Source organism: Lithobates pipiens, unplaced genomic scaffold (assembly GCF_037356315.1).
Source record: "Lithobates pipiens isolate NorthernLeopardFrog02 unplaced genomic scaffold, aLitPip1_a1.2 Scaffold_18, whole genome shotgun sequence".
In the NCBI taxonomy this organism is placed as follows: domain Eukaryota; kingdom Metazoa; phylum Chordata; class Amphibia; order Anura; family Ranidae; genus Lithobates; species Lithobates pipiens.
The window spans coordinates 17,590,537-17,652,194 of NW_027507758.1; the positions used below are offsets into that span (position 1 = coordinate 17,590,537).

The 61,658-nt window shown below is 48.2% G+C and overlaps 1 protein-coding gene across 4 annotated transcripts; it reads left to right on the top strand.

Annotated features, from left to right (window-relative positions):
* Positions 1–15,462: 15,462 nt before the first annotated feature.
* On the top strand, positions 15,463–60,728 carry SLC35B2 (solute carrier family 35 member B2). Of its 4 annotated transcripts, none has more exons than XM_077485403.1 (4): positions 15,463–15,491; positions 53,919–54,118; positions 57,929–58,086; positions 59,515–60,728. In XM_077485403.1, exons 1-4 carry the CDS (start codon positions 15,478–15,480, stop codon positions 60,451–60,453), a joined length of 1,311 nt encoding a protein of 436 aa, XP_077341529.1. In that variant the 5' UTR covers positions 15,463–15,477; the 3' UTR covers positions 60,454–60,728. The 4 variants fall into 4 exon arrangements, with proteins under 4 accessions (XP_077341529.1, XP_077341531.1, XP_077341532.1 ...); XM_077485405.1 differs by lacking the exon at positions 15,463–15,491 and adding an exon at positions 24,521–24,607; XM_077485406.1 differs by lacking the exon at positions 15,463–15,491 and adding an exon at positions 48,205–48,223.
* The last annotated feature ends 930 nt before the right edge of the window (positions 60,729–61,658 follow it).

Genomic DNA, 61,658 nt, shown 5'->3' on the forward strand with positions numbered 1-61,658 from the left:
GATATGTGGCCCCAAAATCGGGTCGCAAAATGTTATTAGTTATTATAGCAGAGAATGACATTTTGCGACCCGATTTTGGGGCCACATATCTCGGGGTCACTTATAGCTAGAAACCCCAGATTTGGTATGCAGACACAATAATACTAGCAGTACAACATATCCAAATTTGGAGTTTCTAGCACCAAGTGACCCCGAGATACATGGCCCTAAATTCGGGTCACAAAATATTTTCGAATGTGGTTGAAATAATGTCGAATCATGTTGAAATCATTTCGAATCCGGTAGAAATATTTTCGAATTTGGTTGAAATATTTTCGAATGTGGCCGATTTTTCGAATTCGGTAGAAAACTAAACGAAATCCGAAAACGAACTTAAGGAAGTTAACGAATGTAACTAAACAAAATTAATGAATTAACGAATTAAAACGAAACGAAACTAAACGAATTTTTTCCTTTTGCACATGTCTACAAATCATTCATGAGAACTGTCCTTGCATCCGGTTTGTGATGTTCATCAACTCTCACTTAGTGATTAAACCGCACAAGTGTAAAAAAAGTTCTCTGCCACAGTTCATAAAATGTATACTGTATAGCCCTTCCTTAGCGAGACTACACTTCCACACGTGTAATACTGTGCCCACAAATCACTGGGGGGATATGTGAAAAACTGAAAACCCCCTTTGGTTTTGTTCTTACCAGATCCACCTGGTTTCACAAGCCTTTAGAAATCACTCTTTATCGGTGCTTCAAGCCGGATTCCATCCACATCATAGACTCCAGGTGTTCAGAATCTCGGAAAAGGGTAATTACAAAAAGCACACATAGCGTAATTCCGTCTCACATAAAAAAACTATTTATTTGAATGAAAAAGTATTGCACTCACAAACAAAAAAAAAATCTTTAAAAGCATTGGTTCATTCTGCATGCATAGTTCTTTACGATAATCAAGATCAGGAAGAATATTATTATCCGCCGCTACAGGTTGCTACTATGAGATAGCTCACGGTTTTAACTGCACGTCTTCCTTCCCTCCTGTCAGTCTCACTATGCCAGTGATGTATGCTTCCATTGAACATTGTATCACAAACCGGATGCAAGGACAGTTCTCATGAATGATTTGCACACTTATGATTTATTTATGTGTGACTAGTGTATACATATATGTTAACCCTATAATATAAGATTGCACTATAACAATATTTTGTTGCAAACAGAGTAACACGCGCTGTTTTGTCTATTGGTGGATGGATTTATCTTATGATATACTTATTCACTTTGTAGATTGTTTTACATTTGTGGTGGTTTTAAGTTTAAAGCCTTTTTAATACAGCTGCTATATTAAAATATTCCACAGCCCCCAGCCAAAAAGCACGCTATTTAGTGCAAGTGCCTTATATTGTTCAGCTAACGGGCGGGTGTTCTCTGTAACAAAAGTGATTATCTTGGGTTGATCAGCATTGATGGCCTGCAGTGCACAGGTTAATATAGGGCTCCCTGCTAGGGCCTGGGGTGGAGCCATGCTTAGAGGAGAGGTTATAAAAACCACCAGGTGGAAGTGGCTGACTTCTTAGTCTGAAGACATGAGGGAAGGTAACCAAACACAGGAAGATCACTGCATAACCATGACAGTACCCTCCCTCTTACGAGGCCTCCCCCTCCCCCGCCTGGGTCCAGGCTTAAAGGGAAACTCCAGATGGAACCTCCTTAACAGACAGAGAGCAAAGACCTCAGATGCAGTGATCCAAGACCTCTCCTCAGGACCCAACCCTTTCCAAAGTACGAGGTACTGAAGAATGCCTTTACGGAGCCGGGAATCCAAAACTTGACTAACCTCGTATTTTAGATTATCCTCAGAGACCGAAACAGAGGTAGGGAGAGGACGAGAGGACTTGAGGACTAAAGGCTTTTTAGGAATGGGTAAGGGCATGAGAAGATCAGGAGTCTGAGCAGGGTCCCCCACACCCTTAAAGATGAGCTGGGCATCCATAACAGGACCACCAGACTGGGCAGAGGTCAGTGGATCCCTGAGGTCAAGTTGGTTAGAAAGTGACATGTCACAAGAGTCAAGCTGGGTAGCTGCAACACAAACAGAATGCAGAGAACCCTGAGAAAAAGATTGAAAACCCCACCTGGCAGAATGAGGAAGTCTATCCAAAGGATGGATTGAACCTCTTAAACGGGTTTGAATGGACATTGTAGCAGTAGGGTGAGGCCAGGTCACGAAGGTGCTGAACAAAAAGCAGGAAGCTCATTGGGCATGGGCTGGACTGGCATAACTGGTGCAGAGGCCGGCTGAATAGTATTGTCAGGTGTAGCGACCATCTCAATCGCATCACAGGGCATAGCAACTGTGGAACTTGCAGACAAGTTAGCCTGGCTGTGCGTCCAAGGGAGATTAGGGACAGGCAAAGGTAAATGGCCATGCAAACTGGAGTGAATGATCGACTCAGGTTGATAGGTGGGCTCCTCATCCAGAGTACCACATGACCTAGAGAGTGCACCAGTCCGATTATTGTAGGACGCATCCCAGAGATCGCTATATACAGTGGGAAGAGCAGAAGATACTGGGATGGTGGTAGCAGGAAATTTCTCTTTTGAGGTACCCTTGAGTAGGCAGGAAGAGGAACAGGAGGAACCCCAAGCCAGGATCTGTCCAGCAGACCAGTCGACGTGTGGAGAATGGAGACGTAACCAAGGAAGACTTAATACAGTGATGGCGAACCTTGGCACCCCAGATGTTTTGGAACTACATTTCCCATGATGCTCCACTATACTGCAAAGTGCAAAAGCATCGTGGGAAATGTAGTTCCAAAACATCTAGGGTGCCAAGGTTCGCCATCACTGACCTAATATGATAGGAGATGAAGCCTTAGGTAAGGCAAGGAAGGATATCCACTCCTGGTGGAGTGTCCCTACTGACATCTTAACAGGAAGAGTCTGGAAGCGGATAGGGCCCCCTGGGAGAACAGTGCCATCAATTGCCAAGACCATCAATGGCGTTGTAAGGGGCAAAAGGGTAAGTCTCATGGAGGATGCAGTTTCCCAATCCATGAAATTGGCAGCGGCTCCGAAATCCAGATATGCTGAGACCGAACGAGAGGAAGCACCAACATGAAGCAACACGGAAAGGAGAAGACGAGAAGGTGAAGGTGATATTTCAGGGTCTAATACTCCACTTTCCAGATGTATTAGCCCTGAGCGTTTTTCCGGACGAAGAGAACAAGTATCACGGAAATGACCTTTGGCCCCACAATAGAGGCATAGGCCCAGAGTTCTGCGCCTAGCACGTTCTTCGGGAGATAACTTTGTCCGGCCCAACTGCATAGGTTCCTCAGCAGGCAGGGGTGCTCCTCGGATCGAAGAGAAGGGACTGGGGGCTCAGACTGCCTAAAGAATGGGGAGTGCTGGCGTCTTTTTTCCAGGGTCCTCTCCTGAAAGCGAATATCGATCTGGTTACACAAGGTGATGACACTGTCCAGATCAGCAGGAAGGGATCTTCCTGCTAATTCATCCTTCACTCTATCAGAGAGGCCATGTAAAAAGGTTGCAACTAGGGCCTCATTATTCCAGCTCAATTCAGCTGTGAGGATACGGAACTGAAGAGCATACTGTCCCACAGACGCAGACTCTTGACGGAGATGTAAAAGAGCGCTAGCCGCTGAGGAGACACGACCCCGTTCCTCGAAGATATTCCGAAAAAGTTTCAAGAAATCAGACAGGCTAAAAACCACTGGATCATTCAGTTCCCACAGAGGGGCGGCCCAAGCTAGCGCCTCGCCGGACAGGAGGGATATGATATATGCAACTTTTGCCCGATCAAACAGGACGTTTTGGAGCTGAAGTTCAAAATTAATTGTACACTGGCTAAGGAACCCCCTGCAAGCCTTGGAGTCCCCAGAGAAACGGACCGGAGCTGGTAGTTGTAATGAATGTGTGGCTGTGACTGATGCGATAGGTGCAGCGGCAGATAGCGGTTGAGGTTGTTGAACCGGGGGTCCTAATGAGGCCTGAACCTGTTCAACACGGGATGCCAAATCCTGAAGGAATCGCATCACCTGGGTCTGATGCGATTCTTGGGTCTCAAGTCGCCGAACGAAGCTCTGCAATGGATCATCTGCAGGAAGCGGCACGTCAGCCAGGTCCATGGCTGATCAAACTATCAGGTCACCTTGAGGCGGGGTGACAGGTGCACACTGTAAGGATCAGGAGTGCACCGCAAGGTTTTGGACCCTACGGCTGACTGCTGCAGACGGGGGACAGATCCCACTGGGGTTAGAGCATAAGATTCCCTGGGGCGCGGAGTCTAAGAGCCAGCAGGTGTTCACCAGCGCCTCTAGTGGTGAGGATGGACTTGGCTGCAACTGGCTCCAGGTCGCGACCCCCAGGGTCCCCCAGCTCACACCCACAGTAGGCCACAGGAGGATAGGGATGGTGAGGGACAAAGCCAAGGTCGGGGCCACAAGCAGACAAGAATAGTCGGGTACACACCAAAAGGTCAGGATCACAGGCAAACAGGGATAGTCAAGACACGCCAAAGTCGGTAACGGAAAACAGAAGCAGAGCACACGGCAGGAAACAGGAAGCTAACACACAAAGGAATACACAATGGTTGATGCGCATTGATGGCCTGCATTGCACAGGTTAATATAGGGCTCCCTGATAGGGCTTGGGGTGGAGCCATGCTTAGAGGAGAGGTTATAAAAACCACCAGGTGGAAGTGGCTGGCCTCTTAGTCTGAGGGAGAGTAAGCAAACACAGGAAGATCACTGCATAACCATGAGACCAACTTTTTGCTCTTCACCCCTGAGGAAAGTTTTCAGCAACTAGAAACGCGTCGGGTGCTGGGTCATCAGCATAGCGTATGATTAATATTTATTGGTTGTTTTTTTTTATGTAATTATGTGTTATTAACATTTTGCTACACCATTTGGGACATTATTTGCTTAGTGGTCCCTCTGGTTTTAATGTATTTATGTGTATCTTTTGTTCTGTATTTTGTTAATAAAATATTCATGTTTTTGATTTGTGTGTGGTGTTGGTGGTCACTTATAATCCCATTTATATAGGGGGATTTTTTTGTTCACTTTCCACAACGGACCATTCCGAGTACTCCCCATTTATCACCACCCTCTGAACTCGCCCCTGTAGCCAGTTTTCAATCTATGTACCCGCCCTACGGTCCATGCCGACAGACCTAAGTTTGTACCAGTGTTGCCAACCGCCATAGATTTACGGGCAGCCCCTAAATTTAACCCCTTTTCGGGCTGCCTGTTAAAGTCCGTTACGGCCATCGGTGCCTGTAAAAAAGATGTCCGCAAGCCGACCATGTAACTGCGCATGCCCCGTTCCAAAACCGGCCGGGGCTTGGGAAAGCTTGTACGCGTTTGGCTGGGCGGTGCATGCGCAGTAACATACTGCCTCACACTGAGAGTGTGTGTGGTGAGGAGAGCCGATCAGCGGCATCTCCTCGCAGGGGGCATCAAAGCAGGTAATCAGGGCCCCGATCACATTATAGTGCCAACAGTGTCACCTATCAGTGCCCACTATTGCCAGCAATCCGTGCTAATTAGTTATGCCAGTCAGTGCTGCCTATCAGTACCACCTATTAGTGCCCATCGGTGACCAAAACTGTGGCATATTGGTGTCTCCTCATCAGTGCCCATAAGTGCCCATACTATCTCCTTATTGGGTGTTCTGAGGCTGCAATTTGGATTTGTTCATTTACTTACCTTGGGTTTAGGTACTTTAGTCAATCTACCAGGATTTACCCCAATACCACCCTCTGAAATTTGTTCCACGCTGGCTATCTCTACATCTGTACACTACACCCCCCCCCCCCCCCCCCCCCCACACACAGCCTAGTGGGAGTGATTATGGGATGTCAGGGGAGGATTAGTGGGTGACAGGCAACTTTTATGGAATGGCGGGGGGTAATTATGGGTTGTCAAGGAAATAATATGGGATGTCAGGAGGGCGATAGGGAAATATAGAAGGATATCAAGAAGTTATTATAGGGTGTTAAAGAAATATTATAGTTTGTGAGGGGGTGAGTATGGTGTGTCAGGAAATTATTATGAGATGCCAGGGGGTGATTATGGATGACAAGCAATCATTAAGGGATGTCAGGGGGGTTAGTATGGGGTGTTTGGTAAATATAGGCAATCAGAGGGTGATACTCACATACAGTTGTGCTCAAACGTTTGCATCGCCCGGCAGAAATTGTGAAATTTTGTTTTATTATTTAGCTTCCCTGGCGTATGATTATGTCAGATTTTTGATGCTGAAAGCGGTACAATTATTTTGCATGGAAATCTGGCGGTTTATATTGTAGGCCTGTAATTCTTAGCCCTTGTACACACGGTCGAACATTCCGACAGAAAATGTCCGATCGGACCGTGTTGTCGGATAATCCGACCATGTGTGGGCTTCATCTGACTTTTTCCGTTGGAATGTCCGACCAACAAAGTTTGAGAGCTGGATATAAAATTTTCCGACAACATGATCCGATCGTTTGTAGAGAATTCCGATCGGACAAAGTGCCACGTATACTCAGATCAAATTCCTAGACCAAAGCTATTGGCTACTAGCCTGAACGTAGCCCCGTCGTAACTAAATAACGTCATCACGTTACGAACGATCTGACTTTCCGACAACTTTATCCGACCGTGTGTATGCAGCACCAGTTTTGGACAAAATCCGATGGATTTTGTTATCGGAATGTCCGACCGTGTGTACAAGAGCTTAGGAATAACTCACTTAAATCTGTCCAAACGAGAGTCTAGTAGACATCCCGGGTACGATAAAGTTTGAAACACAAAATCATCAGATGCTCAGATCTCTGCTTCTACTCTTACGCTGACGACACGCAACTTTATTTCCGGATCAATGGAAAAAAAGATCACCAACAACAACGTGAAAACTGCCTCAAATCAATAGAGGACTGGATGACCACCAACTCCCTCCAGCTGAACCAATCAAAGACAGAGCTTCTTATCTTACACCCAAATCATAAGCCCGCAACCAAAACCTCCTGGTCTCCACCAACCGTCTTTGGGCAGACTATCTCCACAAAGACCAAAGCCAAGAGTCTCGGGGTTATTTTAGACGCACAAATGTCAATGGATGCGCAAATAGGATCTGTAGTCAGTGGATCTCACCATCTGCTGCGCATGCTTCGCAGACTCATCCCTTTTATCCCAAAGAATGACAAAGCAGTGGTAGTTGGAACAATTATTAATTCACGACTGGACTACGCAAACTCGCTTTACATAGGATTACCACAATATCAACTTGCGCGATTATAACTGATCCAAAACACGGCGGCAAGGCTGATAACAGGAAAAAAACCCTGGGAATCCATTTCTCCTTCACTGAGGAGCTTACATTGGCTAACCGTAAAAAAATCGGATCACGTTCAAGACCCTTTGCCTCACCCACAAATGCGTGCATAGAGAAGCTCCGCAATACCTAATGGAGAAAATAAATCATTACACACCAAACCGCAGTCTTCGATCAGCCAACAAAAACCTCCTCCTCGTGCCCAAAGCCCGGTATAAATCCAAGGGGGATCGGAGATTCGCTGTCCAAGGGCCTCGGCTATGGAATGCTCTACCAATCAACATCCGCCTGGAAGAAAATCACCTGGCTTTTAGGAAAAAACTCAAGACCTTCCTCTTTTAGCAGATGATCAAAGCTCGCCACAGCGCCTAGAGGCGATTCAGTTCGCATTATGCGCTATACAAGTATTTCATTCATTCATTCATTCATAAATTATAATATAATAAATTAACTATAAATAATAACAAATAATAATATAAATATAATACATTTTATTCAATAAATTTTAGTCAACAATATAATCATCAAATCAAAATCACTGAATTTTCTTTTGGGCCGAACAAGGGTGCAATGTTAATAGTCATATTGCTTCAGTACACATCCCGCGTATGGTACATTTTAAAACATGGGACTTCACAAAGTCCAACGTCACAATCAGGACAATAGAACCTTGTTTCCTTTCGGATTTTCCTTCCAGTGTGTCAGGAACCATGAAACAGACAGACAGAAGAACAATCAAATCACACTTGTTTATTAATAAAAATAAAAAGGTAAATAAGAAAAAGTGTAGTCAAGCAAGCCAGACACCAGTAGCCAGATCAGGTAGTCAGCCAGTCCAAAGTTCATAAACCAGATTGGATAATCGGCCAGTCCAGACGTCAGGGATCCAAGGAGAGCTACTGCAAGCAAGATGGAAGCCAGGAGGGATGTCAGCAAGCCAGTCTTGAAACAACAGCAGGAGATGGTTACTAGTGATGTGACCAAGGCAAAGGCAAATGAAAAAGTGAGCAGGAAGGCTTTAAATAGGCAGGTCAGATGAGCATCATCGGGAACAGCTGGTAACTGTGGAAAGAGAAGAGAGCTGGCAATTAGCCGACAGCTGAGCGGCCAGCCCAGAGGAGGAAGGGCTAAGCCAGCCCTGACACAGTGTCATCATGCTTTGAGCAACAAACCACGCACATCTTTGTGGGTGCTGGCTTTTTTTCAGTTGGTGGGACGTGGTCCATGAAGTGACGACCAGTCAGGCGTTCCGAGTTGACAAGACCAGCAGCACGACGTCCACCTCTATTTACAGCTGTTGGTGGTTCAGAAAGATCAGTTCAGCAACTATCCAAAGTCAGCGTGAACCACAGGCATGTCACTTTTTTTTTTTTGTAGAATGAAGGCATTCCACAAGCATTGCTCAAGAAGATGCCTGAAGATCTTCCTATAATACTTTTTTTTGTTGTTTTCTCATTGCTGGATAAAATGCCATTGACTGGTCAGCACTGGCAACATCTCCCATGGTGTTGTTGTAGTCTATCACCACTTGTGGTTTCATGATGTCTTTCCAGACCTTTTGTGTGTACCATGACAGTGAAGGTGTTATGAATGGTACTCATTAGGCACACATCTTTTTTGTCACGCCATCGCAATGCCATCATTTTGCCTTTCTGCCAGGCAACCATTTTTCCTGTCTTGAGCTTCTTATTGCCGAAGATTGGTGGCATGTCATGCTGGTTAGCCCTAACGGTTCCATAGGCATCCGTTTTGTTATGTAGAAGGAACTCATAGCCCTTGTACACACGGTCGGAGAATCTGTCGGAATGAGTCTTATCGGACCGTGTCGTCAGATAATCCTACTGTGTGTGGTATGCATCGGACTGATTCCGTCCGAATCTCCATCCGACCCAATTTTCCAACATGTTGGAAATATTTCCCGACCAACTGGGCCAGACGGACCTAATCCAATCATGTGTAGAGCATTTTCATCGGACCAAGTGCCACGCATGCTCAGATCAAATTCCTACATCAAAGCTATTGGCTACTAGCCTGAACGTAGTCCCATCGTAACGAAATTACGTCATCACGTTCTGAAAGATCGGATTTTTCGCCAACTTGGCCCGACCGTGTGTATGCAACAGTTTCGGACACAATCCGTCGGACTAAATCCGACGGGCAAAATCCGACGGATTTGGTTGGCAAAATCTCCGACCGTGTGTACGTGGGCATAGAGTTCAGGAGATGTGTAAAAATTGTCTGTAGTTACACAATAGCCCTTATGTAGCAATGGCTCATTCAATGAAAGAACTGAAGATGTTGCCATTGCATGACTGTATTTTTGGTTGAATTTGGTTCCTTTCCCAGTGTATAGGACGGAATTCCAAATATAACCAGTGCTCGATTCACATAGCATGAAGGATTTAATGCCAAATCGTGCTCTCTGTGTATTCGGCTGAGCCTTTCCTTGTAAGCCATTAGACTTTTGTCTACGCTGATGTCTCTATCTGGCACATAGCTCTGTTGGAAATGTTTCTGAATCATTTGATATACCTCCCAAATCTTCTTGAGTTTGGGTGCAGGATGAGTAGTTTCATCAAATTCTTCATTGTTTTCAAAGTGCAAATACTTCATTATCAGGCAAAATTTGTACTCCGACATGACCATGTCAAAGAATGGAGTGGCTGGTAATTTATTGGTTGTCCAATATCACTTATGCAGGGGTTTCCCCACCACTCCCTGAAGAATTATTAGGCCCAGAAATTTCCAAATGTCCTCTTTGGTCACTGGTTCCCACTTTCTGCTCCTTGAAAACCTCTGAGGCGTAGCAGCTTGTTGCTCCAAGTAGCAGGGCTGGTGCAAGGATTTTTGCCACCCTAGGTGAAACCTCATTTTGCCACCCCATTGGCTCCACCCCTGACCCCATCCACTTTGCCCTGCCCATTTGAGAGGAGTCGGCGCTATACAGCAAGCATCGGCTCTGCTTCCTCTAGCACTGGCTCCAGTGCTGCGCAGCGGCCTGAGACTGAGTTAGTTACACGCTGCCTCCTGCAGACCATGCAGGCGTGGAGGGAAATCAGCGGGCCAGGCACCCCTAGGCAGCAGTGCGCCCTAGGCGGCTGCCTAGTTTGCCTAGTGGTAGCACCGGCCCTGCATGGTACCGGTTTGTCTCCGTAACAATTTTTTTCAATAACCTCATCGGTCAAAAATAGTTAGAAGGTATGCCAAGGGGTTGTCATCTTCAACATCCACTTTCATACCAGGTGCTACAGTAAATGGGAATCTTGGGGGCGCTGCTTGATCCGTACCACAGTCAATAGAGCACCAAGTACGCACATCACTGAGGTCAGTCGCAGGATTGTCACTGAAATCACTTACTGTGTCTGATGACGAACTTCCCCATGAAGCGCTATCACTCAATTCTGCAAGTGATTCTGTATGGATATCGCGGTTTTCCAGCACGTCATACACCGCTTTAGAGGTAGAGGCTCGCTTTTTTGATGCCATGGTCGCTCTCCAGTTTCCAGGCAGAAAGTACAGTAAAACTGCAGGCAAGGGCACTGGACAAAGCACTGGGGGGGGCAAACCGAGGTCAGTTTATTTTATACAGTAATGTAATCCAATAAGATTACAATGTATTGTGTGGGTTGGGACTTACACTTTTTGAATCTGCCTGCCGGTTCCACTCCCCTGCGTCGCAACGCTCGCAGGGAAGGGAAGCTGGAACACACAGAGGATCAGTCAGAGAATCCGGCCGCCGTACACAGCGGGAGTACATCGCGGGATCCCGGGGACAACGTAAGTAACCTCTTCCAGGATCCAGCGATGCAGTCCCGAGTGTGGCTCGGGGTTACCGCTAATGCCACGTACAGACGACCGGACTTTTCGACGGACCTAGTCTGAACGTCTTCTCAACGGGCTTTCGGCAGAGTCCCGATGGACTTTCCGAATGAACGGACTTGGACACACACAATCACACCAAAGTCCGACGGATTTGAACGTGATGATGCACGACCGGACTAGAATAAGGAAGTTCATAGCCAGTAGCCAATAGCTGCCCTAGCGTTGGTTTTTGTCCGTCGGACTAGCATACACACGAGCAGATTTCTCTATAGCAACTGGGTCTGGCGGAGTTCCGGTGAAAAAATTTTAAACATGTTTCTATTTCTAAAGTCCGTCAGATTTTTTGGACAGCAAAGGTCCGATGGAGCCCACATACGATCGAATTGTCTGATGGATTCGTTCTGTCGGACCTTTGCTGTTGAAAAGTTTGGTCGTGTGTACGCGGCATTGTGGTACTGAATTTTCACCCCGAGCCACACTTGGGAATACCGCCAAGGAGGTTAAGGATAGTGATCATATGAAGCCATTTATTATCACATAGTTGTTCGGTTCCTTTTTAAATCATAATAACAGAAATCCGAATGTGTAAAAAGTGAAAAACCGTGCTAAATAACATCTGTCCCTACAAACAAACTTAAAGCGGAGTTCCACCCAAAAGTGCGAATTCCACTTTAAGCACATTTGGCGTGTCATTTTTTTTGGGGGGGGGAGGAGTGGGTGACTACTTTAGAGAGGGACTTCCTGTCCCACTTCCTCCTTCCCTCCACGGGCCACCTAGGCAACTCCTCCTCTCCCCTAGGTGGTCCCTCTCTCTCGGCAACCTTCTGGGACACGTGACAGGTCCCAGAAGACTGCCTGTCCACTGGGAGAGCGCAGCGCGGCTCGCCTGCCTGTAAAGCCGCAAGCTGTCATGGCCGGGTGCCCATTAGACATGTGCAAAAGGAAAAAATTTGTTTAGTTTCGTTTCCTTTTAATTAGTTAATTCATTAATTTCGTTTAGTTATATTCGTTAACTTCCTTAAATTCGTTTTCGGATTTCGTTTAGTTTTCTACCGAATTCGAAAAATCGGCCACATTCGAAAATATTTCAACGAAATTCGAAAATATTTCTACCGGATTCAAAATGATTTCAACGTGATTCAACATTATTTCAACTGCATTCGAAAATATTTTGTGACCCGACTTTAGGGCCATGTATCTCGGGGTCACTTGGTGCTAGACACTTCAAATTTGGATATGTTGTAGTGCTAGTAATATTGTGTTTGCATACCAAATTTGGGATTTCTAGCTATAAGTGACCCCGAGATATGTGGCCCCAAAATCGGGTCGCAAAATGTCATTCTCTGCTCTAATAACTAATAACATTTTGGGGCCACATATCTCGGGGTCACTTATAGCTAGAAACCCCAAATTTGGTATGCAAACACAATAATACTAGCACTACAACATATCCATATTTGAAGTGTCTAGCACCAAGTGACCCCGAGATACATGGCCCTAAAGTCGGGTCACAAAATATTTTTGAATGCGGTTGAAATAATGTCGATTCATGTTGAAATCATTTCGAATGCAGTTGAAATAATGTCGAATCATGTCGAATTCATTCGTTATATTTCTTTCGTATTCGTTTTAATTTGTTATTTTTTTATTCGGACATTCGGATGCATCCGAATGTCTGAAAGATGCAAAATTCGGCCGAATTTCGATTCGTTACGAAACGAATTGCACAAGCCTAGTGCCCACAGTTCCAATGGATGCGGCGAGGAGAGGGAGAGGAGCGGGACTCCCTGCGACTGCATCGCTGGACCGTGGAACAGGTCTGTTTATTAAAAGTCAGCAGCTAAACTTAAACCTTAAAAAAAAAAAAAAGCCTGGAACTCCGCTTTAAAGAGGAAGTAAACCCTGATGGGTTTACTTCCTCTTTTTTTCCCTGCAAAGGTAAAGCATAATGGACTACTATGCATCGCATAGTAGCTCATTATGTGTCACTTACCTGACACAGGAGCCAGCGAAGTCGCCGCTGATCCCTGTAGTCCGCCGCATCCATGTTGCTGGTGGCGTCTCGCAGCTCCGACGAATCACAGCGGCGAAGCCGCGATGACGTCACTCCCGCGCATGCGCACGGGAGTCGCGTCTCGCAGCTCCGCCGCTGCCACTCGGCGAAGCCGCGATGACGTCACTCCCGCGCATGCGCACGGGAGTCGACAAATTAGGCAAATCCATTCATGGATTTGCCGCATTTAGTGCGCCTGCGCGCCGCTGTCTACGGCGCATGCGCCGTAGACAGCGGTGCCCATTTTCGGGCAAATATCTCCTAAACCATATAGGTTTAGGAGATATTGCTTGGACCTACAGGTAAGCCTTAATCTAGGCTTACCTGTAGGTCCAAGTTGTTTGGAAGGGTTTACTTCCTCTTTAAGCAGCAATTTTGTGCAACACAATAACAAAGTAAGAAAAACAAAATTGCGCTAATATTATGAAAGTCCATAGATGTGACCAAATGAATGATTCAAATGTACAAAAAGTCCACATTTTAATGTGATAAAGTGAATAATTCCACGATTGTGTCCATCATCCATCACCAATAGTGTCACAGTGAATCCACCACCAGCTGTAGAAACTGCTTTACCAGCTCCAGTTGACCCCTTGGACCCCTATGGCTTAAAATACAGCTGGGGCCTTTCTCCACATCATGGGGTCACTCCACTTCTCCCAGTGGTACTCAAGGGATTCGGTAGGAAATGGACACCGGAAAGAAACCAGAGGCTCCAAATAGTGTAAAATCCTTAGGTTCATTTATATGAAAAATCTCGCTTGCAGCAATAAAAGCCTGGAGGTGGTGACGTCAGCAAATCGAGATGCTGACATTACCACCTCTTTAATGTCCCGACGGACGGGTTGTTTGGTATGTGCCGGCCGGCATGCCAAACTCCAGACTTTTATTGTTGTAAGGGAGAATTTTCATACAAATAAACCTAAGGATTTTACACTATTTGGAGCCTCTGGTTTCTTTCCGGTGTCCATTTCCTACCGAATCCCTTGAGTACCACTGGGAGAAGTGGAGTGACCCCATGATGCGGAGAAAGGCCCCGGCTTGGTTTTAAGCCATAGGCGTTCACCTACCCCCTGTAACAAGGGGTCAACTGGAGCTGGTAAGCAGTTTCGACAGCTGGTGGTGGATTCACTGTGACACTATTGGTGATGGATGATGGACATTACCATGAAATTATTCACTTTATCACATTAAATGTGGACTTTTTGTACATTTGAATCATTCATTTGGTCACATATATGGACCTTTAGGCGGTCACCAAACTGGAGCTGGTAAGCAGAAATCCAAATGTCCCTGATGAAAAGTTCCCCTCCCCTGGAATGATTGGCCTTGGTAGAGACACACAAGGTGACACTCACAGGTTCAAATGACAATTAAGGGTTCATTTCCCACATCTGTGTTTTTTTAAATTGCAGTTAGTATCTGTGTATAAATAGTCAATGAATTTGTTATCTCTCACTGGATGCACTGAGCAGGCTAAATACTAAGCCATGGGGATCAGAACAGAACTATCAAAAGACCCGTGTAACAAGGTAATGGAACTTTATAAAGATGGAAAATGATATTAAAACATATCCGAAGCCTTGAATATGCCAGTCAGTACTGTTCAATCCTTTTATTAGGAAGTGAAAAATTCAGGGATCTCTTGATACCAAGCCAAGGTCAGGTAGACCAAGAAAGATTACAGCCACAACTACCAGAATAATTGTTCGGGAAACAAAGAAAAACCCCCACAGGTAACCTCTGAAGAATTTTCTTTCCTTTTCATTGGGTTAATATGAAATTGTTTAAATGAATTATTTCATTATTAACACTTAAAGTGGAACTAAACCCTCTTCTCCTTTACAGCCACAGAAGCTGCCATCTTCGCTTCTGTTTGATCTACAGCTGCCGCAGTCCTGCACAAGTGATCAGTTAGGACCCAAGCCATGATTTGACATTTGAAGACAGTTAAGCTGGTTAAAAGCACAAGCAACTGTGACAATTATCCTTCACAGCATGCTTTGAATAGAACTATTTTGGGAAACCGTTAAACGAGTTTGTTTAGTTCCGCATTAAAGCCAGGAGATAATCAGTATTTGGAGCCTATCATTACTCACAGAAGAGATACGCCTATAGGTGTTCAGAATTGCCCTGGATTGAAAGCGGGCTATTCTGCTGGCTGAAGTCCTGGAGGTGTGACACGGAGAGATCCACGTCTTATCTGTGTATTTAGATAGGACAGCAGCCAGGATTGTATGACCTTACCGGTGTGCCTGGGTGACATGGTGACCTTGCGGTGAGTACAGGTGTAGAATCCTCCAACCTGGCACCTTCGGGGTTCCTCAGGCCAAGGGTTAACCTAAGCCCTAATAGTGTGGTATTTTCCAAATATAATGGGTATAAATACTGGTTTATGGTCCTGATATACTGGCGTATAAATATTGGAATAGGTTCCTAATATACCAGGGGTATAAATACTGTGACATTTCCCTCATATGCTGGAGTGTAAATACTGAAGTATGTTCATGATATACTGAGATATATACTATATAAACAGAATATTCCTGATACACGTGGGTATGAATATTCATTTATGTTAGTCATCTACTGGTTTATAGATAAGGTATGTTCCTGATATACTTGGGTATAGATACTCAGATATGTTCTTGATGTACATGGGTATGGATACTCCCGTATATTCCTGATATACTTGGGTATAGATACTCAGTTATGTTCCAGATATATTTGGGTATGGATACTCATATATGTTCCTGATATACTTGGTTATAGATACTAAAGTATGTTCCTAATATACTTGGGTTTGGATACTAAAATATGTTCCTGATATACTTAAGTATGTACAGTATACTCAGGTATGTTCCTACTATACTTGTTTATGGATACTAAGGTATGTTCCTGATATACTTGGGTATAGATACTCAGCTAAGTTCCTGATCTACTTGTGTATGGATACTCAAGTACATTCCTGATATACTTGGGTATGTATACTAAGGTATGTTCCTATAATACTTGTTTATGGATACTTAGGTATGTTCCTGCTATACTTGTGTATAGATAATAAGGTATAATCCTGGCATACTTGGGTATGGATACTAAGGTATGTTCCTGATATACTTTGGTATATATACTCCAATATGTTCCTAATATACTTGGGTATGGATACTAAGGTATGTTCCTGCTGTACTTGGATATGCATACTAAGGTTTGTTCCTACTACACGTGTTTAGAGATATTAAGGTATGTTCCTGATATACTTGGGTATAGATATTCAGGTATGTTCCTGATATACTTGGGTATGGATACTAAGGTATGTTCCTACTATACTTGTTTATGAATACTAAGGTATGTTCCTGATATATTTGGGTATAGATAGTAAGGTATGTTCCTAATATATTTGGGTATAGATACTCAGGTATGTCCCTGATATACTTGGGTATAAATACTTAGGTATGTTCCTGATTTATTTAGATTATATTGTAGAGCATTACATAAACTGTTGGCGCTATATAAATCCTGTATAATAATAATATGCATATTAAGGTGTGTTTCCGATATACTTAGGTAAATAATACTAAAGGTGTGGTCACACATGTGTGTTTTCTGATGCAATTTAAGAGTGTGAATTCACATGACAAGTAAAATAGAATGTGTTCCTATTAAAGCGGAGGTCCACCCTAAAGTGGACCTTCCGCTCGTTGGAATCCTCCCCCCCTCCAGCGCCACAATTGGCACCTTTCAGGGGGGAGGGGGGTGCAGGTACCTGTACAGTACAGGTATCTGCACCCACTTCCGGCGTAGATTCTGCAGAAGGTACGCCCCTTTCCGCATAATCTATGCCCCTTTCCGAAAGTCCCCCGCTGCCTGCTGGGAAACACACGGATCCCAGAGACAGCGGGGACTATCCTTATTGCGCAGCGCGACTCGCACATGCGCAGTAGGGAACCGGGAAATGAAGCTGAAAGGCTCCACTTCCTGATTCCCATACCCAAGATGGCGGCGGCAGCACCCGAGAGCCGATCGAGAGATCGGCTTTGGGTGCGGACATCGCGGGCGCGCTGGGCGGGTAAGTGTCATTATTTTAAAAGTCAGCAGCTGCAAAAAAAAAAAAACGGCGGAACTCCCGGCGGACTCCCACTTTAAGGGCATTTGGATAGATGCGGTGTAATCAAAATGGCCAAAGGTTCCAATGCCAAAGCAAAGAGGGAGGGAGACAGGGGGCAACCCTGCCAAGTCTAAGTCCTGTCAAGGGGATGGACCCAGAGACCTTGTCATTCGTAAGTATATGAGTATGGGGTGCTCAATAGAGCTTAGCCAACCACTTGAAGAATCCAGCTCCATAACCAAATCTCCACATCACCACCCAAAGGAATCCCCACTCAACAGAGCCAAACACCTTCTCAGCATCTAAGGAGGCAATGATTCTTGTGCCACCATTGGTATGGGAAGTAGAGAGTAGGTTGAGAAATAGTTGCCGGATATTTATGTCAGTGCCCTTCCCGGACATATATTCAGTCTGGTCAACCTAAACAAGGTCTTCGAGGACGAGTACCAAGAATGTTAGCCAACATTTTTGCATCAACATTGAGCAAGGAGATTGGCCTAGAGGAGGCACAATCTTCAGGATTCCTTGCCCAGGTATGGGTACCAACACAATAACTGCTTCTACAATAGACTCGGGCAGGGAATCTAGGGAGGAAATTTGGCCAAAAAGAGAAGTGAGCCTAGGCACCAGCAAGTCCTCATACAAAGAATAAAACAGCAGACCTACAAAGAACAAGAACAGCTTGCAGCTTAAAGTGGAAGTAAACCCATCGATTTAAACAGTTTAAAAAAAAAAGGCATGCCGGGAATGCTAACTGCACATTGGCTGTGCTTTCAGCCAAACTATCAAACCATCCAATGGCTGATGTCATAACGAATCACATGTGCAGCACCATAGCAGTTGAAGATTAAACATAGGCAAAGATGGCAGCTTCCTTGGCTGAAAACGATAGGGGAGTTTCCTTCCACTTTAAAGGTCCACTTGAAGAACCTTATGCCTGAAGTTGACTTAAGAAGATTCAGAAACGTCCGCCTGGTAAAACCCTTTGAAAACCCGAGAAACAGGCCTAGTGCCGAAAAAACCTAAGAGGCACTCATGGCCCTGGTGGAGTGGGCTATGACTGAAAGGGGGGGGGGGGGCTGACCCTTTGACCTTAAGCTTACACAATGGTCTGTCTGAGCCACCCAGAAATGCTGGAACTAGAAGCCAAAGTGCCCTTCCCAGCTCATGTGGAAAGACAAAAAAATAATTTGTCTTGGGGAATGAACAAATGTCAGAGAGATATACTCAACAGTAAAGAGAAATGTTCCTCTGAAGGACTGGAGATGGGCACAAAGAGGGAAGGACAATGTCATGATTAAGGTAAAATGCAGAGACCACCTTGGAAAGGAAGGTAGGTCTAAGCCTACCTTCCAGTGGATGGTGTCAGTAGGTCAGTAGGGCAGTGGACAGTGTCAGTAGGGCAGTGGATGGTATCAGTAGAGCAGTGGATTTGCCAGTAGGACGGTGTCAGTAGAGCAGTGGATGTGTCAGTAGGACGATGTCAGTAGGGCAGTGGATGTATCAGTAGGGTAGAGGTTGGTGCCAGTAAGGCAGTGGATGGTGTCAGTAGAGCAGTGGACGCGTCAAAGCATAGGCATGGGTCGAACGGACGCCTGTTCGTTTCGCACGAGAACTTTGGAATATTGCAAAAGTACGGACCCGATTAATGAACCCCATTAAAGTCAATGGGACCCGAACGTCAAAAATCAAAAGTGCCCAATTTAAAGGCTTATATGCAAGTAATTGGGCATACAATGGTTATAGGGATCTGGGTCCTGCCTTCAGGGACATGTGACGGCCCAAAAAATGACATTTTCCCTGCAAGCTGCCTTTATTTTGCTCAGCAACAGCTGGGGAGACAGTATGTATGATGAGGCCACAATGTAGTGCACTGAGAACAAGATGAGAGATTTTTTTGGATACATTCTGGTGTCAATTTGACTTTGCATATCATTGTAAAAAATTGCATAGATTTGCACCTATCAAACAGGTGCAGAAAAATTGGTCTCTGACTCTTTGGGTGTCCCGTAACCCTATAGAGATGCTCTTGATGAAGGAAAACAAATTGCAATGATATGCACCTGTCAAACAGGGGCTGAAAAATTGGTCTTTGGGTGTTAATTGTGCCCATGAAACCTATACCAAAAACATTTTTCCAGATGAATGATCAAAGCTAGGCAGCCTCAAAGTCCTGAAGAGATTCCAGATCCCAAAAAGACTTCATCAGTGACATCTGCATGAGTGGCTTCATTGCTGCTAATCCAGGACTGATTCATTTTTATGAAAGTCAAATGGTCCACTGAGTCTGTGGACAGACACATTCTATGATCAGTAACGAAACCTGAATGCCCGTTCGGAAAGCACGCTGGATGCAGGGCAGCCCAACAACTCAATAGTATACTGGGCAAGTTCTGGCCAGTGGTCTATCCTCATGACCCAGTAAGTCAGTGGATCGTCAGCTGGAAAGCTCTCCATCTATGTTTTGGCCCTGGGGTAATCGTCCACCATGTGATGCAGATGCTGCTCATGGGATGTAGGAGCTGACAGCCCTGAACGGCGAGGACTAAACAAATTCCGAAATGCCTCACTTAGGCGGACGCCTTCTCCAACGCTCCTCTCTTGACCAACAGAATACGCAAAACTACGTTTTCCATGACCTACTGGAGTCAGGAAAAATGTTTAAAAAAAATCCTCTTTAACGTGTCCTCAATAGATTTTATCTTCTTCACTCTCTGAGGGGACGGGATGAGTTCTGAGACCTTCCCCTTATAACGGTGGTCAAGGAGGGTTGCCAACCAGTAATCATCCTTCTCCTTTATGCCACGTATTCTTGGGTCCTTTCACAGTCTATGAAGCATGAGGTTGCCCATGCGCCTCAAATTTGCCGAGGCTTGAGAATCAGACTCCACGGGGTCACTCGGGATGACAGCATCTGGAACTTCCTCCTCCCAGCCACATACTACTCCCAAGGGTCCTGGGGTTGGAAAGTCATCACTTACAGATTGACACATGTCTTCCTCCTCTTCGAATGCCTATGAAGAACCAGAATCCTCCTCCTCATCCTCCACCTCTCTCTCTCCCTCCTCCTGTGTGTTTTCTGACATAGGAATGACGGTGTCTGGATAAAGTGGGCTTTGAGAGGAAAGGAAGACCTCCTCTTCCTCCTGCTGCTCTGCCTCCAGTGCCCTGTCCATAATGCCACACAGAGTTTACTCCATAAGGAACACAACAGGGATTGTATCACTGATGCATGCACTGTCACGGCTCACCATCCTTGTGGCCTCCTCAAATGGTGACAATACATTGCATTCATCCTTAATGATCAGCCATTGGCGTGGGGTAAAAAAGCCAAGGCGGCCTTAGCCTGTCGTGTAGGTACTCGTTGACGGCCCTCTGCTGCATGTATAGCCACTACAGCATTGCCAAAGTCGAGTTCCACCTGGTGGGCATGTCACAAATCAGGCGGTTTACAGGCAGGTGGATTTCCCGCTGAATTTCAGCCAACCGAGCACTGGCTATGTATGACCACCTAAAATGGCTACAGACTCTTCTGGCCTGCTTTAGTACATCTTGCAACCCTGGGTACGTATTTAGGAAACGCTGCACCCCCAAATTGAGGACATGTGCCAGACGTGGCACATGTGTCAACTTTCCCTGTCTAAGAGCGGACAGGAGGTTTGTGCCATTATCGCACACCACCATTCCTGGCTTCAGCTGGCATGGTGTGAACAACCTCTGGGCCTGTCCCTGCAGAGCTACACGAATCTCTGTTCTGGTGTGTTTCCTGTCCCCTAAACACACCAGCTGAAGCACTGCATGGCGCCTTTTAGCGTGACTCACGGAATAGCCCTGTGAACGCTTAGGGGGTACCTGATGTTCATAGGACAATTCTGCAGAGGAGGGCATGGAGGTGGCAGGGGAGGAGGAGGGGGTAGAGCTCACAGGTCTGGCATCATCACCACCAGCTGTATGGAGACTTGGGGGCACAACAAACTGCAGCACCGAGCCCTATCGTGCATCCTTTCGAGTTGCAAGCAGTGTTGCCCAGTGTGCTGTGACCAAAATATATCGTCCGTGCCCATGCTTGCTGGACCACGTGTGAACAGTAAGGTGGATTTTAAGGCTGACTGCCTTGTCCAACGATGCCAGAACATTCCCTTCCATGTGATGATAGAGAGATGGAACAGGCTTACGTGAAAAGTAGTAGCGACTGGGAACCTGCCATTGTGTTACAGCACATCGTGCTAATTCACAGAAGGGGGCAGAATCCACCATACTGAAAGGCCGAAGTTGGAGAGCCAACAACTTTAACAAGCTTGCATTTAGATGCTGGGCATGTGGGTGGCAGGAACTGTATTTTATTTTATTTTTTCGCTGCAGCAGTTGGGGCAGAGAAATTTGCCGGCTACCGTCTACAGCTAGTGGTGTGCTGCTGGCAGATGTGCTGCTAGGACCTGGGATACCCTTTACTATACCATCATCCCTGTCAGTGGAGGCTGCTGAGAGGTAATGACTCGGTATAGCAGGGGCAGACTGAAGTGGGTAAGGAGGAGGGACAGATGTGTGCCCCTTTTGTGTGGCTTTTTAGGTGCTCTTGCCAACGGCCTGAGTGGTTGGATGTTAAATGCCTTGTTAGTCATGTGGTACCCAAATGGCTGGTGTTTTTGCCATGTTTGATGTGCCTGAGACACAGTTTGCAGATAGCAACAGTGCGATCTGCTGCAGATGTGCTGAAAAAGGCCCAGACAGCTGAGCTTTGGGGAGTGGGCCGGAAGATAACAGCTGCAGAATGTGATGGAATAGGGTGGCTGCTCGCTACTCTTTCTTGATGTCGGCTTCCTTGGGGTTGTGCCGTCTCACCTTCAGTTTCCTCCTCTGCTCTATCTGGCACACAAGTCTCATCAGTGACCTCATCCTCATCATCATCATCATCATCATCATCTGCATCTCCTCCATCATCATCATTACCACAGGAGACAACTTGGAATACGCTGCGGCTGGGGGAACATGAATGCCAATTTGTCTACAAGTGTTCCTTCCTCTCTCTCTAGGCTCATGTTCTTCTCATCCTCAACCTCAGGACCAACATCTGAATCCAGTAATGGCCGGGCATCATCAAGGAGCAAGTGGCTGATGCTGTGGTCAAATAACTCAGCTGACTCCTCAATGGCTGATGTTGGGGGCTATGACGGGAATAGATGTGGACAAGGAGGCAGGTTTATCCACTCTGGCAACTGCAGGGGACTGCACACTTGTCTCTGCTTGCGTGACAGAGGAGGAGGAGGAGGAGGAGGAGGATGAAGAAGGTTTAGTAAGCCAGTCCACCACCTCCTCTGCATGCTGTGGCTGGATAGTACGGGCAAACTCACTAAGCAGAGGAATGATGCCCTGCCTAAGGACTGACTACCACACCCACCTTTGCCTCTGGATACATTTGTTGCTGGCCCCCTTACAATGCCAAGGGAAGGTCTGCCTGTCCTTGTTGTCCTCACAGACATTATTGGGAGGGAGGGGGTGGTGCTTATTAGCAAATGTAAAGAAGAAGTAGATGCACTTTAATCAATATAAAGTGGTGTTTGGTGCACTTTAATTTGAGTACTTGCACTACACAGACACACTCCACTGATACAATATACTGCAATATAATGCGCCAAATGTAAAAAGACGCACACAGAAGTAAATGGCATTAAACTTGCTGTAAAACACAGAACTATATGGCGTTAAACTGGCAGTAACGCACACAAAAATCTATGGAGTTAAACTGGCAGTAACGCACGCAGAAGTAAATGGCATTAAACTTGCAATAATGCACAAAACTATGTGGCATTAAACTGGCAGTAATGCACAAAAAACTATATTGCGTTAAACTTTCAGTAACACACACAGAATTATATGCCGTTAAACTGTCAGTAATGCACAAAAAACTATATGGCATTAAACTGGCAGTAATGCACACAGAAGTAAATGGTGTTAAACTGGCAGTAACGCAATCAAATAGACTTGTTCAACCATCACTACACTGATGCAATCTGAACTGTCTCTACTCTAGCTATACACTAATGTAGATTACTGACACGTTCTCACTGGTGGGGGTGGGGGTGGGGGTGTATTCTTGGCAGTTGATGGGGGGTTGTGGGTTTATTCTAGGCAGTTGATGGGAGGCAGTTGATGGGAGGAGGGGGTATTCTGGGCAGTTAATGGATGGGTGTATTGTGGGTAGTTGATGGGGAGGGTGTATTCTAGGCAGTTGATGGGGGGTGTATTCTAGGCAGTTGATGGGGTAGGGGGTATTCTGCGCGGTTGGTGGGGGTGGGAGTGTATTCTGGGCAGTTGGTGGGGGGGTGTATTCTGGGCAGTTGATGGGGGTGTATTCTGGGCAGCTGATGGAAGGTGTATCCTGGGCAGTTTAATGGGGGGTGTATTCTGGGCAGTTTAATGGGGGGTGTATTCTGGGCAGTTTAATGGGGGGTGTATTCTGGGCAGCTGATGGAAGGTGTATCCTGGGCAGTTTAATGGGGGGTGTATTCTGGGCAATTGATGGGTTAGGGGTATTCTGGCAGTTGGTTGGGGTTTGGAGTGTATTCTGGGTAGTTGATGGGGATTGTATTCTGGGCAGTTGATGGGGTGTAATCTGGGCAGTTGATGGGGATGTATTCTGGGCAGTTTAATGGGGGGGGGGGGGGGGGGCGTGTGTATACTGGGCAATTGATGTGGCAGGTGTATTATTGGAAGTTGATGGGGGGTTTCTAGGCAGTTGATGGTGTAGGGGGTATTCTGGGAAGTTGGTGGGGGTGGGAGGGTATTCTGGGCAGTTGGTGGGGGGTGTATTCTGGGCATTTGATGGTGGTGTATTCTGGGCAGTTGATGGGGGGTGTATTCTGGGAAGTTGATGGGGGGGTTATTCTGGGCAGTTTATGGGGGGTGTATTCTGGGAGGTTGGGGTGTATTCTGGGCAGTTGATGGGAGGCTGGGGTGTATTGTGAGCAGTTGATGGGAGGCTGGGGTGTATTGTGAGCAGTTGATGGGAGGTTGGGGTGTATTCTGGGCAGTTGATGAGGGGGAGGTGTTTTCTGGGCAGTTGATGGGGGGTAGTATTAGTGTAGTACAAGGACGTCTGTCTTTTAGGTGCCATAAATCGCCACCAGGGGCCCCAGTGATCTCGGACTCTGATGGCTGCAGCCGCACTGACTCCTCCGTGCCGCCCGGGTGTCGCTGTGCCGGTGTCAGTCTCGGTGTGGGTCTGGGGAGGGGAGGGATGCCCGGCTGGGAGAGAAGAGACCAGACATGAAGAGCCCGACCAGGAGACGGTGAGTGTTTGGAGCACCTACCGGGGATGGGGGGCAGTGCAGGGGATCGAAGTGTGGTCGGCTGTACATCGAACTGTCAGTGTGTCATCCGATTCCTTCCCACCCACATCCGACCCCCACCATACTACATCAGTGTCTCCCCCCCCCCCCATATATATCAGTTTCTCCCCTTCACTCCATATATATCGGTCTCCCCCATATATATCAGTGTCTCCCCTTCCCCCCCCCCATACATATCAGTGTCTCCCCCCCCATATATATGAGTGTCTCCCCCCCATATATATCAGTGTCTCCCCTTCCCCCCCCCCATATATATCAGTGTCTCCCCTTCCCCCCCCCCATATATATCAGTGTCTCCCCCCATATATATCAGTGTCTCCCCCTTTCCCCCCCCCCCATATATATCAGTGTCTCCCTTCCCCCCCATATATATCAGTGTCTCCCCCCCCCCCATATATATCAGTGTCTCTCCCCCCCCCATATATATCAGTGTCTCTCCCCCCCATATATATCAGTGTCTCTCCCCCATATATATCAGTGTCTCCCCTTCCCCCCCCCCATATATATCAGTGTCTCCCCTTCCCCCCATATATATCAGTGTCTCCCCCCCATATATATCAGTGTCTCCCCTCCCCCCCCCCATATATATCAGTGTCTCCCCTTCCCCCCCATATATATCAGTGCCTCCCCCATATATATCAGTGTCTCCCCTTCCCCCCCCATATATATCAGTGTCTCCCCCCATATATATCAGTGTCTCCCCCTTCCCCCCCCATATATATCAGTGTCTCCCCTTCCCCCCCCCATATATATCAGTGTCTCCCCTTCCCCCCCCCATATATATCAGTGTCTCCCCCCCATATATATCAGTGTCTCCCCTTCCCCCCCCCAATATATATCAGTGTCTCCCCTTCCCCCCCCATATATATCAGTGTCTCCCCCATATATATCAGTGTCTCCCCTTCCCCCCCCATATATATCAGTGTCTCCCCCCATATATATCAGTGTCTCCCCCCCATATATATCAGTGTCTCCCCTTCCCCCCCCCATATATATCAGTGTCTCCCCTCCCCCCCCCCCATATATATCAGTGTCTCCCCCATATATATCAGTGTCTCCCCCCCATATATATCAGTGTCTCCCCTCCCCCCCCCATATATATCAGTGTCTCCCCCCCCCCCATATATATCAGTGTCTCCCTTCCCCCCCATATATATCAGTGTCTCCCCCCCATATATCAGTGTCTCCCCCCCATATATATCAGTGTCTCCCCTTCCCCCCCCCATATATATCAGTGTCTCCCTTCCCCCCCCCCATATATATCAGTGTCTCCCCCCCATATATATCAGTGTCTCCCCTTCCCCCCCATATATATCAGTGTCTCCCCTTCCCCCCCATATATATCAGTGTCTCTCCCCCCCATATATATATATATATATATCAGTGTCTCCCCTCCCCTATATATATATATATATATATATATATATATAATGTGTGTGTGTGTGTCCCCTCCCCCAATATATCAGTGTCTTCCCCCCCCACACACATTATATATATATATATATATATATATATTATATATCAGTGCCTCCCCTCCCCCATATATATCAGTGTCTCCCCTCTAGGGCTGCAATTAACATTTATTATCATGATCAATTATTTTGGCTGATTATTGACTAATTGGATAAAAACCTCAGAAGCCGTGTGATCAGGTCAGGGTGTATCTTTCACTTATTATGTAAATTTTTAAAAAACACAATTTATTCCTGAATATCTCTCTATGTGGGGTCCAAATATCCAGCAATACGATTGGAGGACAAAATCTCCAATCCGCTGTGAGAAGAACACAAGAGATACAATGTATATATTGTTGTTATTATTATTATTATTGTATCGGCTCAGATTATCACAGAACAAAATTGTTATTTAGGGCCGGTTCACACAGCGATGCGCGGCGAGGCGTCTCCGACTTACCTCGCCGCGACCTGCGGGGAGCTCAGCGGCGACTTGCAGAGGACTTCTGTATAGAAGTCAATGCAAGTCGCCCCCGAAGTCGCCCCGAAGTAGTACAGGAACCTTTTTTCTGAGTCGGAGTGACTCGAGTCGCTCCTCTCAGAACGGTTCCATTGTACTGAATGGGGGCGACTTGCGGGAGCGAGGCGAGGCGAGCCGTGTCGCCTCGCATCGCCCGCTGTGTGAACCGGCCCTTAAAGAAAATATATTTTAAAATCCCTTAAACCCTGTTTATTAGACAGGACTGTAATATCATATAATGTATGGCAGACCCTCGGAGAGGGGGCTCCATTTTGTTTTCGTTTTTTTGTTGGGGTGTTAAACGAAACCCCCCCCCCCCCCGGTAGGTTGCAGTGCTCTGCGCCCCAACTCCCCCTTTTTTAAGCCAATTGGAGCCTCAGGCTCTAATCATGTGCTTCTAGATAAAAAAAAAATTCTCCATTGGAATCCATGAATCCGGCGCCCTGCCATGGAGATCGGGGTGCCTGGATTAGGGGGGCGGCGCTGTATGGTCGGACCGCCGGCGCTCCCTTGTCATAGGCTGGCAGCTGGATACAAACTCCCTGAGCCCGCTCTCTCATGCCGGCCATACACACACCTTCCTTCTAAATCTCTCGTTATACGAACATTCATTCCATTCTCTAACTGTTAGTGGAGTCAAATCCATATTCGTTTTCAACCGCAAAATTAGAAGGAGCGTAATAGAAAACTTTGCTCGACCGAACGACATTTCAGACGGTGAATGTGGTTTTCATTGTAAAATGGAATGTTAAAAATCAAGTGAAATTTTCGAAAAGAGATGTTCCCACCTCCAAACCTCGTTGTTGGTTTCACCTCCAAACGTGTGTTCTGGCCAGGGGCAGACCGACAACTAATGGGGCCCCAGGCAATCAGAGATTATGGGCCCACACAGTATACAATCACACACCGTATACACACACACACTGTATACAGTATACACACAGTATACATACACAAACACAGTATACACACACACACACACACAGTATACAATATCACACAGTATACACACATACAGTATGCACTAACACACACACAGTATACAATCGCACAGTATACAATCGCACAGTATACAATCGCACAGTATACAATCGCACAGTATACAATCGCACAACAGAGTATACACACTCACACAGAGTATACACACTCACACAGAGTATACACACTCACACAGAGTATACACACTCACACAGAGTATACACACTCACACAGAGTATACACACTCACACAGAGTATACACACTCACACAGTATACACTCACACAGTATACACAGACATGTTTCTATAAGGTACTGGAGATGTGGGGCAGCTATAATCTCTGGATTTTTAGAACAAAAGGATGTCGGTAAGGGACATTTCAGAGACAGATGTAAAAAAAAAAAAAAAAACACAGATTTTTACAATACTGTCCCTGGTTTTACTGAGACTGGCAACCCTGATAGTGCCCCCTAGTGGCCTGGGGCCCTCAGGCAGTGCCCGAGTGGCCGAATGGTCAGTCCGCCCCTGGTTCTGGCATCCAAAGCGTTCCATTTTGGTCTCATCCAACCAGTATTTCACAGGTTTGTTTCGTGTTGAGGTCAGGACTCTGTGCAGGCCAGCGAGTTCCTCCACCCCAAACTCGCTCATCCATGTCTTTATGGACCTTGCTTTGTGCACTGGTCCAAATCATTTGGTGGAGGGGGGGATTATGGTGTGGGGGGTTGTTTCCAAGTGTTGATCTTGGCCCCTTAGTCACGATGTCACTTCCTGTTTACTCGGCTGCCAATGGCACCGGAATTAAAAAAAATATACAGTATTCAGATACACCGTTTTCAGTGATCTGAATACTTCCAAGTGCAAAGGAGGGATTGAGGTCTTTTAGACCCCCCCCCCCCGATCCCTCCATAAAGAGGACCTGTCACCACCTATTACTGTCACAAGGGATGTAAGCATCGATAGTTTAAAAAACGATAGATAAGCACCTGAACGACCGCAACATACAGGGCTATACAATGTAATACTGACATATAATCACACACAGAGGTTGGAATTGATGGACTTGTGTCTTTTTTTTAACCTCACCTACTAAGTAACTGCGAGCCAGGACGGGGCCAGCATTCGTGTCTATGGACGCAAATGCTGGACTCGGGAGCGTGCCTGCAAGGTAACCCCCCCCCCCCCCCATCCCAGTAGGGGGCTTTTCCCCTAGGGGGCTCTCTGATGCAAGGAGGAGCCACCGGGAGACACCAGAAGACGAGGTTTGGGGCCACACTGTGCAAAATGAACTGCACAGTGGAGGTAAGTATAATGTGTGTTTTTTTTTTTTTTTTTAAATAACAATTGAGTCTTTACAGTCACTTTTAAATTTTCATGTGCGTGTAAAGACAGGTGTCCCAATACTTTAAACAATGTAGTGTGTGTGTGTGTGTGTGTGTGTGTGTGTGTGTGTGTGTATATATATGGTGTGGTGTCGTATGATGATTTATGATGGGGAAGTTGGTTTATGATGTTTATATAGCTGATGCTTTATTTGCATGTCATCCTCCGTATTCTCCTCCATGTCGGTGTCATCCTCCGTATTCTCCTCCATGTCGGTGTCATCCTCCGTAATCTCCTCTATGTCGGTGTCATCCTCCGTATTCTCCTCCATGTCGGTGTCATCCTCCGTATTCTCCTCTATGTCGGTGTCATCCTCCGTAATCTCCTCTATGTCGTTCCACGGGCTCTTGATTGGTTATATTGATAGCAGCGCAGCCATTGGCTCACACTGTTGTCAATCAAATCCCGCTGACGCTGGGGGCGGGGCCGAGTCCAGCATTCGTGTCTATGGACTAGGAAATGCTGGACTCGGGAGTGTGCCTGCAAGGTAACCCCCCTCGTGGGAGGGTGCGTCTCCTAGGGGGCCCAGATGACGACTTTGTAGTCAAAACGCGTTGGGTGGACTCCTCTGCAGACATCGCTTACCTTTTTGTTCATATACATGTCGTTTTGATAACTTCAAAATGTGAGTTTCTTTTTATGCCCATTTATTAAAGTATTCTTTAGAGACAATATTGCGCTATGTTGGGTTTTTGTTTTATGGTTTTATACACAAGACTATTATTACCTCATCTCTCATCAGATATTAATGAATTTTTCGCCTATTGGATGTGGCTGTGCAAGCTGAGTTTGTGAATTATCTATATATACCGGGTTGAATTCCATATATAAGCCTACATGACTTGGGGGGCATATGGCTAGCTAAATCCAAGTTTTCCGGTAATCCCGTTTTCGCGGTGGTGGGGGTGAAGCCTGTATGAAGAGTACACTTTGAAAGTTTTTCCTCCTGCAAAGTTTTTTCTTCCTGCAAGTTCAATATTAGATTTCACAGTTCGGGACTAATTCAGTAGTTGTACATTTCTTTGTGAATTGTTCATGAAGGACTAATATTTATTTATTTTTTCACTTATATTTACTTTTTAAATGTTCACTTAACTGCTTAAACGTGGTTTTCATGTTTATTTACCACAAGGGAATTTGTTTTTCATTATTTGAGATTTATATGGTGACACTTATAATTCAATTTTTTTCCTTTGTCATAGCGCTACACATATATATTTTTCTTTCTTCGTGTTTATGCTTTTTGTCTAGAAGCTGTGTTGGCGGCTTGATCAAAGTTTATTGTCACAGCGCCGTATACACCAAAAATATTATGTTTATATATCTGATGCTTTATTTGCATGTCATCCTCTGTATTCTCCTCCTATATCGGAGTCATCCTCTGTATTCTATTCCTATGTCGGCATCATCCTCCGTATTCTCCTCTATCTCGGCGTCGTCCTCCGTATTCTCCTCTATCTCGGAGTCGTCCTCCGTATTCTCCTCTATCTCGAGTCGTCCTCCGTATTCTCCTCTATCTCGGAGTCATCCTCCGTATTCTCCTCTATATCGGAGTCATCCTCTGTATTCTATTCCTATGTCGGCATCATCCTCCGTATTCTCCTCTATCTCGGCGTCGTCCTCCGTATTCTCCTCTATCTCGGAGTCGTCCTCCGTATTCTCCTCTATCTCGGAGTCGTCCTCCGTATTCTCCTCTATCTCGGAGTCGTCCTCCGTATTCTCCTCTATCTCGGAGTCGTCCTCCGTATTCTCCTCTATCTCGGAGTCGTCCTCCGTATTCTCCTCTATCTCGGAGTCGTCCTCCGTATTCTCCTCTATCTCGGAGTCGCCTCCGTATTCTCCTCTATCTCGGAGTCGTCCTCCGTATTCTCCTCTATCTCGGAGTCGTCCTCCGTATTCTCCTCTATCTCGGAGTCGTCCTCCGTATTCTCCTCTATCTCTGAGTCGTCCTCCGCTATTCTCCTCTATCTCGGCGTCGTCCTCCCGTATTCTCCTCTATCTCGGAGTCGTCTCCGTATTCTCCTCTATATCGGAGTCGTCCTCCGTATTCTCCTCTATCTCGGAGTCGTCCTCCGTATTCTCCTCTATCTCGGAGTCGTCCTCCGTATTCTCCTCTATCTCGGAGTCGTCCTCCGTATTCTCCTCTATCTCGGAGTCGTCCTCCGTATTCTCCTCTATATCGGAGTCGTCCTCCGTATTCTCCTCTATATCGGAGTCGTCCTCCGTATTCTCCTCTATATCGGAGTCGTCCTCCGTATTCTCCTCTATATCGGAGTCGTCCTCCGTATTCTCCTCTATATCGGAGTCGTCCTCCGTATTCTCCTCTGTCTCGGAGTCGTCCTCCGTATTCTCCTCTGTCTCGGAGTCGTCCTCCGTATTCTCCTCTGTCTCGGAGTCGTCCTCCGTATTCTCCTCTGTCTCGGAGTCGTCCTCCGTATTCTCCTCTGTCTCGGAGTCGTCCTCCGTATTCTCCTCTGTCTCGGAGTCGTCCTCCGTATTCTCCTCTGTCTCGGAGTCGTCCTCCGTATTCTCCTCTGTCTCGGAGTCGTCCTCCGTATTCTCCTCTGTCTCGAGTCGTCCTCCGTATTCTCCTCTGTCTCGGAGTCGTCCTCCGTATTCTCCTCTGTCTCGGAGTCGTCCTCCGTATTCTCCTCTGTCTCGGAGTCGTCCTCCGTATTCTCCTCTGTCTCGGAGTCGTCCTCCGTATTCTCCTCTGTCTCGGAGTCGTCCTCCGTATTCTCCTCTGTCTCGGAGTCGTCCTCCGTATTCTCCTCTGTCTCGGAGTCGTCCTCCGTATTCTCCTCTGTCTCGGAGTCGTCCTCCGTATTCTCCTCTGTCTCGGAGTCGTCCTCCGTATTCTCCTCTGTCTCGGAGTCGTCCTCCGTATTCTCCTCTGTCTCGGAGTCGTCCTCCGTATTCTCCTCTGTCTCGGAGTCGTCCTCCGTATTCTCCTCTGTCTCGGAGTCGTCCTCCGTATTCTCCTCTGTCTCGGAGTCGTCCTCCGTATTCTCCTCTGTCTCGGAGTCGTCCTCCGTATTCTCCTCTGTCTCGGAGTCGTCCTCCGTATTCTCCTCTGTCTCGGAGTCGTCCTCCGTATTCTCCTCTGTCTCGGAGTCGTCCTCCGTATTCTCCTCTGTCTCGGAGTCGTCCTCCGTATTCTCCTCTGTCTCGGAGTCGTCCTCCGTATTCTCCTCTGTCTCGGAGTCGTCCTCCGTATTCTCCTCTGTCTCGGAGTCGTCCTCCGTATTCTCCTCTGTCTCGGAGTCGTCCTCCGTATTCTCCTCTGTCTCGGAGTCGTCCTCCGTATTCTCCTCTGTCTCGGAGTCGTCCTCCGTATTCTCCTCTGTCTCGGAGTCGTCCTCCGTATTCTCCTCTGTCTCGGAGTCGTCCTCCGTATTCTCCTCTGTCTCGGAGTCGTCCTCCGTATTCTCCTCTGTCTCGGAGTCGTCCTCCGTATTCTCCTCTGTCTCGGAGTCGTCCTCCGTATTCTCCTCTGTCTCGGAGTCGTCCTCCGTATTCTCCTCTGTCTCGGAGTCGTCCTCCGTATTCTCCTCTGTCTCGGAGTCGTCCTCCGTATTCTCCTCTGTCTCGGAGTCGTCCTCCGTATTCTCCTCTGTCTCGGAGTCGTCCTCCGTATTCTCCTCTGTCTCGGAGTCGTCCTCCGTATTCTCCTCTGTCTCGGAGTCGTCCTCCCGTATTCTCCTCTGTCTCGGAGTCGTCCTCCGTATTCTCCTCTGTCTCGGAGTCGTCCTCCGTATTCTCCTCTGTCTCGGAGTCGTCCTCCGTATTCTCCTCTGTCTCGGAGTCGTCCTCCGTATTCTCCTCTGTCTCGGAGTCGTCCTCCGTATTCTCCTCTGTCTCGGAGTCGTCCTCCGTATTCTCCTCTGTCTCGGAGTCGTCCTCCGTATTCTCCTCTGTCTCGGAGTCGTCCTCCGTATTCTCCTCTGTCTCGGAGTCGTCCTCCGTATTCTCCTCTGTCTCGGAGTCGTCCTCCGTATTCTCCTCTGTCTCGGAGTCGTCCTCCGTATTCTCCTCTGTCTCGGAGTCGTCCTCCGTATTCTCCTCTGTCTCGGAGTCGTCCTCCGTATTCTCCTCTGTCTCTGAGTTGATTGATTGTTTTTTTTGGGCCTCTGTTCTGTACTTCACTGATGGTAAATCCCCCCCCTCCCCCCCCCCACTGCACCCCATGTTGTCACTGTTAGAGAGGCACTGTCCAATGTTATCTGATGACACTATGTGCAGGTTTTTTTTTAATTTTTTTTGCATCACCTTGCCTAAAGAGCTGACACTCTAATCAGCAGACGGAGGCTCGGGCTCCCTTGTAGGGCCCCAGGGTGGACATACAGCCAATGTGCCCCTCTGGAGGTTCCAGGCCATCTCTGTGTTGTCTGATATCTCAGGAGAAACATTCTCCATCAACCAATGACAGAAGGGCTCCTAATCTGACTGGAGGGTTGTGTGCAGCATAGACAGTCCCTGAATTTGGCCTGGAATCCCCGGCCTGCCTGCGGCCCCCCTGGACTGGCCTTGAGAGCGGAGCGTCCCTGCCTGTGGTCTGTGTGCAGGACGGTGATTGCTCATCACTGCGGCCGCTACAAGTGAGTGTTTGTTAGCTGGTGACACGTCTGATTGCTGCCCCCCCCCCAGGAATGAACTCTGGGCGGAGAGCCGGCCTCTCAATCCATCTCTTTCATTCCCCAGACTTCCTCCTGTCCTGGCACAGACCCGCCATTGTCACCTGATGCCAGGCTGGAGGTTACACCAACATTGCCTGATGGGCACCCGGCTTTAACCCCAACGCTGCTGGGGAGAGTCTATCCGTCCATCCATCCCTCAGCATATCCCTCTGCATATCCATCCATCCCTCAGCATATCCCTCTGCATATCCATCCATCCCTCAGCATATCCCTCTGCATATCCATCCATCCCTCTGCATATCCATCCATCCCTCAGCATATCCCTCTGCATATCCATCCATCCCTCAGCATATCCCTCTGCATATCCATCCATCCCTCTGCATATCCATCCATCCCTCAGCATATCCCTCTGCATATCCATCCATCCCTCTGCATATCCATCCATCCCTCTGCATATCCATCCCTCAGCATATCCCTCTGCATATCCATCCATCCCTCTGCATATCCATCCGTCCATCCATCCCTCTGCATATCCATCCGTCCATCCATCCCTCTGCATATCCATCCGTCCATCCATCCCTCTGCATATCCATCCGTCCATCCATCCCTCTGCATATCCATCCATCCATCCCTCAGCATATCCCTCTGCATATCCATCCGTCCCTCTGCATATCCATCCAACCCTCTGCATATCCATCCGTCCATCCATCCCTCTGCATATCCATCCATCCGTCCATCCATCCCTCTGCATATCCATCCATCCATCCATCCATCCCTCTGCATATCCATCCGTCCATCCATCCCTCTGTATATCCATCCGCCCATCCATCCCTCAGCATATCCCTCTGCATATCCATCCATCCCTCTGCATATCCATCCATCCCTCTGCATATCCATCCATCCCTCTGCATATCCATCCATCCCTCTGCATATCCATCCGTCCATCCATCCCTCTGCATATCCATCCGTCCATCCATCTGCATATTGATCCGTCCATCCATCCATCCCTCTGCATATCCATCCCTCAGCATATCCCTCTGCATATCCATCCATCCCTCTGCATATCCATCCGTCCATCCATCCCTCTGCATATCCATCCGTCCATCCATCCCTCTGCATATCCATCCATCCCTCTGCATATCCATCCGTCCATCCATCCCTCTGCATATCCATCCGTCCATCCATCCCTCTGCATATCCATCCGTCCATCCATCCCTCTGCATATCCATCCATCCATCCATCCCTCTGCATATCCATCCATCCATCCCTCAGCATATCCCTCTGCATATCCATCCGTCCCTCTGCATATCCATCCAACCCTCTGCATATCCATCCGTCCATCCATCCCTCTGCATATCCATCCATCCGTCCATCCATCCCTCTGCATATCCATCCATCCATCCATCCATCCCTCTGCATATCCATCCGTCCATCCATCCCTCTGTATATCCATCCGCCCATCCATCCCTCAGCATATCCCTCTGCATATCCATCCATCCCTCTGCATATCCATCCATCCCTCTGCATATCCATCCATCCCTCTGAATATCCATCCGTCCATCCATCCCTCTGCATATCCATCCGTCCATCCCTCTGCATATCCATCCGTCCATCCATCCATCCATCCCTCTGCATATCCATCCGTCCATCCATCTGCATATTGATCCGTCCATCCATCCATCCATCCCTCTGCATATCCATCCGTCCATCCATCTGCATATTGATCCGTCCATCCATCCATCCATCCCTCTGCATATCCATCCATCCATCCATCTGCATATTGATCCGTCCATCCATCCATCCATCCCTCTGCATATCCATCCGTCCCTCTGCATATCCATCCGTCCATCCATCCCTCTGCATATCCATCCGTCCATCCATCCCTCTGCATATCCATCCGTCCATCCGTCCCTCTGCATATCCATCCGACCCTCTGCATATCCATCCGTCCCTCTGCATATCCATCCGTCCATCCATCCCTCTGGATATCAATCCGTCCATCCATCCGTCCCTCTGCATATCCATCCGTCCATCCATCCGTCCCTCTGCATATCCATCCGTCCATCCATCTATCCATCTGCATATCGATCCGTCCATCCATCCATCCCTCTGTATATCCGTCCATCCATCCCTCTGTATATCCATCCGTCCCTCTGCATATCCATCTGTCCCTCTGCATATCCATCCGTCCCTCTGCATATCCATCCATCCATCCGTCCCTCTGCATATCCATCCGTCCCTATGCATTTTCATCCATCCATCCATCCATCCCTCTGCATATCCATCCTTCAATTCATCGCTCTGCTTATCCATCTGTCCATCCATCCCTCTGCATATCCATCCGTCCATCCATCCCTCTGTATATCCATCCATCCGTCCCTCTGCATATCCATTCATCCCTCTGCATATCCATCTTTCCATCCATCCCTCCATCCTTCCCTCCACCTATCCATCTATCTATTCATTCATCCATCCACCCTCCACTTACCTACCTATCCGTCCATCTGTCCATCCACCTACCTACCCATCCATCTCTCTCTCTCTCTATCCATTCATCCATCCATCCATCCATCCATCCATCCATCCACCCACCTATCTATCCATCCATCCATCCATCCATCCACCCACCTATCTATCCATGTCATTCTATCCATTCTTCCTCCCACCACCTACCTATCCATCCACTTATCCCTCCACCAATCCATCTGTCCCTCCACCCTTCCACCCCTTCAACCTTTTCATGCATCCGTACGTCCGTCCGTCCACCCTCCACCTGCCTATCCATCCATCTGTCCCTCCACCCTCCACTTATCCATTTGTCTATCCATCCTTCCACCCATCCATTCATCTATCCACCGCTTATCTATGTGTCCTTCCACCCCTCTACCTATCCATCCATCCATCCACCTATCTATCTGTTCCTCTACCTTTCCATCCACCTCTTGCATCCATCCACCTGTCCATCCACTCCTCCACCTATCCATCCACTCACCCTCCACCTATCCATCCACTCACCCTCCACCTATCCATCCACTCACCCTCCACCTATCCATCCACTCACCCTCCACCTATCCATCCACTCACCCTCCACCTATCCATCCACTCACCCTCCACCTATCCATCCACTCACTCTCCACCTATCTATCTATTATCCCTCCGTCCCAGCCCCAATTCCTCTCTTTATCTACACATCCACCTATCCCTCTCCTCACCCCCATCCATCCTTTACCTATCCATCAATGCATCCCTCCCCTCCATCCACCCCTCTGTCTCTTTGTCCAGATAATAGGAACCGGCAGTGAGATTGTGAACTCAGATTGTAAGCTCTTGTGGGTCAAGCTTTTTCCATCTTGACCTGATTTGCTGCAGAAAAAAATGGAAAAAACAGAATTTTTTCCAGGAAAGGATTAGGGACTTTTAGGAAGCCAAGGCCGGGTAAGGTCATGTATTTCCATCCCTAGGGACTTACAATGATATCATGATTTGGTAAAGTCATGAATATCCATCCCATATACATTTGAACAAAGAGGGCGTATATAAAAAAAGGGGGGAAAAGGTGGGACTTTATATGAAGCACCGGACAGCAAAAGGGTACTAGGGTGAATATATGGAATTTTATTGGAAAGCTCAGTTGAAATTTTTAGCATACATAGTATCGATGAGCAGTTACATGCATAATAATTGGGCCATTTAGGCACAATCCATACAAATTGATGGTGATAGCAATGATAAGCAATAAAAATGATAACAATGCAGTTAATAGTAGTAATACATAAATATAAACACATAAAATTCCACAATTCATCTCAAGGGAATAGTTAAAAATTGTATTCAAATGGTATTGCCTGCGGGACCTATGGCCTCACTGAACCCGAGAGGATAAATTATATAATCATTTGAAAAATCTTGGTAAGTGGATGAGTACACGGCAACCAATAGCTCTACGCGTTTCGTGGCTTTCACGCCACTCGTCAGGAGCAAGCGCGTGTAAGGTCTGCAAAACATTATTAATGTAAAATGAGAGAAAAGTTAAAGAGGAAGTAAACCCTGATGAGTTTACTTCCTCTTTCATTCCCTGCAAAGGCAAAGCATAATGGACTACTATGCATCGCATCGCATAGTAGCCCATTATGTGTCACTTACCTGACACAGGAGCCAGTGAAGTCGCCGCTGTCCCCTGTAGTCCGCCGCATCCATCTTGCTGGTGGCGTCTCGCAGCTCTGCCGCTGTCATTCGGCGAAGCCGCGATGACGTCACTCCCACGCATGCGCACGGGAGCCGACACGCGCGGCAGCTCTGTCGCTGAGAATGTGGCGCTCAGTGCGCCTGCGCGCCGCTGTCTACGGCGCATGTGCCGTAGACAGCGGTGCCCGTTTTCGGGCAAATATCTCCTAAACCATATAGGTTTAGGAGATATTGTTTGGACCTACAGGTAAGCCTTAATCTAGGGTCAAAGTGGTTTGTAAGGGTTTACAACCACTTTAAAGCGGAGGTCCACTCTAAAGTGGACCTCCGCTCATCGGAACTCTCCCCCCCTCCGGCGCCACAATTGGCACCTTTCAGGGGGGAGGGGGGTGCAGGTACCTGTACAGTACAGGTATTTTGCACCCACTTCCGGGATAGCTCTCTGCGGAAAGGGGCGTCGATTACGCCCCTTTCCGCAAGTGCCCCGCTGCCTGCTGGGAAACACACAGATCCCAGAGGCAGCGGGGACCATCCTTATTGCGCAGCGCGATTCGCGCATGCGCAGTAGGGAACCGGGAAATGAAGCCGAAAGGCTCCATTTCCTGATTCCCATACCCAAGATGGCGGCGGCAGCACCCGACAAGACGATCTAGAGATCGGCTTCGGGTGCCGACATCGCGGGCGCGCTGGACAGGTAAGTGTCACTATTTTAAAAGTCAGCAGCTGCAGTATTTGTAGCTGCTGGCTTTAAAAAAAAAAAAACGCTGAGTCCCGGCGGACTCCCGCTTTAACACAGGTGCAGAAGACAAGGTTGGGGGGAAAAATGTAAAACCCCAATAACCAAGGCATACTTGCTGAGGTTGAATGTGTTGCTGATATGGTGGCAGGGCCCCATAGACAGTCCGATAATAACTCCCACCGGGAGCTGTGGTGGAAACCCGGCAAGCTGGAAAAGGGGCAACACCCAGGGCAGGCGCGGCAAGCGAGGACGCTCTATAAGGGGAGAACACAATGGGGGAAAGGGGTAAATGAAAAGGGGGGGAAGGGGGAAGAAGGGAAGAGGAAAAGAGGAGGGGGAAGAAAGGAGGAAGGAAGGGAAGGGGAGGAATAGTGAGGGTGTGAGAAGGGAGATGAGGGGGAATAAAAGAAAGTGTGTGCATGGTTGGGTGTGATAGGAGTGATGGAAGATGGACAAAGGTGGGTGGTGAAAGAATGGGGGCCAAAAATAATACGAAGTGCAGGTCCCGCTGGCAATACTATTTGAATACTTCATATAAAGTCCCACCTTTCCCCCCCCCTTTTTTTTTTTTTTAGATACGTCCCTCTTTGTTCTGATTTGCTGCAGGATGTGGCATTCTATCATTAATAATTCGAATTTATAGGTATCCCTCTAATAAAGGTGTTGATGACAATCCACATTTCCAGGGTCACATCTGTGGATTGTCAGGTAATGTTTGCCAGGCGTGTCTCCGCCCAGAAGTATACAGGAACTATTTATTACCTCTCACAGAGATCACAATGCTTTCACCTGCTTTTTTTCTCTACAAGGATGGCGCCATCTTTGTTCAGGTATCGTCATCTACTTCCTGGACTGAGATGTCGGCTCAGAGATGGCCCAATCATGTAAATCGTGGTGTCTGTGCATTTCCAGGCTGTGTTCACAAATGCCTGGCGCAGATCAGCCCCTGCTGCAGCCTCTCACCTTGTGACTTGCTACAGCGTTGCAGTCTGAATACTGGAGGAGGGGAGACTGAGGAAATGCTTCCTCCTGCCTGCAGCAGACTGATAACATTTCAGCCCAGGCAAAGTCACTGACTAAAGTTTGAAGCTGACCTTCCCTTTGTTCAAACCCCCCCCCCACATACACACACACACACACACACACACACACACACACACACACACACACACACACACACACACACACACACACACACACACACACACACACACACACACACACACACACACACACACATATTCACCCGCTCGGTACAATACATTATATAGACTCTCCGCTTAATTACTGAGGAAGTCTGACAACATTGATGTTTGACTAACGCAGTCAGTGCAAGATGGCGCTCGGCCACAGTCTGGAGGACATCCTAAATGGGTGATTAAAGGGCCCTTTGCCAAGGTGGCTCTTATCCAGATCCTGGAGAACATCCTAGGTGTTTATTTAAAGGAGCCTTCCCCTTACACCACCATGACTTTGCTTTAGACTGCAGACAGCCAGTGATAGGCAAACCTCTGGGGGAAAGCAGCAGCTGGCCAATCAGGATAACTGGGCTCAGACCCGCCCACCATTAAATCTCCTATATTTATCAATAAGAATATTCTGTATTATATCATGACCAAAACCTTGCCAATAATGTTTAGGTCTTCAGGAACCTCTACAAAAAACAATTCATCAGTGAGAAGAATGTTCCTTACATTGGTGATCAGTGGGAAGAATGTCCCTTACATTGGTGATCAGTGAGAAGAATGTTCCTTACATTGGTGATCAGTGAGAAGAATGTTCCTTACATTGGTGATCAGTGAGAAGAATGTTCCTTACATTGGTGATCAGTGGGAGGAATGTTCCTTACATTGGTGATCAGTGGGAAGAATGTTCCTTACATTGGGGATCAGTGAGAAGAATGTTCCTTACATTGGTGATCAGTGAGAAGAATGTTCCTTACATTGGTGATCAGTGAGAAGAATGTTCCTTACATTGGTGATCAGTGAGAAGAATGTTCCTTACATTGGTGATCAGTGGGAGGAATGTTCCTTACATTGGTGATCAGTGAGAAGAATGTTCCTTACATTGGTGATCAGTGGGAAGAATGTTCCTTACATTGGGGATCAGTGAGAAGAATGTTCCTTACATTGGGGATCAGTGAGAAGAATGTTCCTTACATTGGTGATCAGTGAGAAGAATGTTCCTTACATTGGTGATCAGTGAGAAGAATGTTCCTTACATTGGGGATCAGTGAGAAGAATGTTCCTTACATTGGTGATCAGTGAGAAGAATGTTCCTTACATTGGGGATCAGTGAGAAGAATGTTCCTTACATTGGTGATCAGTGGGAAGAATGCTCCTTACATTGGTGATCAGTGGGAAGAATGCTCCTTACATTGGTGATCAGTGGGAAGAATGTTCCTTACATTGGTAGTCAGTGGGAAGAATGTTCCTTACATTGGTGATCAGTGAGAAGAATGTTCCTTACATTGGTAGTCAGTGGGAAGAATGTTCCTTACATTGGTGATCAGTGAGAAGAATGTTCCTTACATTGGTGATCAGTGGGAAGAATGTTCCTTACATTGGTGATCAGTGAGAAGAATGTTCCTTACATTGGTGATCAGTGAGAAGAATGTTCCTTACATTGGTGATCAGTGAGAAGAATGTTCCTTACATTGGTGATCAGTGAGAAGAATGTTCCTTACATTGGTGATCAGTGGGAAGAATGTTCCTTACATTGGTGATCAGTGAGAAGAATGCTCCTTACATTGGTGATCAGTGAGAAGAATGTTCCTTACATTGGGGATCAGTGGGAAGAATGTTCCTTACATTGGTGATCAGTGAGAAGAATGTTCCTTACATTGGTGATCAGTGAGAAGAATGCTCCTTACATTGGTGATCAGTGGGAAGAATGTTCCTTACATTGGTGATCAGTGAGAAGAATGTTCCTTACATTGGTGATCAGTGGGAAGAATGTTCCTTACATTGGTGATCAGTGAGAAGAATGTTCCTTACATTGGTGATCAGTGAGAAGAATGTTCCTTACATTGGTGATCAGTGGGAAGAATGTTCCTTACATTGGTGATCAGTGAGAAGAATGTTCCTTACATTGGTGATCAGTGGGAAGAATGTTCCTTACATTGGTGATCAGTGAGAAGAATGTTCCTTACATTGGTGATCAGTGAGAAGAATGCTCCTTTCATTGGTGATCAGTGAGAAGAATGTTCCTTACATTGGGGATCAGTGAGAAGAATGTTCCTTACATTGGGGATCAGTGGGAAGAATGTTCCTTACATTGGTGATCAGTGAGAAGAATGTTCCTTACATTGGTGATCAGTGAGAAGAATGTTCCTTTCATTGGTGATCAGTGAGAAGAATGTTCCTTTCATTGGTGATCAGTGAGAAGAATGTTCCTTACATTGGGGATCAGTGGGAAGAATGTTCCTTACATTGGTGATCAGTGAGAAGAATGTTCCTTACATTGGTGATCAGTGAGAAGAATGTTCCTTACATTGGTGATCAGTGAGAAGAATGATCCTTACATTGGTGATCAGTGAGAAGAATGTTCCTTACATTGGGGATCAGTGGGAAGAATGTTCCTTACATTGGTGATCAGTGAGAAGAATGTTCCTTACATTGGTGATCAGTGAGAAGAATGTTCCTTACATTGGTGATCGGTGGGAAGAATGTTCCTTACATTGGTGAGTAAGTCAGAGTGGTGGGAACTTGTGAAACAAAGGGCGATTGGACTTTTCAAGGCCATAAGTAAGAAGAAGCAGCTTGGTATGTACATTGCCTACCAGCATTTGCGGAGGAAGCTTGATCATCTTGTCTCGTATAGAGGAGATTCAGGGGAGATCTCTGAGGTGAAGTTTCTTCTTAGAAAGTGTCAATACGACCGGCATGCCTCCTTGGTTCTGGAGAGGGATTATGGAAAATATCACTTGCCTGATCCTTACCAGAACTGTAAGCAAGGCATAGCAGTTAAGACGGTCATAGGCCTGAGGGATAGTACGGGTTCCCTGGTGAAGTCCAGATCAGGGATCCTGGAGATCTTCAGATCATATTATGCAGATCTTCTAGGAAGAAAGGACCTTTGTCGGGACAAGATGGAAAGCTTTCTGGATTCTACTCCAGGATTGGGAAATGGTACATTGCCTTTGATTGATTTGACAGAACCAATTTCAGTGGATGAGGTAGTTCATGCTATAGAGAAGCTGGCTACCAAAAAATCGCCTGGGCCAGATGGGTTGACAGCTGAATTCTACAAGTGTTTTAAGTCCATTCTGGCTCCCTTTTTAGCGGAGGTTTATAACAGCTGTCTAGAAGAGGGTTTGCTCCCTCCCTCCATGAGGCAATCCGCTGTGATTCTCCTGTCAAAAGGTAAAGACCCCTCAATGATTGAGAACTGGCGCCCCATCAGTCTTCTCAATGTTGATAGAAAGATCTTGGCGAAGATTCTTTTTTGGCGCTTGTCGTCAGTGGCAGGCGATTTGTTGTCCGGTCATCAGCACTGCTCGGTCCAAGGTAGAAGTACCTTTTCAGCGGTTTTAGCTGTCCGGGAGGCTTTGGAGCGATGCAGGGCTGCTGGATGGAGAAAGTACTTGCTGGCATTGGATCAGGCGAAGGCTTTTGATAGAGTCAATCACGAGTACCTGTATTTGCTACTTGGTAGATACGGCCTGCAGGGGAGGTTTATGTATTGGCTGAAGACATTATATAAAGGGGCTGAGAGCTTCCCACTGGTTAATGGTTGGGTTGGACGGCCTTTTGAGGTTGGCTCTGGTGTGCGCCAGGGATGTCCTCTGAGCCCCCTGTTATATGTATTCGCAATCGACCCCTTCATAAGAAGGCTAGAGTGTGGATCTTTGTGCGGGGTGCCTTTGGGCATTGCTGGTGTGCCGCCTTTGAAGGTCATGGCCTATGCCGATGATGTGTCTGTTATTGTCTCTGGGACGGAGGAGGCGCAGGAGGTGGTCTCTATGATAGAGCAGTACAGGCAAACGGGGCACCTGCCCTGGGCCCAATGTTTGTAGGGGGGCCCGCACTGCTACCCGCAAATTGGGGCCCCAATGAAAGTTTTGCAGAGTGCGCAGAGGACACGGGACGGGAGGCTGTATTCCCGTGCTAGCCAGCTGAGAGGGGGCAGGCCGAGAGCTCCACTGACACTCTGACCCCGCCCCCCTGCAGCCTGTATGCTCAGAACAGAGCGGCTGTAGTGAGAGCCAGTGATCGGAGTGGGAGTGTCAGTGGAGCTCCCGGCCCCGCCCCCGGACCTCTGTATTCCCCAGCCAGTATAGAGGGGGCGGGGCCGGCAGCTCCACTGACGCTCCCACTCCGATCACTGGCTCTCACTGCAGCCGCTCTGTTCCGAGCATACAGGCTGCACGGGGGCGGGGTCAGAGCATCAGTGGAGCTCCCAGCCCGCCCCCTCTCAGCTGGCTAGTGCGGGAATACAACCTCCCGTGTTCTCTGTGCGCTCTGCAAAACCTTCACCGGGGCCCCAATTCACGGGTAACGGGGCCCCCCTACAAAGCATCAGTGGAGCTCAGAGAATGGAAGCCCCGCCCACACACCTCTAAATGTATGTAGTGAGTTTGGCTGCCCAGGTATGTCCTTGCACCCATAAAATGCCTGACTGCTTAAACCCTGAGCTGTGTTATTCAACTGTCAAGCTGTGCATTACTGAAAGTTCTCTGACCATCACCTGTAGCATGTACGCAGTCTGATTGTCTCCTGCGGTATGTCCGCAGTCTCTGATTGTCTCCTGCGGTATGTCCGCAGTCTCTGATTGTCTCCTGCGGTATGTCCGCAGTCTCTGATTGTCTCCTGCAGTATGTCTGCAGTCTCTGATTGTCTCCTGCGGTATGTCCGCAGTCTCTGATTGTCTCCTGCGGTATGTCTGCAGTCTCTGATTGTCTCCTGCGGTATGTCTGCAGTCTGATTGTCTCCTGCGGTATGTCCGCAGTCTGATTGTCTCCTGCGGTATGTCCGCAGTCTGATTGTCTCCTGCGGTATGTCCGCAGTCTCTGATTGTCTCCTGCGGTATGTCCGCAGTCTCTGATTGTCTCCTGCGGTATGTCCGCAGTCTCTGATTGTCTCCTGCGGTATGTCCGCAGTCTCTGATTGTCTCCTGCGGTATGTCCGCAGTCTCTGATTGTCTCCTGCGGTATGTCCGCAGTCTCTGATTGTCTCCTGCGGTATGTCCGCAGTCTCTGATTGTCTCCTGCGGTATGTCCGCAGTCTCTGATTGTCTCCTGCGGTATGTCCGCAGTCTCTGATTGTCTCCTGCGGTATGTCCGCAGTCTCTGATTGTCTCCTGCGGTATGTCCGCAGTCTCTGATTGTCTCCTGCGGTATGTCCGCAGTCTCTGATTGTCTCCTGCGGTATGTCCGCAGTCTCTGATTGTCTCCTGCGGTATGTCCGCAGTCTCTGATTGTCTCCTGCGGTATGTCCGCAGTCTCTGATTGTCTCCTGCGGTATGTCTGCAGTCTCTGATTGTCTCCTGCGGTATGTCCGCAGTCTCTGATTGTCTCCTGCGGTATGTCCGCAGTCTCTGATTGTCTCCTGCGGTATGTCCGCAGTCTCTGATTGTCTCCTGCGGTATGTCCGCAGTCTCTGATTGTCTCCTGCGGTATGTCCGCAGTCTCTGATTGTCTCATGCGGTATGTCCGCAGTCTCTGATTGTCTCCTGCGGTATGTCCGCAGTCTCTGATTGTCTCCTGCGGTATGTCCGCAGTCTCTGATTGTCTCCTGCGGTATGTCCGCAGTCTCTGATTGTCTCCTGCGGTATGTCCGCAGTCTCTGATTGTCTCCTGCGGTATGTCCGCAGTCTCTGTCTCCTGCGGTATGTCCGCAGTCTGCACTCTCTGACACTCTCCTGTAGTATGTGTATTAATGTGCCCCTTTACTTGCTCAATTATTTAGGATTGCTCCACTGCTCAGTGAGAGGTAATGATGTGTATTAGCCCGTAGCAACCAATCAGCAAACAGTAGTGATCTGCTTTAATCTCTAGCAGCCAATCAGTAAGTGGTAATGATGTGCATTAACCTTTAGCAACCAATCGGCAAGCAGAAATAATGTGTTGTAACCTCTAGCAACCAGCCAGTGAGCAGTAAGGATAGGCTGTAACCTCTGGCAAACAATTGCAATCACTGCGTGATCTGCTGCAGTAAACTGATTTTGAGTCTACCTGCTATTTTTTGTATGTCTAGGAATGGAGGGGGGGGGTGGGGGCCCAAGAAAATGTTTGCCCAGGGCCCAATCAAAATTAAAGACGGCCCTGTGTATGGGGCATTCCCGACTCGCTGGGATTTTGATTTTGATACACTGTTTTTAGTTAGTATAGTTGTCCGTTACTTCACATGGAATGCACGGTGCCAGATTACCCTGCGGAAGAAAGTCCTCTCTGTTGAGGTGGTGGTGCACGATATTCTGGGTGAGGTTGGGAAAATTTGGGGTCTTGAGAGGGGCAGGGAGCCTCGCGCAGTCTGGATAAGGGCGTGGAGGAATATCAGACCTGCCTTTGGTGAACTGCCCATCTCTGGGTGAGGAGCTCTTTTCTTTTTCTGTTTCTTTCACTCCCTTAGCTTTTGCTGGTTAGTATCTTCTTTTTGAAGAAGGGCTGCATGCATAATGGGTGCGGGTTTGTTTCTTAAAGCGGGGTTTCACCCTAAAGTGGAACTTCCGCTGATCGGAACCCTCCCCCCCCTCCGGTGTCACAATTGGCACCTTTCAGGGGGGAGGGGGTGCAGATACCTGTCATTTACACCCACTTCCGGGCATAGACTCCCATATTTATTATATTTATTTTAATTTATGTAAATATGTATATATTTATGTATATTTATATATAGTGATTTTATGCTTATTGATTGCAAGACTTTTAATAAAGAAAAATTTGGAAGAAAGGGGGGATTGGGGTGTAGCAGAGGGACAGAGGGGAGATTGGGTTACAATAGAGGGACAGAGGGGGGGGGGGGGTGGTTGGGGTATACTAGAGGGACAGAGGGGGGATTGGGGTGTAGTAGAGGGGCGATTGGGGTACAATAGAGGGACAGATTGGGGTGTAGTCTAGGGACAGAGGGGGGATTGGGGTGTAGTCTAGGGACAGAGGGGGGATTGGGGTGTAGTCTAGGGACAGAGGGGGCGATTGGGGTGTAGTCTAGGGACAGAGGGGGCGATTGGGGTGTAGTCTAGGGACAGAGGGGGCGATTGGGGTGTAGTCTAGGGACAGAGGGGGCGATTGGGGTGTAGTCTAGGGACAGAGGGGGGATTGGGGTGTAGTCTAGGGACAAAGGGGGGGATTGGGGTGTAGTCTAGGGACAGAGGGGGGATTGGGGTGTAGTGGGGGGGACAGAGGGGGGATTGGGGTGTAGTAGAGGGGGGATTGGGGTGTAGTAGAGGGACAGAGTGGGGATTGGGGATGTAGTAGAGGGACAGAGGGGGGATTGGGGATGTAGTAGAGGGACAGAGTGGGGATTGGGGATGTAGTAGAGGGACAGAGGGGGGATTGGGGTGTAGTAGAGGGACAGAGGGGGGATTGGGGTGTAGTAGAGGGACAGAGGGGGGATTGGGGATGTAGTAGAGGGACAGAGGGGAGATTGGGGATGTAGTAGAGGGACAGAGGGGGGATTGGGGATGTAGTAGAGGGACAGAGGGGGGATTGGGGTGTAATAGAGGGACAGAGGGGGGATTGGGGTGTAGTAGAGGGACAGAGGGGGGATTGGGGATGTAGTAGAGGGACAGAGGGGGGATTGGGGTGTAGTAGAGGGACAGAGGGGGGATTGGGGTGTAGTAGAGGGACAGAGGGGGGATTGGGGATGTAGTAGAGGGACAGAGTGGGGATTGGGGTGTAGTAGAGGGACAGAGGGGGGATTGGGGATGTAGTAGAGGGACAGAGGGGGGATTGGGGATGTAGTAGAGGGACAGAGGGGGGATTGGGGATGTAGTAGAGGGACAGAGGGGGGATTGGGGATGTAGTAGAGGGACAGAGGGGGGATTGGGGATGTAGTAGAGGGACAGAGGGGGGATTGGGGATGTAGTAGAGGGACAGAGGGGGGATTGGGGATGTAGTAGAGGGACAGAGGGGGGATTGGGGATGTAGTAGAGGGACAGAGTGGGGATTGGGCATGTATTTGAGGGACAGAGGGGGGATTGGGGATGTATTTGAGGGACAGAGGGGGGATTGGAGTGTATTTGAGGGACAGAGGGGGGATTGGAGTGTATTTGAGGGACAGAGGGGGGATTGGAGTGTAGTAGAGGGACAGAGTGGGGATTGGGGATGTAGTAGAGGGACAGAGGGGCAATTGGGGTGTAGTAGAGAGACAGAGGGGGGAGATCTTACTCCAGATGGGGGGCAGAGGGGGAGGTATTGTCCTGGAGGGAGGTGAATGGCGGTGGATGCCGTATGGCTGTGGTGTCTCACGTGTGTAGGACTCGATGAACTTTGGTAGCCCCACGCATGTTTCTGTTTATATTGTCTTTTTATGGCTTCCATTAGTGAGATGAGAGGAAAGGTCGGTGCAGAGTGACGCACCCGGTGTTAACCTATTTATTTCTTGATGGCTCCCCGGCTGAGGAGTCGCCCCGATTCCCCTTCATGGTATTATTTATTTCATTTTTCTATTGAACACTTGAGCCCCGATCAGTGACCTCAGGTGTGGAAGACGTTAATTGGGGGTAAATACCAACTTATTTTTTATTTTTATTTTTATTTTTTTCAACACATTTGCAAGTAAGCTAGATCTAAAAAAAATCGAAGTCCGATCTGTCATCTGTAGTTATGTAATAAGTGCAATATATTGTTTTTGTTACAAATGTATCCATGAATGAAGCCTTGCAGAGAGCTCCATTCACATAGGAGCACAGAGCGGGGCTGCCTGTCTGTCACATAGGATTGCAGCAAGCCGGGGGGGGGGGGGGGGGGGGGGGTCCTTGGATCACCATACACTACATTTATGCAACTGTCTCCCAATCATGTGACCCCCCCCCCAAATCACAGTGGTCACATGACTGTCCAATCTTCCCCCCCCCCTTCTTGAAAAGACACCAAGGCAGGCAGGAAGGGGTTAAGCTGAAGTTTGGCGCAGTGTGGCGGTTTGTGACATCGGAGACAGTCACTTCGATCACCAGATTGCAGATACCGTCTTATCATTCCGGCTTCAACCGCCATCCTCTGTCACTGCCATTTGTTAGATATGAACCTGAACACAGCGGCATGTACCTTGCTCTGTGTGATATAAGCAATCGTTATTTTTTTTTTTTTTATTATTGAAAGCCTTTTTTTCATCCTTTTGATCTATCTCAATTCTGCTATTCTTCTGCAGCCTATTTACAGCCACTTCCAGTGATTGGCTGCATGGCCTTTCTCAGGTTGGGTTTCCTGATGGTGACAACACCTGTGTGATGTGCGGTGAACGCCGTAGTCTCTATCAGCAGCCTTTGTGACGGGGGTGACAACGCGGGAGCACAATTAGGAGACGGAGCATTGCTGCCCTAAAACAGGAAGTGCCGGAGTAAGGACCTTAATGGCAGGATCACCAGGGATTATTTTAATGATTTACAAATATTGAAAGATACTTTTTTTTTAGTCAGTTATCGCTTAAACTTATACTGTGAGCCCACCCCTCCCCCATAGGCGGACTTCCTGCCCAATAAACTGCCTCTACGAGCTGATAAGGGAATAAACTAAGATTCGGCCGGCTGTATAACACACATAGAGAGAGAATATCATTCATCACACTGACTGTACAAGAAACCTCTATAGACATGGCTGTGAAGGGGGGGAGCTGCGTAATAGTAAGGTAAACCATAGAATGCTGGGAGTTGTAGTTCTCTGTGTTTGGCGTGGCAGTTGGGGGATGGCAAGTCTTGTTATAACCTGTTCTGTAGTCATTGGCCATGCTGGGATTAGTAGTGGATGTTCTGTAGTCATTGGCCATGCTGGGAGTTGTAGTGGATGTTCTGTAGTCATTGGCCATGCTGGGATTAGTAGTGGATGTTCTGTAGTCATTGGCCATGCTGGGAGTTGTAGTGGATGCTCTGTAGTCAGCTTCTACATTGGGAGTTGTAGTAGACGTTCTGTAGTCATTGGCCATGCTGGGAGTTGTAGTGGATGCTCTGTAGTCAGCTGCTATACTGGGAGTTGTAGTAGACGTTCTGTAATTAGTGGCCATGCTTGGAGTTATGGTGGATGTTCTGTAGTCATTGGCCCTGCTGGGAGTTGTAGTGGATGCTCTGTAGTCAGCTTCTACACTGGGAGTTGTAGTAGATGTCCTGTAGTCATTGGCCATGCTGGGATTAGTAGTGAATGTTCTGTAGTCATTGGCCATGCTGGGAGTTGTAGTGGATGTTCTGTAGTCATTGGCCATGCTGGGAGTTGTAGTGGATGCTCTGTAGTCAGCTTCTACATTGGGAGTTGTAGTAGACGTTCTGTAGTCATTGGCCATGCTGGGAGTTGTAGTGGATGCTCTGTAGTCATTGGCCATGCTGGGAGTTGTAGTGGATGCTCTGTAGTCATTGGCCATGCTGGGAGTTGTAGTGGATGCTCTGTAGTCAGCTGCTATACTGGGAGTTGCAGTAGACGTTCTGTAATTAGTGGCCATGCTTGGAGTTATGGTGGATGTTCTGTAGTCATTGGCCATGCTGGGAGTTGTAGTGGATGCTCTGTAGTCAGCTTCTACACTGGAAGTTGTAGTAGACGTCCTGTAGCCTTGGCCATGCTGGGATTAGTAGTGGATGTTCTGTAGTCATTGGCCATGCTGGGAGTTGTAGTGGATGCTCTGTAGTCAGCTTCTACACTGGGAGTTGTAGTAGACGTTCTGTAGTCATTGGCCATGCTGAAATTAGTAGTCGATGTTCTGTAGTCATTGGCCATGCTGGGATTAGTAGTGGATGTTCTGTAGTCATTGGCCATGCTGGGAGTTGTAGTGGATGCTCTGTAGTCAGCTTCTACACTGGGAGTTGTAGTAGATGTCCTGTAGTCATTGGCCATGCTGGGATTAGTAGTGGATGTTCTGTAGTCATTGGCCATGCTGGGATTAGTAGTGGATGTTCTGTAGTCATTGGCCATGCTGGGATTAGTAGTGGATGTTCTGTAGTCATTGGCCATGCTGGGAGTTGTAGTGGATGCTCTGTAGTCAGCTTCTACATTGGGAGTTGTAGTAGACGTTCTGTAGTCATTGGCCATGCTGGGAGTTGTAGTGGATGCTCTGTAGTCAGCTGCTATACTGGGAGTTGTAGTAGACGTTCTGTAATTAGTGGCCATGCTTGGAGTTATGGTGGATGTTCTGTAGTCATTGGCCCTGCTGGGAGTTGTAGTGGATGCTCTGTAGTCAGCTTCTACACTGGGAGTTGTAGTAGACGTCCTGTAGTCATTGGCCATGCTGGGATTAGTAGCCGATGTTCTGTAGTCATTGGCCATGCTGGGATTAGTAGTAGACATTCTGTAGTCATTGGCCATGCTGGGATTAGTAGTAGACATTCTGTAGTCATTGGCCATGCTGGGATTAGTAGTAGACGTTCTGTAGTCATTGGCCATGCTGGGATTAGTAGTGGATGTTCTGTAGTCATTGGCCATGCTGGGAGTTGTAGTGGATGCTCTGTAGTCAGCTTCTACATTGGGAGTTGTAGTAGACGTTCTGTAGTCATTGGCCATGCTGGGATTAGTAGTGGATGTTCTGTAGTCATTGGCCATGCTGAGATTAGTAGTAGACATTCTGTAGTCATTAGCCGTGCTGGGATTATTAGTAGACGTTCTGTAGTCATTGGCCATGCTGGGATTAGTAGTGGATGTTCTGTAGTCATTGGCCATGCTGGGATTAGTAGTGGATGTTCTGTAGTCATTGGCCATGCTGGGAGTTGTAGTGGATGCTCTGTAGTCATTGGCCATGCTGGGAGTTGTAGTGGATGCTCTGTAGTCAGCTGCTATACTGGGAGTTGCAGTAGACGTTCTGTAATTAGTGGCCATGCTTGGAGTTATGGTGGATGTTCTGTAGTCATTGGCCATGCTGGGAGTTGTAGTGGATGCTCTGTAGTCAGCTTCTACACTGGAAGTTGTAGTAGACGTCCTGTAGCCTTGGCCATGCTGGGATTAGTAGTGGATGTTCTGTAGTCATTGGCCATGCTGGGAGTTGTAGTGGATGCTCTGTAGTCAGCTTCTACACTGGGAGTTGTAGTAGACGTTCTGTAGTCATTGGCCATGCTGAAATTAGTAGTCGATGTTCTGTAGTCATTGGCCATGCTGGGATTAGTAGTGGATGTTCTGTAGTCATTGGCCATGCTGGGAGTTGTAGTGGATGCTCTGTAGTCAGCTTCTACACTGGGAGTTGTAGTAGATGTCCTGTAGTCATTGGCCATGCTGGGATTAGTAGTGGATGTTCTGTAGTCATTGGCCATGCTGGGATTAGTAGTGGATGTTCTGTAGTCATTGGCCATGCTGGGATTAGTAGTGGATGTTCTGTAGTCATTGGCCATGCTGGGAGTTGTAGTGGATGCTCTGTAGTCAGCTTCTACATTGGGAGTTGTAGTAGACGTTCTGTAGTCATTGGCCATGCTGGGAGTTGTAGTGGATGCTCTGTAGTCAGCTGCTATACTGGGAGTTGTAGTAGACGTTCTGTAATTAGTGGCCATGCTTGGAGTTATGGTGGATGTTCTGTAGTCATTGGCCCTGCTGGGAGTTGTAGTGGATGCTCTGTAGTCGGCTTCTACACTGGGAGTTGTAGTAGACGTCCTGTAGTCATTGGCCATGCTGGGATTAGTAGCCGATGTTCTGTAGTCATTGGCCATGCTGGGATTAGTAGTAGACATTCTGTAGTCATTAGCCGTGCTGGGATTATTAGTAGACGTTCTGTAGTCATTGGCCATGCTGGGATTAGTAGTGGATGTTCTGTAGTCATTGGCCATGCTGGGATTAGTAGTGGATGTTCTGTAGTCATTGGCCATGCTGGGAGTTGTAGTGGATGCTTTGTAGTCAGCTTCTACATTGGGAGTTGTAGTAGACGTTCTGTAGTCATTGGCCATGCTGGGATTAGTAGTGGATGTTCTGTAGTCATTGGCCATGCTGGGATTAGTAGTGGATGTTCTGTAGTCATTGGCCATGCTGGGAGTTGTTGTTGATGCTCTGTAGTCAGCCGCTATACTGGGAGTTGTAGTAGACGTTCTGTAATTAGTGGCCATGCTTGGAGTTATGGTGGATGTTCTGTAGTCTTTGGCCATGCTGGGAGTTGTAGTGGATGCTCTGTAGTCAGCTTCTACACTGGGAGTTGTAGTAGACGTTCTGTAGTCATTGGCCATGCTGAGATTAGTAGTCGATGTTCTGTAGTCATTGGCCATGCTGGGATTAGTAGTAGACATTCTGTAGTCATTGGCCATGCTGAGATTAGTAGTCGATGTTCTGTAGTCATTGGCCATGCTGGGATTAGTAGTAGACATTCTGTAGTCATTGGCCATGCTGGGATTAGTAGTAGACATTCTGTAGTCATTGGCCATGCTGGGATTAGTAGTAGACATTCTGTAGTCATTGGCCATGCTGGGATTAGTAGTAGACGTTCTGTAGTCATTGGCCATGCTGGGATTATTAGTAGACGTTCTGTAGTCATTGGCCATGCTGAGATTAGTAGTAGACGTTCTGTAGTCATCGGCCATGCTGGGAGTTGTAGTGGATGCTCTGTAGTCAGCTGCTATACTGGGAGTTGCAGTAGACGTTCTGTAATTAGTGGCCATGCTTGGAGTTATGGTGGATGTTCTGTAGTCATTGGCCATGCTGGGAGTTGTAGTGGATGCTCTGTAGTCAGCTTCTACACTGGGAGTTGTAGTAGACGTTCTGTAGTCATTGGCCATGCTGAAATTAGTAGTCAATGTTCTGTAGTCATTGGCCATGCTGGGATTAGTAGTAGACATTCTGTAGTCATTGGCCATGCTGGGATTAGTAGTAGACGTTCTGTAGTCATTGGCCATGCTGAGATTAGTAGTGAATGTTCTGTAGTCATTGGCCATGCTGGGATTAGTAGTAGACATTCTGTAGTCATTGGCCATGCTGGGATTAGTAGTAGACATTCTGTAGTCATTGGCCATGCTGAGATTAGTAGTGAATGTTCTGTAGTCATTGGCCATGCTGGGAGTTGTAGTGGATGCTCTGTAATCAGCTGCTACACTGGGAGTTGTAGTAGACGTTCTGTAATTAGTGGCCACACTGGGAGTTGTACTGGATGTTCTGTAATCAGTGCCCATGCTGGCAGTTGTAGTGGATGTTCTATAGTCGACCACACTGGGAGTGGTAGCGGGTGTCTGGTAGTTAGAGGTCATGCTGGGAGTTGTAGTACTCTGTGTTGGGTCTGATTATAACGCATTGTACTCTCTCTCTCTCTCTCTGCAGGTCTCTGCTGCTTTTCCTGGTTCTCCTCTTGGGGGTCTCGGCAGAAGATCCTCCCCCCGCCGCCGCTGCCCCTGCCCAGTACTTATGGGGGGAGTTCTGGATGGTACGTTTCTTTTTAAACATCGCCGGGTATGGGACGATACTGATACCGGGATATATACTCATACAGTACTTCAAACGCAAGAACTACCTAGAGACCGGTAAGTGCATCTCGTGTTCCATCTTCGGTTCAGTGTATTCTCTGTTCTTCATATCTCTGTTCAGTCTCTTTGTCTTGTCACCATTATTGTTGTGTTTTCTCTTCAGTGGATGAGACGTCCTTGTTCTTCCCTCCTTCTTCTTTTTGTGTGTGTTCAGTATACAAGTCCTGATGCAAAGACATCTTTATTGGACTCTACTTATAAACAATCCTTTGTGATTGTAGTGGCGTTTTCCATAACAATGGTGGGAGGGCAGGACTCCAAGTCAACTGACTTTTTGAGGTCCCCAGGGTCTAGAGGTGACATTTCAACTTTGGGATTCTTTGAAGGAACTGCCTGTTTTATAGGTCTCAGAATGAAGAGAGATGGACAGCAGCTGGGTCAAAGTATAAAAAAAATACGGGCAGTTTGGGTCGCAGTATGAAGAGCATTGCACAGCCAGGGTCCCAGTGCAAAAATAGACAGTTGGGGTCCCAATATGAAGAAATTGGACAGCGGTGATCCCAATATGGGGAGAGATGAACAGTTGGGCTCCCAGTATGGAGAGATGTGGGCAGTTGGGGGTCTCAGTCGAGAGAGATATGGACAGTTGGGGTCGTAGGAGAGAGGGGTGTGGACAGTTGGGGTCGCAGTAGAGAGGGGTGTGGACAGTTGGGGTCGCAGTAGAGAGGGATGTGGACAGTTGGGGTCGCAGTAGAGAGGGATGTGGACAGTTGGGGTCGCAGTAGAGAGGGATGTGGACAGTTGGGGTCGCAGTAGAGAGGGATGTGGACAGTTGGGGTCGCAGTAGAGAGGGATGTGGACAGTTGGGGTCGCAGTAGAGAGGGATGTGGACAGTTGGGGTCGCAGTAGAGAGGGATGTGGACAGTTGGGGTCGCAGTAGAGAGGGATGTGGACAGTTGGGGTCGCAGTAGAGAGGGATGTGGACAGTTGGGGTCGCAGTAGAGAGGGATGTGGACAGTTGGGGTCGCAGTAGAGAGGGATGTGGACAGTTGGGGTCGCAGTAGAGAGGGATGTGGACAGTTGGGGTCGCAGTAGAGAGGGATGTGGACAGTTGGGGTCGCAGTAGAGAGGGATGTGGACAGTTGGGGTCGCAGTAGAGAGGGATGTGGACAGTTGGGGTCGCAGTAGAGAGAGATGTGGGCAGTTGGGGCCGCAGTAGAGAGAGATGTGGGCAGTTGGGGTCGCAGTAGAGAGGGATGTGGGCAGTTGGGTCGCAGTAGAGAGGGATGTGGGCAGTTGGGGTCGCAGTAGAGAGGGATGTGGACAGTTGGGGTCGCAGTAGAGAGGGATGTGGGCAGTTGGGGTCGCAGTAGAGAGGGATGTGGACAGTTGGGGTCGCAGTAGAGAGAGATGTGGGCAGTTGGGGCCGCAGTAGAGAGAGATGTGGGCAGTTGGGGTCGCAGTAGAGAGGGATGTGGGCAGTTGGGTCGCAGTAGAGAGGGATGTGGGCAGTTGGGGTCGCAGTAGAGAGAGATGTGGGCAGTTGGGGACCCAGTAGAGAGAGATGTGGGCAGCTGGGGTCGCAGTAGAGAGGGATGTGGACAGTTGGGGTCGCAGTAGAGAGGGATGTGGACAGTTGGGGTCGCAGTAGAGAGGGATGTGGACAGTTGGGGTCGCAGTAGAGAGGGATGTGGGCAGTTGGGGTCGCAGTAGAGAGGGATGTGGGCAGTTGGGGTCGCAGTAGAGAGGGATGTGGGCAGCTGGGGTCGCAGTAGAGAGGGATGTGGACAGTTGGGGTCGCAGTAGAGAAGGATGTGGGCAGTTGGGGTCGCAGTAGAGAGGGATGTGGGCAGTTGGGGTCGCAGTAGAGAGGGATGTGGGCAGTTGGGTCGCAGTAGAGAGGGATGTGGACAGTTGGGGTCCCAGTAGAGAGAGATGTGGGCAGTTGGGGTCGCAGTAGAGAGAGATGTGGGCAGTTGGGGTCCCAGTAGAGAGAGATGTGGGCAATTGGGGTCCCAGTAGAGAGAGATGTGGGCAGTTGGGGTCCCAGTAGAGAGAGATGTGGGCAGTTGGGGTCCCAGTAGAGAGAGATGTGGGCAGTTGGGGTCCCAGTAGAGAGAGATGTGGACAGTTGGGGTCCCAGTAGAGAGAGATGGGGACAGTTGGGTTGCAGTAGAGAGGGATATGGACAGTTGGGTTGCAGTAGAGAGGGATATGGACAGTTGGGGTCCCAGTAGAGAGAGAAATATGGACAGTTGGGGTCCCATTATTGAAGCAGAGTTCCACCCAAAAATGGAACTTCCACTTTTCGGATTCCTCCCCCCTTCGGTGCCACATTTGGCACCTTTTAGGGGGAAGCAGATACCTGCCTAATACAGGTATTTGCTCCCACTTCCGGCGAAAGATGGCCACAGAAATTGCGGCGATCTAAGCCATATCTGGCCCCTCCTCCCCCCTCTGTCTGCTGGGAGGAAGACAGCAGAGAGCACTCAGAATGCGCAGAGCGACATGCGCATGTGCAGTAGGGAACCAGGTTGTGAAGTCGCAAGGCTTCACTTCCTGATTCCTTTACTTAAGATCCCGGCACCTCCACCCGGAGCCCGAGGGACGGGTCGGCTTTGGGTGACGACATCATGGACTCCTTGGACAGGTAAGTGTCCTTATTTTAAAAGTCAGCAGCTGCAGTATTTGTAGTTGCTGACTTTAAATTTTTTTTTTTTTTTTGGTGGGAACTCCGCTTTAAGAGAGTTAGGTGGTTGTGGTCGCAGTGTCGAGAAAGATGAACAGTTACACCCCTTTCACACCAGGGCTTTTTGCAGGCGCTATAGCGTTAGAAATAGCGCCTGCAATCCGCCCTAAAGAAGCTGCACCATTATGTGTAGTGTGAAAGCCCGAGGGCTTTCACACTACAGCGGTGCGCTGGCAGGACGTCAGAAAAAAGTCCTGCCAGCAGCTTCTTTGGAACGGTGAAGGAGCGGTGTGTTTACCGCTCCTCCACAGCTGCTCCCCATTGAAATCAATGGGGCAGCGCTGTATCAACGCCGCTATTGCGGCGTATTGCCGGCGGTTTTAACCCTTTCGCGGCCGCTAGCGGGGGAGTAAAAGCGCCCCGCTAGTGGCCGAAATGCGCCGCAAATCCAGCGGTAAAACGCCGCAAAAAATAGCGGCGTTTTACCGCCGACGCAATGTGCGGTGTGGTGTGAAAGGGGTCTTGGGGTCCCGGTATGGAAAGATATGGACCGTTAGGGTTAAAGTATAGAGAGATGGACAGTTGGAATTCTAGTAGGAAGAGGGTTGGAGAGCTGTGGTCCCAGTATGGAGAAAGATGGGCAGATGGTGTCACATTATGGACGAAAGTGGAGATTTGTGGTCCCAGTATGTAAAGACGTTGAAATTTGGGGTCTCAGAATGAAGAGAGTTGGACAGGTGCAGTCCCAGTATAGAGAAAAATGAACAGTTAGGGTCACAGAATGGAGATTGACAGTTGGAGTCCTGTTTTGAAGAAACACAGATAGTTGGGTTCCCAGTATGAAGATGGACACTTGGGTTCCCAGTATGAAGATGGACACTTGGGTTCCCAGTATGAAGATGGACACTTGGGTTCCCAGTATGAAGAGGGACACTTGGGTTCCCAGTATGAAATAGCCAAGGCATATACCGAAATGTCGTAGACTTTTTTTCCTGAAGTTTTTGCTGGCATGATGGAGAAAATCCAGGAAGAATTATCAGATCATCATTTTATATCTGTATGTGTTTCTTATCTTTTCACATCAGTCTCTATTTAGGAATATTGTGGCAGATTTCTTGGTATATTAAATTTTGCTTAGTGTCACCCATTCCGACTCTTTCCTCCTCTCTTCCTTGCAGGTCGAGGCATATGTTTTCCGCTAATAAAGTCATGCGTGTTTGGCCATGAATCAAAGTCTTTGGCTCCCGATGAACCTTCATCTGCCGCCCGGTTAGAAGGTGACCCTAGTACCACCCAGCAGGCTCTTAAACTACTCTTCTGTGCGGCTGGACTCCAGGTGAGAAGCAGAGACACTCGCAATGAGAGCAGAAAGAGCAGAGGGAGAAACCTGGGGTGAGAGCAGAAGGGGGGGGCACCTGGGATGAGAGCAGAAGGGGGGGCACATGGGATGAGAGCAGAAGGGGGGGGCACCTGGGATAAGAGCAGAAGGGGGGGGCACCTGGGATGAGAGCAGAAGGGGGGGGCACCTGGGATGAGAGCAGAAGGGGGGGGCACCTGGGATGAGAGCAGAAGGGGGGGGCACCTGGGATGAGAGCAGAAGGGGGGGGCACTTAGGATGAGAGCAGAGGGGGGGGGGCGCCTGGGATGAGAGCAGAGGGGGGGGCGCCTGGGATGAGAGCAGAGGGGGGGGGGGCGCCTGGGATGAGAGCAGAGGGGGGGGGGGCGCCTGGGATGAGAGCAGAGGGGGGGGGCGCCTGGGATGAGAGCAGAGGGGGGAGGCGCCTGGGATGAGAGCAGAGGGGGGGCGCCTGGGATGAGAGCAGAGGGGGGGGGCGCCTGGGATGAGAGCAGAGGGGGGGGGGCGCCTGGGATGAGAGCAGAGGGGGGGGCGCCTTGGATGAGAGCAGAGGGGGGGCGCCTGGGATGAGAGCAGAAGGGGGGGGGGCACCTGGGATGAGAGCAGAAAGGGGGGGCACCTGGGATGAGAGCAGAAAGGGGGGGCACCTGGGATGAGAGCAGAAGGGGGGGCACCTGGGATGAGAGCAGAAGGGGGGGCACTTGGGATGAGAGCAGAAGGGGGGGGCACCTGGGATGAGAGCAGAAGGGGGGGGGGCACCTGGGACGAGAGCAGAAGGGGGGGGGACACCTGGGACAAGAGCAGAAGGGGAGGGGACACCTGGGACGAGAGCAGAAGGGGAGGGGACACCTGGGACGAGAGCAGAAGGGGGGGGGACACCTGGGACGAGAGCAGAAGGGGAGGGGACACCTGGGACGAGAGCAGAAGGGGGGGGGGGACACCTGAGACGAGAGCAGAAGGGGGGGGACACCTGGGATGAGAGCAGAAGGGGGGGCACCTGGGATGAGAGTAGAAGGGGGTTGGGGCACCTGGGATGAGAGCAGAAGGGGAGGGCACACCTGGGACGAGAGTAGAAGGGGGGGCACCTGGGATGAGAGTAGAAGGGGGGGGGACACCTGGGATGAGAGCAGAAGGGGGGGACACCTGGGAGGAGAGCAGAAGGGGGGGACACCTGGGAGGAGAGCAGAAGGGGAGGGCACACCTGGGACGAGAGCAGAAGGGGGGGTACACCCGGGATGAGAGCAGAAAATAGACATCCCGGATGAGGTTAGAACGGAGAGTCTCATGAGAGTTTCATGATGAGATCAGAAGTAAGAAATCGGGGATGGGAGCAGAAGGGACAGATGCGGAATGAAAGTAGGAGGGATAACGGGACGATATCTTGGTAATCTGTTTCTCTCCACTCAGATCTCCTACCTGACATGGGGTGTCCTGCAGGAGCGTGTTATGACCCGTACCTACACTGGCACAGAACCTGGCACCCCCGGAGAAAAGTTCAGAGACTCTCAGTTCTTGGTGTTCATGAATCGGATCTTGGCCCTGACCGTGGCCGGAATCTACTGCGCCCTCACCAAACAGCCTCGTCATGGTGCGCCCATGTACAAATACTCCTTCGCCTCTCTGTCCAACGTCCTCAGCAGCTGGTGTCAGTACGAAGCGCTCAAGTTCATCAGTTTCCCCACCCAAGTCCTGGCTAAAGCCTCGAAGGTCATCCCTGTCATGTTGATGGGAAAGCTGGTCTCGCATAAGAGTTACGAGTATTGGGAGTATTTCACCGCTGTCCTCATTTCCATTGGGGTCAGCATGTTCCTGCTGTCCAATGGGGAAGGTTCTCGTCCTTCTGGGGTCACCACTTTCTCCGGAGTGGTCATTTTAACCGGCTACATCGCGTTCGACAGCTTCACGTCCAACTGGCAGGACTCTCTTTTTAAATACAAGATGTCTTCCGTGCAGATGATGTTTGGGGTCAACCTCTTCTCCTGCCTCTTCACCGTCTTCTCTTTGCTGGAGCAAGGTGGCCTGCAGGAGGCGATCCGCTTCATGTCCCGCCACCCGGACTTCGCTTTCCACGCCGCCCTCCTCTCTGTCTGTTCGGCTTTCGGCCAGCTCTTCATCTTCTACACCATCAACAAGTTTGGGGCGGCCGTGTTCACCATCATTATGACTTTGCGCCAGGCCCTGGCGATTCTTTTGTCTTGTTTGCTGTATGGTCACCCAGTCACGCCGATTGGCTCGGTGGGGGTGGCGGTGGTTTTCCTGGCCTTATTCCTCCGTGTCTATGCCCGAAGCCGGATGAAGTGGAAGGGGAGGAAGGCGGTTGATAATGCGGCGGTGCAGAAGGTGTAAATCGCCTTCAGGTCGTTGGGTATTCCGCCCTGCGACTTATTAACGACCTATTTAAAGGGTCCTTGTCTCCTGGACTGATGGGAAGTTTTAAGCTGGCTGCTGCGCTGGCTTTAATTGGCACACACCGTGGTGGCGATAACCTGAACTTTTGTGCCGACCATCTACCGCAGACCAAACTTTTCTGCAAGTGCAGAGCAAACAAAGTATTTGTGAGTTTTAGTTTTTTTTTTATTTTACTTTAGAAGCAATCAACATTATTAAATGGTACATTTACATTGTCGTCTGATGTATTATTTATTACTTATTAACCACTTGACCTCTGGAAGGTTTTACCCCCTTTATAACCAGGCCATTTTTTGCTATTCAGAACTGCGCTACTTTAACCACTAGCCACCCAAGCCAATTCGGACACTTCTCTCCTACATGTAAAAATCCTTTTTTTCTATCAAATAAAAAAAAATACTCGGAACCTCCAAATTATATATATATATATATATATATATATATATATATATATATATATATATATATATATATATATATATAAAATTTAAGGGGTCATGTATATTGGAGATTTGTGGGATTTTTTAGGTGCATATTCAATAGAACATGTTTTTAATCAAAAATTTAAATTTTATTAATACATAAAGACAACGCAATTGCATTAGTACATAAAAACAACACAATTGCATTAGAAAAGACTCGTACAGTACAGTCCTTAAATTTACAGCACGATGGTGTGGTTCCCAACATGTTTCGCCCTAAAATGGGGCTTCCTCCTCAGGGACCCATTTTAGGGTGAAACATGTTGGAACCACACTATCAATGCTGTACCTTAACCACTGGGCACTTAAACCCCCCCCCCCCCCCCCTTCCTAACCAGACCAATTTTTAGCTTTCGGTGCTCTCATAATTTGAATGACAATTGCTCAGTCATGCAACACTGTACCTATATGAAATTGTTGTCCTTTTTTCACACAAATAGTTTTCTTTTGGTGGTATTTAATCACCTCTGGGGTTTTTATTTTTTGCGCTATAAAAGAAAAAAGGCCGAAAATTCTGTATAAAAAAAAAAATGCATTTTTGTTATAAAATGTTGCTAATTAGTCATCTTTCTTCATAAATTTTGGCCAAAATTTATACTGCTACATATCTTTGGTAAAAATAATCCAAATCGGTGTATATTTGGTCTTTGTGAAAGTTAC

Bases quoted from the DNA above. Each gene is read 5' to 3' on its own strand.
- SLC35B2 (XM_077485404.1), top strand. From the start codon at position 49,313: ATGGCTGTGAAGGGGGGGAGCTGCGTAATAGTAAG. The intron at 54,119-57,928 runs GTAAGTGCATCT...TCTTCCTTGCAG, and splicing joins CAAGAACTACCTAGAGACCG to GTCGAGGCATATGTTTTCCG. The intron at 58,087-59,514 runs GTGAGAAGCAGA...CTCTCCACTCAG, and splicing joins TCTGTGCGGCTGGACTCCAG to ATCTCCTACCTGACATGGGG.